The sequence below is a fragment of the Oncorhynchus nerka genome, linkage group LG1 (assembly GCF_034236695.1).
Source record: "Oncorhynchus nerka isolate Pitt River linkage group LG1, Oner_Uvic_2.0, whole genome shotgun sequence".
NCBI lineage: Eukaryota > Metazoa > Chordata > Actinopteri > Salmoniformes > Salmonidae > Oncorhynchus > Oncorhynchus nerka.
In genome coordinates this window covers 3,354,774-3,426,862 of record NC_088396.1, presented here as the reverse complement: position 1 = coordinate 3,426,862, position 72,089 = coordinate 3,354,774, and the positions used below count along the sequence as shown (strand labels likewise).

The window sequence follows — 72,089 nt, the reverse complement described above, 5'->3', positions numbered from 1 at the left end:
CCCTCTTGAAGCATGTGGGAACAGCAGACTGGTATAGGGATTGATTGAATATGTCCGTAAACACACCGGCCAGCTGGTCTGCGCATGCTCTGAGGGCGCGGCTGGGGATGCCGTCTGGGCCTGCAGCCTTGCGAGGGTTAACACGTTTAAATGTCTTACTCATGTGCCTGAAGGTAGAACTCTACCTATCAGGCAGGCTCAGAGAGCAAATCAAGTGCACCTACAGGCCTTCTGCTGGCCAATCAAGTCGTTATTCAGCACTGTCAACACCGCCGAAAAGCATTTTAAAAATCTGACTTGTTGCCTGGATTCACAACGAGGGTAGCTTTAATTCGATACCCTGCATGTGTATTTTAATGAACTTTTGAGTTTTAACTAATACTATTAGCATTTAGCGTAGCGCATTTGCATTTCCAGAGCTCTAGTTGGGACGCAAGCGTCCCGGGTAGAAGCAACAGGTTAATGTGCAAAGGATATGATTAGAAGTTATCTCTTATGACTCCAAAAATAACATTCATATCTTAACCTGTTGCCCCATAAACACTATTTGGGTCTTTATTTCGATTAAATCGGTCCATATAAAGCCTAGATATCGTTATATGTAGACTGTGTGATAAACGAAAAAAACATCGTTTCAAAACGTAACGTCATTTTTTTTTATTCAAAAAGTCGACGATAAACTTTCACAAAACACTTCGAAATACGTTTGTAATGCAACTTTAGGTATTAGTAAACGTTAATAAGCGATAAAATTCATCAGGAGGCGATGTAAAGATTATTAGCTGTCCGTCTGGAAAAATGTCCGGCTAGAAACTCAACGAAAATATCCGGTCCTAGACCGGATTAGATACGGTGTCCTGTATGTGTTTGACCAAGAAAAAACTCGAAGGGAAATGACAAGACTCTAGACACCCTGTGGAAGCTGTAGGTACTGCAACCTCAGTCAATTAATTGTGGTTCACGTTTATCAATGGGTTCAAGTAGCGCATGGATATATTTTCCCCATTTTCAGTGATCAGTTTTTCCTGTGCTTTTCGATGTAAATGCCATTCTGGTAAAGCCACAGCAGCTCTTAGGGCTAGGCCTGAATACTGCCCCTTCTGGAGGAATTCGGCACCCATATAAACCATGATAAATTTTTGTCAAAAGTTGCTAATATATGCATATAAAAATTATTATCGAATAGGAAACACTCTAAAGCTTATAAAACCGTTTAAATTTTGTCTCTATGTAAAGCAGAAGTCTCAGGGCATGCATTCTCCCAAAGTCTCTCTTGTAATGGGAAAAGTTGCCATCACTTTGACGTCATCGTATACACACTTCCCAAACAGCTATAACCATGGAAACAGTTTCTACGTCTTCAGCGTGAAGCCTGCTTTCGATGAGGCGTGTAACTGTGAGAATCGCGCGCTCACGAGACATTCAGCGTGCCCAAACGTCCCGGTGACGCAAAAAAAAAAAAAGTTTCACCAATGGGAGCTGGGAAATTTCTCTCTTTCTCTCAGGACGGACTGAACAACGTGTGCTTATCTGTTCGCCCTCACGATTGCTGTAGACCTTTATAACATGCTAAGGCTTAATTATAAACATAGTTTGACAAGTTTACTCGAAATATAATGTATACTTTCTACGTTTTGGTGCGCATCCACTTGAAATTTGCATACATTTCGACCGAAAAGTGTCTAGTTTGAGAACGGAAAGACACAGACTTGAAAACTGAACGCTAACTTGGTGAGTATTAACCCTTCCAGGTCTTCTGAAGCAAGAACAGCCATGGTAAGGGAATATTTACGTCTTCATTTTGGGTTTCTGTCGACTCCATGATAGAGGAGTCAGTATGCTAAATGAGAGCGCCGACTCTCTATTATAGCCTAGTGAACGTCAAATGTAACGTTAAAAATAATTGTAACATAGCAATTGCATTCAGAAGAAGTTTATCTTGCCATACATATGTAAAACATGCATATTTAGTCAAAGTTTATGATGTGTATTCCTTGTTAGCTGACGTTATCTGCCGGAGCTATTTATTTCTCCTGACATTGCAGTAGCATTTTTTGAACGATGTATAATTGTAAACAGAGATTTATGGATATATATTGCATATTATTGAAAAAAAATGAATGTACTGTGTAACATGTTATATTACTGTCATCTGATGAAGATTTCAAAAGGTTAGTGAAATGATTTTTCTTTTAATCCTGCGTTTGTTGATTGCATATTTTTTCCTACTTGGCTAAGCTAATGAGGTATGTATGCAGTGGTGGTTGGACATAAATATGTGCTATGTTTTCGCCGTAAAACATTTTAGAAATCTGACTTGCTGGGTAGATAAATAACTTCTTTATCTTTCATTTGAGCCATTTTTCAAGCGATTCTGTGGAGGTTAAATATTTTTAGGATTATTTCTTGCGTTCCCTGCGCCACATTACAGCTCAGGGGGAGTGGGGGGTGATCCCAAAGGGGATCATGTGGCCCTGAAAGGTTAACCAGTTTTTTAAACGTCTGAGTGTTTTCTATCCACACAGACTAAGCAAATGCATATACTATATTCCTGGCATGAGTAGCAGGGCGCTGAAATGTTGCGCGATTTTTAACAGAATGTTCAAAAAAGTAGAGGGTCGACTGAAGAGGTTAACAAAAAATACTTTAATGTATGATATCCTATGGCTGACATATTGGATGAAAACGTGACAGGTAAAGGGGGTTTCATTTCCAAGTTACAGTATTTGGTCCATACAGTTTGTAATAACATCACAAAATGAAAAACATGACACTGACCATTTCTCACATCGTTACGTTTCAAATATTGTTCCATTATTCACTTTTTGGATGTTAGAGTTTTGGGTGGGAAAATGTCTCTGGAGACGAAATACATTCCCTTAGCCAATACTGGAGGGTAAAGAGAGAAATTTTCCCCTCTAGAGATTTACAGCAGGGTGTGGGAAAGAGACCTGGTTGCTTTCAACCCCCCCCCCCTCCCCTCTCTCCACCTTCATATCATGACTGCTAACTACACACAGCCTAAATCATTGTCACGTCATTCATAGTAAACATAGCACAAAGAAGTAACACATTAGTCTTGGGGAGTAACGGATTAATCCATTACATGTAAGGGATTACAAAAAAACGCTAAATGTAATCAGTTACGTTACCATCAAAAATATGGTAATCAGATTACAGATACTTTTGAAAAACTAGATGATTACTTCAAGTATACTTAAAAATTTGGGAAAGGTAGTTTGCGGAAACACATCTTTGACACTTCTCTGTTTTCTCAATAAAATTCAAATCAGTATTGAAAAAAGGCACAAGTTCAAGTTTGTTCCACCTGAGCAAGTTTGACCACAAGTCAGAGACCACTTTGATGACACACCAAATGAGTTTGATGGATTGCGGGAGAAGAGCAGGAATGTGCTTTTGTTGGCTACAGTTCAAGCTATGTCTTCCAATGGTGCGACTGCTTTTGGCATCCAAAGATTATCCAACTTGAATAAACGCTTGGAGGTAAGTATGAGTGCAGTGGTGTAGTCTACGTCGATACGGATATCACTTATTATTGATATCTACATAGAGCATTGATGTGAATCACACTGCTGCTCTCTCATTTAGCTATTTGCACCTTACAGATTGTGGTTGTTGTGGATGGCTGTTCACAAATCTAAATGTGTATTTGAACCCAGTAATGGTTGAATTCAAGAAGTTTAACCCTTATGTGGTGTTCGGGTCTGTGGGACCCATTTTCAATGTTTACTAAAAGAAAAATTATACCATTCATAATTTTTTCTACCTGAGACATTGGCCTTGGCTCATTTTCTGTGAAGAGCATGTAAAAGAACACATTTAAATGAGTGCACACTGTGCACCCCCCTACACATTTATATTATATATGTGGTGTTCGGGTCCACTGTACTCCCTGCCTGTCTGCCTGTCTCCTGCTTTTCTCCTACTCTTTACCCTTTGTAGTGTGTGAAATACACAATGTACTGTGGGAACCTGCACAATGTTATCACAATACATTATTTCGATACATTGTAAACAATGCAGTATTTTCCCACACTCTACCCCAGCCAGGTGCAAATTGGGGAAGGGACACAGCAAATAAATGACTGTTACGAATCCCTTTTGGCCCGACAGTCTAGGGGGGATGGTAATGGGACCCGTAACATAACTCATGCAAATTATTATTGTGACAAAGTAAAAGTGTGCACGAAATAACCACGACAACAGAAATCTACCGTCAAACTCTAGGTTTATTTATAAACACACGGTAATGGGGGAAGCAGGAAAAGGGGCTGAGCTGGACCCAAGAAAATAAACAATAAGTATTCAAAAACACCCCTAAGCTAGACTAGCCTACTTTAACAACAGCTAACTAACTAACCAAAAATACAGTGGGTGGTCCGCCCAGTTCTAACTAGTGTATTTAACAAAGTTCACCTACGGGTAGTGTATGCCCATGGGCGACTTGTCTTGGTTTCCCCTTTTCCCACCAGCAACAAACAAACACCATAACCAAAACAATACTCACAGGTGATGACAAAGTGCTATGAGGTGCTTAAACAAAAGAGAGGTTAAGACACAAAGCGAGAGTGAAACACAGAGACCTACAGACATGGCATTTACAGAGAGATTGAGCTCGAGATTGAGCTCTAGAACAAACAAATGATGGGGTTTTTAAACCATGGGGAAGGAACTGTGATAGGATAGGAAGTAGGAGGAGGTGTGTCTTCTGATTGATGATTGATTGTTGACTGATTGGGGAGTGATGGTTTTCACCTGTGAGGGGAGAAGGAGAGAAAAGAAACACACACACAGGATACACACACACACAGGATAACTGTATCCGTAACACTCCCACCCTTAAAAGAGCAACCCTAGGGGTTGCGACTACAGTATTTCAATGAATACTCACAACAAAGCAACAACCTTGCAAAACATACAGAAATCATTTTCACACACGAGACAAAGCATCTGCCAACACATTATCAGAACCCTTTTTGTGGCGGATCTCCAAATTATAATTTTGTACAATCAGCGCCCAACGCATAAGGCGCTGGTTCTGGTTGTACATTCGGTGGAGAAAAACTAAGGGGTTATGGTCAGTATATACAATCACGGGTAGGGCACTGGAACCAATATATACTTCAAAGTATTGCAGAGCCAACAACAAAGCAAGAGCTTCTTGTTCTATTGTCACATAGTTTGTTTGACATTTATTAAATTTATGTGAAAAATAACAAACGGGATGATCCACTCCACTCTTGTCCTGCTGCAGTAGAACAGCACCAGCACCTCTGGCACTAGCATCTACCTCAAGTTTGAACGGTTGTTCAAAATCTGGAGCAGCAAGTACAGGTGTACTACATAAGAGTGCTTTCGCTGATTCAAAAGCTCTCTTACAATCAGGGGACCACACAAATGATCTAGCCGGACTAAGCAAATCGGTCAATGGAGCAACTACCGCAGAGAAATTTTTACAGAAGCTACGGTAGTAGCCAACCATCCCTAAAAAGCGGCGTAGCTCTCGTCTGGTGGTAGGTGCAGGGAATGCAGTTATAGCCAAGACCTTGGCACCAACAGGGCGCACCTGTCCATGGCCAACCTCTTTACCGAGATAGGTAACAGTAGCCTTCCCAAACTCGCACTTTGCCAAGTTCAGGGTTAGAGAAGCAGCTGCCAACCGTTCACATACTACCATTAGCGAGTCAACATGATCTGTCCACTCAGACGAATAAACCACTAGGTCATCAAGGTATGCACTACAATTAGGAACGCCAGCTAATACGGAGTTAACCAGTCGTTGGAAGGTGGCTGGTGCATTTCGCATCCCAAAAGCCATGACTGAGTACTGTAGGAAGTTGTCTGGGGTCACAAAGGCAGAAATCTCAGAAGCACGTGAAGTTAACGGAACCTGCCAGTAACCTTTTAAGAGGTCTAACTTGGTTACATACTTAGCAGCACCAATAGTGTCGATACAGTCGTCCAGTCGGGGTAACGGGAACGAATCTGGCATTGTGACAGAATTTACCTTTCGATAATCCGTACATAACCTGGACGTACCATCAGGTTTAGGAACCAAAATGCAAGGAGAACTCCAAGGGCTTGAACTTGGCTTAGCCAGGTCATTCTCAAACAAATATCTCACCTCATCCCTCATTATCTTCCTCTTGGAAGCGTTGATACGATATGGGTGTTGCTTGACAGGTGTAGCATTTCCAACATTAATGTCATGTTCCAACACATTTGTGCGAGTAGGAACGTCATTAAAGAGACATGGAAAACTGTGTAGTAGCCTCACAATATCATTGGCCTGTCCATCCGTTAAATGAACCAGACCGGATTGGATAGACAGCAGCATTTCTGAGTTGGGCAATCTAACACACTGCTGCTGAGTATTGCGCAACTCCAAGCCATCAACATCATCAATATGACAGTCCACTATCATAGCAGTAGTAGCAGAGGAGACAGCAGTACCTTCCTCTGTTTTTGAACTCTCTAACTGTGTGATGGGTCGGGTGTGGTAAGCTTTCAACATGTTAATGTGACACACACGAGATTGGCGTTGTCTATCAGGAGTTTGAAGCACATAGTCAGTTTCACTTATTTTCTTTTCAATTAAATAAGGACCCGAGAAACGAGCTGACAGTGAAGATCCTGGAACAGGTAAAAACACCAGTACTTGGTCACCTGGCTGTAGTGGACGAGAAACAGCCTCTTTATCATAGTGTCTTTTCATGCTCCTCTGTGAGGAAGACAGAGCTTCCTTTGCGAGAGCACAAGCTTGGTGTAGGCGCTCACGAAAGCGACTAACGTAGTCCAACACATTCTCATCTCTGGTACACAACTCTTGGGACAAGAACTGTTCTTTAAGGACTTTCATTGGTCCTCTCACTGTGTGACCAAACACCAGTTCAGCCGGGCTGAAACCTAGGGACTCCTGCACAGTTTCACGAGCAGCAAACAAAACTAGAGGAACTCCCTCATCCCAATCTTTCTCAGATTCCAAACAATATTTACGTAGCATAGACTTCAGTGTCTGATGCCATCTTTCAAGTGCACCCTGAGACTCTGGGTGATAGGCGCTTGACACACGGTGCATAATTGACAAGGATTTTAACACCTGCCTGAAGAGCTTGGATAGGAAATTGGTTCCTTGATCGCTTTGTACCACCCTAGGTAACCCCAATGTCGTGAAGAATTTTATTAAGGCTTTACTCACTACCGGGGCTGTAATCCTTCTCAGAGGAATGGCCTCGGGGTATCTTGTAGCCATACACATTATCGTTAACAAAAACTGGTTACCCGATTTTGTCTTCGGTAACGGTCCGACACAATCAACCACCACATGCTCGAATGGTTCACCTATGACAGGTATGGGACAAAGAGGAGCGGGAGGAATAACCTGATTTGGTTTTCCTGTTATCTGACAGGTGTGGCATGTCCGACAGAACTGAGCCACATCTTGTTTTAAACCCGGCCAAAAGAAATGTTGAAGGATCCGATCATAAGTTTTTGTGATTCCTAAATGACCAGACCACTGGTGATCATGAGCAAGGGATAACACATTTTGTCGAAAGGCTGTAGGAATCACTATTTGGTAAACAGCATTCCAATCTCCATCCGCGTCAACATGGGATTTCCATTTACGCATGAGGAGATTACCATCAATGAAGTAAGCCACGTTCTTCTTCTTCACATCTTCCAATGAGACAACACTAGAAAAACATTTAGCAAGCTTGTTGTCAACTTTTGGTTAGCAATCAGCTGCTCACGAGTGACTGGTAACTGTATTGCATCAGCAATAAGTTCAACGTTCTTTGATTCTTTCCTGGGCTGTTTGTCAGAGGTGATCAGCTTCTCAGAGGTATCACACAATCCATCTTCTTGATCAACCTCTTTGAACAGAACAGTGTTTGACAAATCTATCACGTCACCCTCTTGTCGTGCCTGAGCACGAGTGACAGCACAAGCGGGGAACACATGTGGATAACTCTGTGCCAGCTCATTAGAGAGAGAGTGGTCACTTTTATCCAATACTTCCAATACGGGTACTACCTTTCCTCCGGCAATATCGTTACCCATTATAAAGGTCACACCTTTCACTGGCAACATAGGGCGTACCCCCACTCTGAATATTCCACTGATTAACTCAGAGTGTACTTTCACAAAGTGCAATGGCACTGGGACAAAACCCATTTCAATACCCTGCACTAACACACTGGAACCACAATATGTATCGTCAGACAAGGGCAACACATCAGACAATATAAACGACTGCGCCGCACCAGTATCTCTAAGGATTTTAACCGGTCGCTGAGACGCTTCCTCATTCGTTAGGGACACAAACCCCTCGAAAATGAATGGTTCATAACTGCGGTCGGGGATTGAGACTTTCAAACTACAGTTACCCTGAGGCACCTGTTTTGTTGCAGACCTCACAACCGCATTTAATTAGAGCAACACCTGTTGGTGGCTTGGCACGAAGAGGCATCCCTTGTTTGCGTTTAAGCAGGAAGCAATCATTAATCATATGTCCTACTTTATGACAATAGAAACAGGGACGCTCATTCTTCTGGCGTGCTTGATATACTACTGCTGGCCGACTAGGGCTAAAGGTAGGAAACTCAGTGGCTCTACTCTCAGTTTGAGCCGAAAACACACTCTTGTGCTTCAACACAAACTCGTCTGCCAACACAGACGCTTCTGCCAGGGAGGATACTTTCTGTTCGTTTAGGTAAACTACAATGCGTTCGGGTAAGCAATTTTTAAACTCTTCCAACAAGATTAACTCCCGGAGAGAGTTGAAATCAGTTACCTTACTAGCAGCATGCCATTTATCAAACAGATTTCCCTTGTCTCTAGCAAATTCCACATAAGTCTTACTAGAAGACTTTCTATGAGACCTAAATCTCTGTCGGTATGCCTCAGGCACAAGCTCATAGGCACGAAGAACAGTAGCTTTGACCACTTCGTAATTCAAACTGTCCTCCAGAGGTAACGCTGACAAAACCTCTTGGGCTTTACCAGTTAATTTACACTGAAGTAATAGGCACCATACCTCTTCAGGCCATTTCAATGCTACGGCTATACGCTCAAATACACAAAAATAGGAGTCAACCTCTGACTCTCTGAACAAAGGTACTAAGGCAATCTGCCTACTAATGTCAAACGTGTTTGACACAGCAGGTGAGGACGGCTCACAAACAGGCACAGTAGGACCGGAGGCTAGCCTCGCTGTCTCTGCCTCCAGTTCCATCTGGCGCATTTTGAACTCCAACTGCCTTTGTTCTCTGTCTGCCTCAATTTTACACATCTCCAAATGCCGTTGTTCTCGTTCTTTTTCTGCCTCTATTTTACTCATCTCCAACTGGAGAGTCTCTTGCCTAATTTGGGCTCTCTCTTCCACCTCCAGTTGGAACTGTGCTAAACGGACATCCCTCCTGGCATCACCATTTGACAGTGGGGAGAGTGGATCAAAACGGGACAATGTGGCTGGTGTTTTAGCCTCGCCCTCATTATCAGACACCAATGGGCTTACAGGAGCAGCAACATCCCCTACAGGGGTAGTAGGCTCAGGCAGCGGTAACACAAGCACCTGCTCTTCCAACAATACATTTAATACTAGCCGTTTAACCTCCGCCTTAACTAAACTCTGCGGAATCGATACTGAATAATGGTCAGCCAAGGTCATTAAATCAACTCTACGACATTTGTCAAAAACCTCCCACGAAGGGTTATCCAAAAAGGATTTCAAATCAAAAGTAGTCATTTTACACTACTTCACAAGTGCCAAAGAAAATAGCAAACACTAATGCTACTTCAGCTATGACGCTCAACACTGAACTATACCACTACAACAATCTACATGAGCGGCATGGGTGTCAGTTATGACAGATCCCGGATGAGGCCCCACTTATGTTACGAATCCCTTTTGGCCCGACAGTCTAGGGGGGATGGTAATGAGACCCGTAACATAACTCATGCAAATTATTATTGTGACAAAGTAAAAGTGTGCACGAAATAACCACGACAACAGAAATCTACCGTCAAACTCTAGGTTTATTTATAAACACACGTTAATGGGGGAAGCAGGAAAAGGGGCTGAGCTGGACCCAAGAAAATAAACAATAAGTATTCAAAAACACCCCTAAGCTAGACTAGCCTACTTTAACAACAGCTAACTAACTAACCAAAAATACAGTGGGTGGTCCGCCCAGTTCTAACTAGTGTATTTAACAAAGTTCACCTACGGGTAGTGTATGCCCATGGGCGACTTGTCTTGGTTTCCCCTTTTCCCACCAGCAACAAACAAACACCATAACCAAAACAATACTCACAGGTGATGACAAAGTGCTATGAGGTGCTTAAACAAAAGAGAGGTTAAGACACAAAGCGAGAGTGAAACACAGAGACCTACAGATATGGCATTTACAGAGAGATTGAGCTCGAGATTGAGCTCTAGAACAAACAAATGATGGGGTTTTTAAACCATGGGGAAGGAACTGTGATAGGATAGGAAGTAGGAGGAGGTGTGTCTTCTGATTGATGATTGATTGTTGACTGATTGGGGAGTGATGGTTTTCACCTGTGAGGGGAGAAGGAGAGAAAAGAAACACACACACAGGATACACACACACACAGGATAACTGTATCCGTAACAATGACTTTGCATGTGTGGCTCAGAGGGCCTAAGAATAAAAAATAATCTCTGCTCAGAGGGCCTAAGAAATCATTTCTGCAGAGAGAGAAGATAGTGTGGAAGGAATTTTCAGAATATGAGGATCACGTCTCTGTCAAAGAAGAAGAGGGTTGAGTTTGACCCTCTGCCAGCCCCAGGACCAGCCCATCAGCAACCAGCTCATCAGCAGCCTGCAGGAGGAGAAATATGGATGTAAAAATATTTTTTTTAATTCAATGGTCTTCCTGCTCAAGAAATGAGCCACCCCCGCATGGCTGCCAATGTGATAAGGATGCAACCAGGGCCAACGTGGATGGTGGTTACTCGTGCAGGACATAAAGTCTTCTTTTGAACTGTTCATTAGAGACACCATCCAGAAAATCACTCTGGACTGCACTAATTTAGAGGGAGGATGTGTTTTTGGAGAGAGATGGAAGGAGATGGAAGGAGACCAAACTCATTTACATGCATACTTTGGGGTTCTTATCGTTGCTGGTGTTTTCAAATCCAATGGAGAAACACAGAAACCCTGCGGGATGGAAAAACTGCCAGAGAACTTTTCCGTGCAACAATGTCTCTGAAAAAATTCCAGATCATTTCTAGGATAATCCGCTTCGATAAACAAGACACCAGACCAGCTCGGCGGCAGAGAGACAAGCTAGCTGCAATCAGGTCAGTGTGGGACAAGTGTGTGGACCGCCTTCCCCTGTTTTACAACTCTGGGCCCAACATTACTGTTGATGAGCAGTTTATGCCCCTTCACATTTACATTTACATTTAAGTCATTTAGCAGACGCTCTTATCCAGAGCGACTTACAAATTGGTGCATTCACCTTATGACATCCAGTGGAGCAGCCACTTTACAATAGTGCATCTAAATCTTTTAAGGGGGGTGAGAAGGATTACTTTATCCTATCCTAGGTATTCCTTAAAGAGGCAGTACATATCAACTAAACCCGCAAAATATGGAATCAAGATCTGGGCTGCCTGTGATGCTGCTTCATCATATGCGTGGAATTTTCAAGTGTACACGGGGAAGTCAGATGGAGGAGCCCCTGAGAAGAACCAAGGGATGTGGATTGTCCTGGATGGGACACAGGGACTCCTGTCCCAGCTTTTAGTTCGCACAAGCTGGGACAGGAGCTCCTCAAGAGGAAGTTGATGATGGTTGGAACACTACAAAAAAAAACAAGCCAGAGCTCCCACCTCAGCTGTTGAATACACGGAACAAACATATCAAGTTTGTGTTCATAGGCCAACACGTCCCTAGTGTCCTACGTGCCAAGAAAGGCAAAAATGTGGTACTCATGAGTACGCTGCATAGGGATATGAGAATCTGTGGCCAGGAACATAAAACAAACAGAAATCAAAATGGATGCAACAATGCAACAAATGGAGGGGTGGACAATTTAGACAAGCTGGTGACAGGCTAACGCTGCAAAAAAAGAAGCCTACGCTGGCCACTTGTGATATTCTTCAACATATTGGACATCTTGGCGTACAACGAGTTTGTCATCTGGATGGCGTTGAACCCAGATTGGAACAGAGGGAAGCTACAGAGGAGACGGCTCTTTCTCGAGGAGCTGGGCAAGGCATTGTTACGACCTCCAATCCAGAGGAGGCAACATGTCCCAAGGACCGCAGCTTCTGCAGCCATCGTGAGGAGGATTCAGGAGGAGGATTCTGGTGCCCCATCCTCCCGACCCACAGAAGCAACAATTCCAATACTGGAAGTAAGTGTGAGTGATGTTGTTGCATGTGTGTGTGTTTGGCTCTCCTACCTTGGCCTGCTGTAACTACATATGTGAGTGAGTGAGATGTTAGTCAAATTCCTGAACTAGGTGTTTTAATCATTCTAGATTGCAGAAGCGCTTGTGATGTGTGTGGACCCAAGGACAGGAAGACACAGTACACATATGCATCAAGTGCAAGAAATACATTTGCAACACACACACACACAGTAAAACTCTTTCCCTCATACGGTGTGTAGACCGGATTTAATTTGTGTTCAATCGGGCGCATTTATCATTTCTATAAAGTAATATACTGTATGTCAAATTTGTCCTTCCAATTTGTTCAGTTGAAAGCAGTAAACATCAATTGTGACCTTGTTTCATTTATATTTGTTAACGATAAACATGATTTATTCCACCCATGCCTTGATTATAATTGAGTTTTGTTTACAAAAATCCCATTTTACCAAGAACAAAACACACTTTTATTGAGCTTTTATTGATAAATGTGATCTAGCAGAGGTAAATGGCAAATATTAACCATGTATGCTGTCTATATTGCTTGTAATTGATATTAGTAATTGATATGTCAACAAGTATTAAGTATTACATATTTTTAAGTAAATGGTTATGGCTGTATTGTTTTAAAAACCAAATAATGCTTCTCCTTAATTTTTTGAAGAAATTAATTTTTCAAAAGTGCTCAACTATTACTCTCTCTTTGAGTCGACTACTCACCATATTTTAGGCACTGCAGTGCTAGCTAGCTAGCTGTATCTTATGCTTATGCTTTCAGTACTAGATTAAATCTCTGATCCTTTGATTGGGTGGACAACATGTCAATTCATGCTGCAAGAGCTCTGATAGGTTGGAGGACATACTCCGGAAGATGTCATAATCATTGTGAAAGTCCATGGAAGGGGGTGAGAACCATAAGACTCCTAGGTTTTATATTGAAGTCAACGTACCCAGAGGAGGACAGAAGCTAGCTGTCCTCCGGCTACATCATGGTGCTAACCTACAGAGTCCTGCTGAGGCTACTGTAGACCTTCATTGTAAAACAGTGTTTTTTCAATTATTTGATCATGTGAAAATATTTAGGATAATTTCATATAAAAATAATATATATATTGTTTTAATGAAATTCCCTGAGGAGGATAGTCCTCCCCTGCCTCCTCTGATGCTACACCGTTCCACACACCACCACCAGCACTGCAGCTGCAATGAATGAGTATAGCAAAGTGTTCCGATAAGCTTGTGTTGTTATTATTAGTTGCTTGTGTCTTTTTTATTATCGAGGAAGATTGAACTTTCTCTGGTCATAGGAGTAACAACATGAATTGATGGATGAGGATGAAATGATGTAGTGCGACTCGAGTTTTACCATCAGCTGAAATACCGTGTCTATTTTTCTCAACAGAGGGAAGGGAGGTCAAAGGATGTCGGGTGGGAGGCAGTCTCCCTCCCTCCCCTCAGACTCCCTCCCAGTGCTCCCTCCCTCCACTCAGATTGACCATCAGATGTAGACCATCAGTCGAGTCTATTATAATCAATTAGCTGTGCCTCACAAGTAATACAACAAATTATACATTACCAGTGCAATCATGTAGAGTGCATTCAGAAAGTATTCAGACCCCTTGACTTTATCCACGTTTTGTTACGTTACAGCCTTATTCTAAAATGGATTACATTCATTGTTGTCCTCAATAATCTACACACTATACCCCATAATGACAAAGCGAAACCAGGTTTTAAGAAAAGTTTGCACATTTATTACAAATAAACAACAGAAATACCTTATTTACATAAGTATTCAGAACCTTTGCTATGAGACTCGAACTTGAGCTCAGGTGCATCCTGTTTCTGTTGATCATCCTTGAGATGTTTCTACAACTTGATTGGTGTCCACCTTTGGTAAATTCAATTGTTTGGACATGATTTGGAAAGGTGCATACCTGTCTATACAAGGTCCAACAGTTGACAGTGCATGGCAGAGCAAAAACCAAGCCAAGGGGTCGAAGGAATTGTCTGTAGAGCTCCGAGACAGCATTGTGTCGAGGGACAGATCTGAATGCTTTTGTAAATGTGTTTTTTATTTTTTTATTACATTTTTTTGGCACAAATGTCTAAAAACCAGTTCTTGCTTTGTCATTATGGGGTATTGTGTGTAGATTGATGAGAAATAAATTATTTCTTTAGAATAAGGCTGTAATGTAACAAAATGTGGAAAGTCAAGGGGTCTGAATACTTTCCGAATGCACAGTACGTAATTTAAAAAATATTCAATTTCAAATTGGTCTGAGAAGAACAATATTGACAGGGTAATTCAAGCACAGCTCCAGAACTGTTTTTAACTGGTTAATGTTTCTGCTTGCATTTTGACATTTTGACTCAGAAAGTGATCTTGACTCAGAAAAGGTTGGTGACCACTGTCCTACTGTATAAGGATTGGAACAAACCCTATTCTCCTCCATTATATTTCTTAATTTCCCTCAAATGACTCAGGCCCGTTTAGGTGGAAGTGCAGGTTAACAGAGGCGGCCTGTGATTGCAGGAGACGTGAGGAGGCCGCTCGCTAGAGAAGCAGAGAGGCTGATTGCACAGTAAGTAGAATTATTGTCTATGCATAAGGACCTGAGGAAAGTTGGCACAAGTTTTTCCTGGTCTGAATAGGTGGAAAATGTAAAACTACACTGTCCAACACGAACGAAGAGGGACTAATGACAACATATGACTTCTGGAAAGGTTAGAAAAATAAGCCCTGTTAATGAATGAATTAAAGTTCTTAAATGAATGATGATTTAATAAAGTTAGTAGTTATTGACGGTCATGTTAACGCTCATTTTAAGGGAAACTGTAGACAATAATGTAAGCTACATCGACAGTAAGGGAAATGAGCAGAAATATTTACTAAAGGATTGCATAAAGCGTTCACCATTTTGCACCTGCTTATATTAAAGTGAAATAAACATTGCAGACAGAATGAAAAGGTACAATAAAGTTTAAGAGAAAGATATTCATTTAATATTTTTTTGCATTTGTTAGTCTTCTTTTTTGGGGGGGGGGTGAAAAATACAGGGGCAAACAGATTTGACACCTGGTGCACATGGTTAGTAAATATAGCCCTGAAAGCCCTGAGAGTATGCATGAGATATTGTAGCTAGCTAGCATTTCTCCCTGGCTGGCAGCGTGCCACCAGACATATGCTAATACACACTCAGGGCTGCCTCTCACTGTGTGTTTACAAAACCAGTGGAACATTTACAGTACTGAACCTACATTACAGCTCTGAGACTTAACTCCTGTGATTATAATGTGATACGTGAGCAATAAAATAACAAGTTTTAAAAAATCAATTGAAAATTTCAATTCTTCACGTTTTTTCTAATTCCAATTCCGGGATCACTAGCCACTTTAAACAATGCTACCTTATATAATGTTACTTAATACATGTATCACTAGCCACTTTAACTATGCCACTTTGTTTACTTTGTCTACATACTCATCTCATATGTATATACTGTACTCGATACCATCTACTGTATGCTGCTCTGTACCATCACTCACTCATATATCCTTATGTACATATTCTTTATCCCCTTACACTGTGTATAAGACAGTAGTTTTAGAATTGTTAGTTAGATTACTTGTTGGTTATCACTGCATTGTCGGAACTAGAAGCACAAGCATTTCGCTACACTCGCATTAACATCTGCTAACCATGTGTATGTGACAAATAAAATTTGATTTGATTTGATTTGGAGTGTAATTGAGTTCTATTGGATCTTGCACTGTTTATCTTACACAAGCTTGCTGGCTTGAATGTACTGCGGCCGTGTATTCTCTGCATTACCAATCAACAACCATCAAGTCAAGCAGTAACCTTATGGCTTTACCTTTCGACAGATAGCTGATAATTAGTGCATGTAAGTAGGTACTGGCTTTTTCTCTCTCTTTCTCTCTCTTTTCTGGATAGCTTATAGCTTCTGCAACACCAGGCTTTTTATTATGCCACAGGGTGAAGAGTGGGTTGGAGTGAAGATCCATTCAATATCTTACACACATACAGTACCTTAACACAAACAACATTATGTTGCTTGCAAACATCCAATGATATATGGCCAAATAAATAATCAAAACCACAATACACATACTTACGAAGGATCTTAATTGAGGAAAATAACATACACACACACACACATATATTTCTGACCTACCACCTGAATTAGGTTCGATGTAGTAAGATTTTAAATAGTGTTTTTACATTTGATAAAAGAAGAAACTCAAAGATAGACAATGGTATATCTTACACTGCAGTTGAGGAACAAAGGGAAGGCAATTATGCATTGAAAGTTGAAAAACTTGTAACCCCCACTGAATGTTTTGGTACACCTACTGGAAAGCTCTACTTTGTCTACACCCATTCAGCATCCTTCACACCCTCTTAAGCCTTAGCTCCACCCATCTCTTTAAGGATTCACATGTGAGGCCATGTGCTAAACAGAGTGAGCAGAGTAGTAAACAACCAAAGATTTCAAGACATAAAGTGGTAAACGTAGCAGCCAACAATAAGGAAAAAATCCAGATAAAAATACACTTCATCTAGTCCTTGGCCTATATCCTAATCTGACTTTGGTGCAGGTTAAGTTGTTCTTCACATTAGCGTCTCTGGAAAGCACACAATATATCAAATAAAATACACGTTTATTTGTCACATGCACAGGACACAGAAGGTGTAAACGGAACATTGGAATGGTTACTTGCATATTTGCATAGTAGCATTATCAAAAACAGAAAGTGTATTTTATAATTGTTAGATGACGCTTACCCGACACATTTGTCTAAATTGATGGGTCATGTGAAGGAAATGCTATAACCACCCCTCACCCACATCTAGCTAAGTGAATTGGTCACTAATTGTCTAAACATGTACACATGTTCATGAAATACAATTGATGGCCGTAATCACCCCCAGACACACCTGATAATTTGATGGGTCATGTAATAATTCGTCCAAAGTTAGCTAGCTAAACAGTCAACCGGCATAACCCCAACTCATACTACTACCAATACAAACATTGTCGTAGCTGTAGTATGAATATGCAGGTAGCTAAAGCTAACACACTAGGTCAATGTTAACTAACTAACATTAGGCTATAACTAGCAATGCAAATGTATTTCTGATTCAAATAATGTTACTACACAGATCATACACGTAACGTTAGCTAGCAAGCTAGCGAGTCAGCAATCTAACGTTTGCTAGCTAACTGATAGTATGCTTTAACTTGCAATGAAAATGACTTTCTGATAGAATTATAAACATATAAATGTAGCTTAAACTTTTACCCGTATGCGTGGATGAACACTTCATGACAGACTGGAACCATTTAACTCTGTTTTGTTTGTAGCTACTGTCTTCACCTTCCACCACCGTGCGCCAAATACTGAAAATGTGAATCTGGAGGCAACCTAAGCCTGAGCTGGTGTGGCTGGACAGTAAAGGAGTCATTCTCAAATGTGAAAGCTGTTCAAGGGTGTGTAGACTTTCACTAGGCTCTGTATACCCATTGATTCTTGAAGAAAATCAATTATAAATGCTTGTTGAGCTTAGAGGAACTGTTCTTCCCCATCAGAACCAATTATAGGTCTGTTTAAGTGAAAACATTGCAAAAACTATCATTTTTAGTCCTTGGATCAATAGCTCATATATGTTTGTGGTCAGCGCTAAGAGGGTTCCTTGGGACGTCCATACCCTAAACCATAACCCTAATCTTAATAACCCTTACCCTAACCTTACACATAACCAAATCCCTTACCTAACCTTAACCATTTTAAATGTAAACTTCTATTGCATGGACCATGTTTATCATCTGAGAATTGGTTCCGTGAATACTGGGCAAGGGACACAACATATGAGAGACTGGTGTGAAAGACAGACAGTGGCCTGACCATATAATTAGGAATTAGAATACTAATACTATGACATAGCCTGACAATAGCCTGACAACAAACAAAATATTTTCAGAGGGAAATTAATCCGAGGCCTTTGTAGCCCGCGGGCCACCTGTTGCCCATCGCTGACCCAGAATCCTGAAATTCTGTGCATAGTTCCCTCTTCTCACAAGGAACAAATTTGCCTCAATGACCCACAAGTTCTGCCATGATGGATTTTACGGCATTTTGAAATGTTGAAAAACTCTTAAATGACATATTATTTGAACCACAGGATGAAACTTAATATATGGCATCTATGGACCAAGGTCTTTCAATGCAATATTTTCCAGAATAGCATGTCAAACAACTGAGTAATAAACATTCATGTTGGCGTGGTCTGGCACATACAGTGCATTCGGAAAGTATTCAGACCCTTTGACCTTTTCCACATTTTGTTATGTTACAGCCTTATTCTAAAATTGATTAAATAAAACAATTTCCTCAGCAATCTACACACAATACCCCATAATGACAAAGTGAAAACAGATTTTTATAAATGTTTATAAATACATTAAAAACAAAAAACAGAAATACCTTATTTAGATAAGTATTCAGACCTTTTGATATGAGACTCGAAATTGAGCTCATGTGCATCCTGTTTCCATTGATCATCCTTGAGATGTTTCTACAACTTGATTGGAGTCCACCTTTGGAAATTCAATTGATTGGACATGATTTGTAAAGGAAGACACCTGTCTGTACAAGGTCCCACAGTTGATAGTGCATATCAGAGCAAAAACCAAGCCATGAGGTCGAAGCTCAGAGACAGGATTGTGTCGAGACACAGATCTTGGGAAGGGTACCAAAAAATGTCTGCAGCATTGAAGGTCCCCAAGAACACAGTGGCCTCCATCATTCTTAAATGGAAGAAGTTTGGAACCACCAAGACTCTTCCTAGATCTGGCCGATCGGCCAAACCGAGCAATCGGGGGAGAAGGGCCTTGGACAGGGAGTTGACCAAGAACCCGATGGTCACTCTGATCGAGCTCTAGAGTTCCTCTGTCACGCCCTGACCTTAGAGAGCCATTTATTTCTCTATTTGGTTAGGTCAGGGTGTGATGTGGGGTGGGCATTCTTTGTTTTGTTTTCTATGTTTCTTTATTTCTATGTTTTGGCCGGGTATGGTTCTCAATCAGGGACAGCTGTCCATCCTTGTCTCTGATTGGGAATCATACTTAGGTAACCCTTTTTTCCTCCTTTCAGTCTGGGTAGTTAACTTTGTTTGTGGCACTTAGCCCTGTAAGCTTCATGGTTGTTTCTTTCGTTTGTTGTTTTGTTGGCGACAATTTAAAATAAAATCAAATGTACGCACACCACACTGCACTTTGGTCCACTTCTTTCGACGGCCGTGACATCCTCTGTGTAGATGGGGGAACCTTCCAGAATGACAACCATCTCTGCAGCTCTCCACCAATTAGGCATTTATGGTAGAGTGGCCAGACAGAAGCCACTTCTCAGTAAAAGGCACATGACAGCCCGCTTGGAGTTTTCTAAAATGTACCTAAAGGACTCTCAGACCATGAGAAACAAGATTCTCTGGTCTGATGAAACCAAGATTGAACTATTTGGCCTGAATGCCAAGTGTCACATCAGGAGGAAATCTGGCACAATCCCTAAAGTCAAGCAAGGTGGTGGTAGCATGTGGGGATGTTTTTCAGTGGCAGGGCCTGGGAGACTAATCAGGATTGTGGCAAAGATTAACGGAGCAAAGTACAGAGATATCCTTGATGAAAACCTGCTCCAGAGTGCTCAGGACCTCAGACTGGGGCGAAGGTTCACCTTCCAAGCACACAGCCAAGACAACGCATGAGTGGCTTCGGGACAAGTCTGAATGTCCTTGAGTGGCCCAACCAGAGCTTTGAACCTGATCGAACATCTCTGGAGAGACCTGAGAAAAGCTGTTCGGGAATGCTCCCCATTCAACCCGACAGAGCTTGTGAGGATCTGTAGAGAAGAATGGAAGAAACATTCCGCAAATACAGGTGTGCCAAGCTTGTAGTGTCATACCCAAGAAGACTCAAGGCTGTAATCACTGCCAGAGGTGCTTCAACAAAGTACTGAGTAAAGCGTCTGAATACTTATGTAAATCACTTTTTGTATTTTTTTTAATTAGCTAAAAATGTTTGCTTTTCAAAAGTTTTTTGTTTGTCATTAAGGGGTTTGTGTGTAGATTGAGGAGGGAAAAAGACGATTCAATACATTTTAGAATAAGGCTGTAACGTGTACATACATGTAAATGAAAAGAAAAGACGCGTTGTACATTTTCTGGAAATAATGGACAACTTGGTACTGCTCAAGTTTATTAGTTTCAGATAATGTATAGAGCAGAGGCGTTATTCCCGCTCATACCACGGTTGCCAAAGAAAACCATGCACACATTTACTGTTGGAAGTATATGTTTTCATTGAGATTTTAATTTTGTTAATTCAATTCATACTATTTTATCCTTCCACTAAACCTGGTTGTTAGTTATATCGGTTAGGTTGCTGGAGAAGCGGACCAGTTCATTCAATTTGTTTGATTACTTTGCAGGCTGGCAATATTAGTGTTAATCCTTGCATGCTAGCATGCCTACTATGGCTAACACAGTCACACCAACTCTGCAGATAGAATAACATCAAAGTAGCTACATTTGCCTTTGTTTAATGACGTTTATTTGTATACATCTATGCACACCCACACAAAGCAAAACTTGTTTATGTTTATTTAGTTCAAAGTTTGGTTGATAGTTGCAATTTTACTACCAACATTTAATATAATATTACTACCTACATTTAGTGGTGGTGGGGGAAGGGGGGGGCATAGCTGGGCTGATTCTGGCCCTAAAATGTCAGCTTTGCCTCAGTTCAGGCTGCCAGATCTGAGCCGAATTTTTTATTGTTATTTTTTTTTATTTCACCTTTATTTAACCAGGTAGGCTAGTTGAGAACAAGTTCTCATTTGCAACTGCGACCTGGCCAAGATAAAGCATAGCAGTGTGAACAGACAACACAGAGTTACACATGGAATAAACAATTAACAAGTCAATAATACAGTAGAAAAAAAAATGGGCAGTCTATATACAATGTGTGCAAAAGGCATGAGGAGGTAGGCGAATAATACAATTTTGCAGATTAACACTGGGGTGATAAATGATCAGATGGTCATGTACAGGTAGAGATATTGGTGTGCAAAAGAGCAGAAAAGTAAATAAATAAATAAAATAAAAAACAGTATAAAAACAGTATGGGAATGAGGTAGGTGAAAAGAAAATGGGTGGGCTATTTACCAATAGACTATGTACAGCTGCAGCGATCGGTTAGCTGCTCGGATAGCTGATGTTTGAAGTTGGTGAGGGAGATAAAAGTCTCCAACTTCAGCGATTTTTGCAGTTCGTTCCAGTCACAGGCAGCAGAGTACTGGAACGAAATTCGGCCAAATGAGGTGTTGGCTTTAGGGATGATCAGTGAGATACACCTGCTGGAGGGTGTGCTACGGATGGGTGTTGCCATCGTGACCAGTGAACTGAGATAAGGCGGAGCTTTACCTAGCATGGACTTGTAGATGACCTGGAGCCAGTGGGTCTGGCGACAAATATGTAGCGAGGGCCAGCCGACTAGAGCATACAAGTCGCAGTGGTGGGTGGTATAAGGTGCTTTGGTGACAAAACGGATGGCACTATGATAGACTGCATCCAGTTTGCTGAGTAGAGTGTTGGAAGCCATTTTGTAGATGACATCGCCGAAATCGAGGATCGGTAGGATAGTCAGTTTTACTAGGGTAAGCTTGGCGGCGTGAGTGAAGGAGGCTTTGTTGCGGAATAGAAAGCCGACTCTTGATTTGATTTTCGATTGGAGATGTTTGATGTGAGTCTGGAAGGAGAGTTTGCAGTCTAGCCAGACACCTAGGTACTTATAGATGTCCACATATTCAAGGTCGGAACCATCCAGGGTGGTGATGCTAGTCGGGCATGCGGGTGCAGGCAGCGATCGGTTGAAAAGCATGCATTTGGTTTTACTCGCGTTTAAGAGCAGTTGGAGGCCACGGAAGGAGTGCTGTATGGCATTGAAGCTCGTTTGGAGGTTAGATAGCACAGTGTCCAATGACGGGCCGAAAGTATATAGAATGGTGTCGTCTGCGTAGAGGTGGATCAGGGAATCACTAGCAGCAACAGCAACATCATTGATATATACAGAGAAAAGAGTCGGCCCGAGAATTGAACCCTGTGGCACCCCCATAGAGACTGCCAGAGGACCGGACAGCATGCCCTCCGATTTGACACACTGAACTCTGTCTGCAAAGTAATTGGTGAACCAGGCAAGGCAGTCATCCGAGAAACCGAGAAACCGTGCCTAGTCTGGACGGTCATTCATTTCGGACCGGACTCGGCTGCCTGACCTGGGCCAGTAGTTTTAGATCTGCCGGAATCAGGGCAGATGTGGGCCAGATGTTTGTGCTACCTGGGTCTGGTTCACACTGACTGTGGCGTGTGCAGAAAGTAGCCCATCACAACTTGGGTCAATGGGTCAATCGGCTAGCTTCCTGAAACAGGTCACACATTTGTTTTACTATCCTTGTGGGGACCAAACAATTGATTCCCATTCAAAATCCTCTTTTCCCTAACCCCAAACCCCAAACCTGACCATAACCCTAACCTTAACCCCCTAACCCAAACCTAACCCTAACTCCTAACCCTAACACCTAACGCTAATTCTAACCGTAAACCTAACAGTAACCCTAAACCTAAACATAACTCCTTACCCCCCCCCCCCCCCCCCCCAAAAAAAAAAATCAACACACACACACAGCCGAGAAAGGGGGAAAACGCAACAGAGACCCTAGGGCTGTAAAACTTTAAAGCTCATGCTTCAAAACCAACATGAAACAAATAATCTGACTAAAATCATAACCCTGGGAGACCTTGCTCACTGCCTGATAATTGTATGCTTTCATGACACCATCCATCCAGAAAATTACGCCTGTGTTCTCAGGCATGGTATGTAGTATCGCAAGGCCATCGCAAACAAGGGAGGCTTCTAAAAGACTGGCCTCCGGAGGGAACTCTACAACCCAACATTTATCTGGCCGCAGGGATCTGGTCCCACATAAACAATTTCAAAGAGAGCAAGAGAGTGAGAGAGAGATGGTAGCAAACAGCCGAGTTACATACTGGTCAGGCCAAACACACACCCGTGCGTGCACACAAAGACATGCACGCACGCATACACACACACACTCACACACACATGAACGCATGCACACACACACACTCTTCCTTTGCTTCCTCTTTGGTCCTCCACTAAGACTTTCTTTGAGGCAATTGCTTGTTTCAAACGGGATCTATAAAAGATGAAACAACCTTTGCACTCCTCTCCCTCAGATGTTGAGAGACACACCTGCAGCCAGTGGTATTGGCTGTGCGTATTGATATGTAGCAAGTCGCTAACAGTGATGTGTTGGCGGGTAAATGTAGGTGCTTCTCCCACGCCACATCCCTTCAGACAGGAAAAAAGCGATTTGGCCTCAAACTACAATGTTGTGTGGGATATATGTCTCTAATTAGGCTTCAAAACAACAGCACAGAGACACACACACACACACACACAAAGTATTGTCTCTATGATGACTGTGGATTCAAAATAAAATATCTATTCAAGCAATCAGACCAAAAACTTTCAGTTGAAGTCCATCCAATTAAAATGATCATCGGTACCTTTGCTCAGTGGAATAATGATAGTCAACGATGCAGCATTAACAAAATAGTAAAGGTTTTATCTACAGTACCATCATTTCATGAGCATTGGGTACAATGGCAAATGGTATTCTGCCTGATGAGTTCTCCACTTAACAAGCACACAACTCAATTTGCCACCAGCCTATTCCCCAGCTCCTGTGGGAAGTAATCTGGTCTGGGCTGTGCTATTCAAATCACAATTGAATTCATCTTTCACAGCCTCATCTAATATAGGCGTTTCTCTAGTCAAATAAGTCGCTCATAATGTGTTCATCAATATAATATAATACAGTCAAGCCGCGAGGGACAGACAGTGAAGTAACTTAACATGGACGATCTGTTTTCATGAGCTTGTAGCACATTATGTACCTGTGACATTTATTAGCAGTACTGCAGAACTGGGGGAGGACAGAAACTGTACTCACACAAACACACACTCTTGAGGGACAAACCCACACTAAGAGGTTGTGTGTATTATGTGTATTACTGTGTGCTGTGTGTGAAGGCTCAGTTCTCCTTGGTATCCCTGTAGGTTTAATAATTCCTCCAACACATCCACAACGACTTGAGATATGGCTCCATGGCACCTACTTCAAACAGGCTGTTTTTGCTGCTTTGATTGCTTGTTTCTCCATGCAAGCAGCAATATCCATTTGACATAAATGGAAGAATGGAAATCATCGTGAACACATTACCGGGCTATGGTGGGCGCGCGTGAATCCATCAGAGGAAAATAACTGCGATGCTCTCTCTCTTTGTTGTAAATAAGGATAATCAGGTATCAAGCCTTGTTCAATTGACAACCAGAGAGGCCTTGTCTGGGTTCATGCTAAATTGGATTATTCAACTTCTTATTTGTTGTTGGCTATTTTACATTTTAGTCACTGAAAGATATGGTGTCCCTAGAAATGCAATATGTGACTGACCACCTCAATTCGGTCTTATGTAGCAAAAAATTGAAATGGTGTTTTTTATATTGGATAAAAGTCGAGACTCAGAGCTAGATAATGGTATATCATAAAATGCAGTTGAGGAAAAACTGGAAAATAATGAGGCTTTAAGTGTCCCTTAAATGTTTTGGTACACCTACTGGAGAGCTCTACTTTGTCCACGCCCATTCAGCATTGTTTACACCATTTTAAGCCTTAGCCCCACCCATCTTTTTAAGGATTCTCATGTGAGGCCATGTGCTAAACAGAGTGAGTAAACATCCAAAGATTTCAAGACTAAAAGTGGTTGAAGTAGTAGCATACAATAAGAAAAAACTTCAGGTAAAAAAAACACTTTATCTAGTCCTTGGCCTATATCCTAATCTGACTTTGGCACAGGTAATGTTGTTCTTCACATTACCATCTCTGGTAAACACACACTATGTCAAATAAAATCCAAATTTGTCACATGCACAGAATACAGAAGGTCTAAACGATAGTGGAATGGTTAGTTGCATATTTGCAATTAGCAATATCAAAAACAGAAACTGTCCAGCAAAAAATATTAGATGACGCTTACTCAGACACACTTGTCTAAATTGATGTGTCATGTGAAAGAAATGCTATAACCTCCTGCCACATCTTGCTAAGTGGATGGGTCTCTGCAGAAGCTGTAAATGGTACAGTGAAATGGTTACTTGCAGATTTGTATAGTAGCAATAACAACAACAGAAAGTGTCAGTATAAAAAAAATGAACAAAACGTGTCAATACCAGTAGAGAAAAAACAAAATAAAATACAGTATGGACAAGGACAATGTCGAGAACAATATCAGTGATGCTGGGAGTTATATGCATTCAATCAGGGGTAAAGTGGCTGAGCAGCATGATCAAAAAAGAAATGGTAGCAGCAATGTATGACGTGTGTGTGTGTATGTGTTAGGAGAGAGTCATGAAAATGTGCATAGAGGCACTGCAGATAGTCCGAATGACTGGGCACTCGCCCCCATTGATGAACTACTCATATGAACTAGTCCATACTCGTCACGCATGAACAAGGAATCTATATTCGGAGAGCCTGTTTCTGTCCTGCCCTTGACTTTGGTGCAGGGCATGTGATGTCCATGATATTCTCAAAAAGATAAGTTTGTCTAGTTGTGTCCAGTCCAGGTGTTGCTTGTACAGGCAGACCATTTATGGGAGTAAGAACGTCAGCGTTGTGTAGCAGCTGAAACCTGGTCCTGACTGAGTCCGAACTTTCCTTGGCAACAACAACACCAGTCTCTAGATTAGGGGTTCCCAAACTTTTTATAGTCCAGTACCCCTTCAAACATTCAACCTCCAGCTGTACCCTCTCTAGCACCAGGGTCAGCACACTTTCAAATGTTGTTTTTTTGTCATCATTGTAAGCCTGCCACGCACACACTATACAATACATTTACATAAGAATGAGTGTGAGTTTTTGTCACAACCCGGCTCGTGGGAAGTGACAAAGAGCTCTTATAGGACCAGGGCACAAATAATAATATAATAATAATCAATCATTTTTCTCTTCATCTTATATACTGTATAAACCCTTATTTGTTCATCGAAAATTGTGAATTACTCACCACAGGTTAATGAGAAGGGTGTGCTTGAATGTATGCCATAACTCTGCAGCGTTGGTTTGTATTGGAGAGAGTCTCTGTCTTAAATCATTTTCCACACACAGTCTGTGCCTGTATTTAATTTTCATGCTAGTGAGGGCCGAGAATCCACTCTCACATAGGTACGGTTGCAAAGGGTATCAGTGTCTTAACAGCGCGATTTGCCAAGGCAGGATTACACTCCAGAAATCTGGCAGTGGCTTCTGATTAAATTCAATTTTCACAGAACCGCTTGATGCAATTTTGATGAGGCTCTCTTGTTCAGATATCGGTAAGTGGACTGGAGGCAGGGCATGAAAGGGATAAAGAATCCAGTTGTTTGTGTCATCCGTTTTGTGAAAGTACCTGCGTAATTGCGCACCCAACTCACTATATCACATTTTACATTGTCCGTAAGCTTATTCGCTTAATGATGGAAATACCTGTGTGTTGTCCTTGTTAATGCAGACAGAGAAGAGCTCCAACTTCTTAATCATAGGCTCAATTTTGTCCCGCACATTGACCGTTAGTGGAAATACCGCTATAGAGTAGCGGTTCATGTGATTGGATGTTAATTGTTTGACTAGGCTACTTGTATTTGACATTGTGTTGTTATTTCGCTGAACACTAGAAGGTTTAATTTTATTTTTGGCAGTGAAACGAGGCTACTCAGGTGAGAAAAAACCTCACCCAAATGTATAGCCCAGTTGGAAAATATAACTGGACTGTTTGAAAATGTTTTTAAAAAATGTTTTAAAAAACGCATACATTTATTTTTATTTATGTGAATCACATTTTTATTTGGCGTACACCCGACGGCATTGCACATACCCCAGTTTGGGAATATCTGGTCTAGAGCATCAAAAGCTGTAAAACAGGAAAATAGACCAAAGGAATGTAGACCTTCCAACCTTGCATAACATCAATTGACCTCCCAAGTTTTGATAATAAGATTAACCTCATACAATGCAATTAAAAGGATTTCACCTGAAGTGCTGGTACTGCTTGATCTGTGGCAGCGGCCTGAAGTATGCAGTCGGGTGTTGTTACCAGCCATAGCTTTCCACCAGCACTTTACCGTCCTCTAGTCAAACCAGCTGTGGGATGTTGATCCCTGTCCCCAGCAATCTCTCCACAGATTCCTGGAGGGATATAGCCTGACTACACGTACCTCTGAAAAATACACAAGTAATGAGTAGTGCCAATCATGTTGAAGGTAAATTAAATCATCAAAATATGTATTGTTTATGCTTCACATACCAAGTGTTGTCATTGATTCCTTGTGGAGATGTCACAACACTGCTTTTGTCACATGAGATGGCAGCAAGTTTCCACCAAAGGGTTTGTGTCCTGGTTGGCGTCCTGGTAATACTATTCATTATCCTCTGCGTAGTTGTTGATGAAGTTCACAACTCGCTGCATGTCCTCATACTTCAGGTGTAACCTGTGCTTGCTTGGGCCAGCTCTCTTTGTGATGGGAGGCATTAGGCATTCTCATTTTATGACTGGTGGAGGAGAGTCAGGAGTGTTCTACTGATGCTGAAAGACAGATTCAGGTGTAACCTGAATGGAGGAATTAGACCCTTCTCCTTGTATGACTGGTGGAGGAGAGTCAGGCATGTTCTACTGATGCTGAAAGACAGATTCAGGTGTAACCTGAATGGAGGCATTAGACCCTTCTCCTTGTATGACTGGTGGAGGAGAGTCAGGCATGTTCTACTGATGCTGAAAGACAGATTCAGGTGTAACCTGAATGGAGGCATTAGACCCTTCTCCTTGTATGACTGGTGGAGGAGAGTCAGGCGTGTTCTAATGATGCTGAAAGACAGATTCAGGTGTAACCTGAATGGAGGCATTAGACACTTCTCCTTGTATGACTGGTGAAGGAGAGTCAGGCGTGTTCTACTGATGCTGAAAGACAGATTCAGGTGTAACCTGAATGGAGGCATTAGACCCTTCTCCTTGTATGACTGGTGGAGGAGAGTCAGGCGTGTTCTACTGATGCTGAAAGACAGATTCAGGTGTAACCTGAATGGAGGCATTAGACCCTTCTCCTTGTATGACTGGTGGAGGAGAGTCAGGCGTGTTCTACTGATGCTGAAAGACAGATTCCAGATACAAATGTTTTAGCATTATTATACAATAGATGGTCGTAATCACCGCCAGACACACCTGGCTAACTTGACGGGTCATGTACTCATCTGGAGAAGTGGAGTCTTTTGTTTAGACATGTAGCTAATTAACCATAATCCCAACCCATGGAGTGCTACTAGCAATACAAACCGATTGCCATAGCTAGCTAAAGCTACCCAGCTAAGCTCAATGTTAGTTAGCTAGCTAACATTAGGCTATAACTAGCAATGCAAATGTATTTCTGAGATACAAATAATATTACTACATAGATCATACATGTAATGTTAGCTAATGAGCCAGCCAGAAAATATTAGCTAGCTAGCTAACAGTATGCTTTAACTTGGAGTCTTTTGTTTAAACAATAAACCAAAATCCCAATCCATAGAGTACTAGCAATACAAATCGATTGTCATAGCTTTCTGACAAACTTAGAAGTGTATAAAAACTGAAAATGTAGCTAGACACCTATCCGTATACATGGATGAGTGCAAACCCTTTCATTAAATAAGACGTCCTTTGTTGTTTCCGTTTGGTTTGTGCAGGTTGCTTGGCCCGTTGTGTCAAGTCACTCCAAAAGTCCGTCTCCCTCTCTGTCATGGATGCCCTGACTGGCTTTAGTTTGAAGATGTAATCCGGAGAAACGCTTTTGCAGCTCTTCATGATATCTTTCAAAAAAGCTGCAATAGAAAGGATTATCTACACATACCGAGCAGCTCATGTTATTAACAGAAGGTGTTACATGGCAGAACATTCCGAACTCATCTCTCGGCATGTCCAGACCATTCATTATCTCAGCCAATCATGGCTAGCTGGAAGGTTCCTGTCTTTTTCCGTGATTTAACCAACTAGGCTCGTAATTTAATAATTTACTTGTATTTCTGCTAAAAAATGAATTTTCATACAAATAAATGAAGAAAAAAAGCAATAAAATGCCTCTACTGTGAAGTAGTGACATGCGACATATGCCTAGTATCCTGAAATGAGTCACACATATAGAAATGGAAGCACTTAGACTTGTTGTTACAAATGTACGCATTAAACTTCTCATCACTCGATGAACCATTGCATTTGTGCGATCCACCTGTCACCTGGTTGTCATGGTTAAAGAATATGAGATCCCTCATACCTCTCCTGTGCTTGGCAGTGCAACTAGCTCACCATCTCACGTCAGAATTAAACGTTCACCCATCTTTCTCAAAGTCAAATTTTGAAGTTTTTGCAAACCGTCCACCATCCCCATTCAAAATACAGAATAAAATTGAAACCTACTTGAAGGTAACAGCACTCACTCTTGCCCCTAGTGGTTGGTTTCCACATCATCTCCCGACATCCTCAAACATGGATTGAAATAATCAAAGCTTGTAGATGAGTTGGTTATTTCAATCAGCTGTATAGTCATAGGGCAAAAAACAAAACGTGCACCCAATGGGGGCCCCAGGAAAGAGTTCGGGAAACCCTACTATAGACAGGTCAAGGTAAGAACCTCCGAACCTATAGCTTGCGTAATACCAACTAGGTACAACCACAGGTAGAATATAACTGACTTGTGGAAAGATATTTGCATTGATTATGAATTGAAGCTCTGTTGACATACTCTACCTTTAGCTGCTGTCATTTTTATTTTTTAAATCTCCAGTCAGATTGCAGTTTTCGTGTCATCCTAGCAAACCTAAGTTAACGTTTACAGTGGCGTGATATAACACTACACTATTGTGAAACAAAAACAAACATCCATTACACCTCACTATGTATATTTGTGGATAAACACATCCCACTGGGAACACCACACTATTTGGTTGAGATCATTCAGATTACGACCTATATTCACCCACGCCAATGTTGAATTTCCAATGCGTTATGACTATGCTACCAACCATTTAAAATTACAGCAAAGCTAAAATGTGAATACAATGTCTCGTCTCTGACGAGGGGGAATAGTAAGGATCGGAAGACCAATGCGAAGTGTTCATGCTCTTTATTACAACAAGCGAACACTGAAACAAAACAATAAATTACACGTGAAATAACCAACCGAAACAGTTCCGTGTGGAACACACAGACACAGAAAATAAACCCACGAAAAGTGGGAAAAGGCTACCTAAGTATGATTCTCAATCAGAGACAACGACACCTGCCTCTGATTGAGAACCATACCAGGCCAAACGCAAAACACAACATAGAAAAAAGGAACATAGACAACCCACCCAACTCACGTCCTGACCATAATAAAACAAAGACATAACAAAGGAACTAAGGTCAGAACGTGACAATGTCAGATATTTTATTTATTTATACAAAAGATGAATGTGTTACCAAATGACCTGGATTGCAGTGAAGATCTCCACTGACCTGTGACAACCTATGCATGCTATCTTGAACATGCACGCTTTACCTGATTACATAAGAAGAAATGTACAGTAAATTTACAGTAGCTTCAAAATGTGGCCATGGATGTGTTACTCATTTTAGGGTTGAATGTTACATTGGTTTGTAAGATAGCCTAAATATTATAGACTATTTACTGTATAACAAAGTATTATTGAAATGTGTTTGGTTGACAACGCAACCAAATATCCGCATTTAAAGGAGAAGTATCTACTGGCTTTGATAGTTCCATCTGAGCCACAGACTTAATCCCCTTCTTTAACTTCAATATTTGGTTGAGTTAGAGACCTGAAGCCAACGTATCATTTGTTATTAACTTGTCAAAAAGATAATAGGCCATTTTTTTCTATTTTAAAAGTTATATTGATATTTTCGAACAGCTCCTAGTAGTGAGGAAATATATAAAAGTGAGATTAAAGCGGGCGGGCAGAGCAAGCAGGGTGAGGAAGGTGGAAAGGACGGGACATACAGAGCAGTGACTGTATGCTAGCAGGATAGTCCATATCTATAATAATACAGTTGAAGTCAGAAGTGTACATACACTTAGGTTGAAGTCATTAAAACTTGTTTTTCAACCACTCCACAAATGTCTTGTTAACAAACTATAGTTTTGGCAAGTCGGTTAAGACATCTACTTTGTGCATGACACAAGTCATTTTACCAACAATTGTTTACAGACAGATTCATTCATATATTCACATATAATTCACTGTATCACAATTCCATTGGGTCAGAAATGTACATACACTGAGTTGACTGTGCCTTTAAACAGCCTGTAAAATTCCAGAAAATGATGTCTTAGAAGCTTCTGTTAGGCTAATTGACAAAATATGAGACAATTGGAGGTGTATCTGTGGAAGTATTTCAAGGCCTACCTTAAAACTCAGTGCCTTTTTGTTTAAAATCATGGGAAAATCAAAAGAAATCAGCAATGACCTCAGAAAAAAAATGTAGACCTCCACAAGTCTGGTTCATCCTTGGGAGCTATTTCTAAACGCCTGAAGGTACCATGTTCCTCTGTACAAACAATAGCAAGTATAATCACCATGGGACCACGCAGCCGTCGTACCGCTCAGGAAGGAGACGTGTTCTGTCTCCTAGAGATGAACTTACGTTGGTGCGGAAAGTGCAAATTAATCCCAGAACAACAGCAAAGGACCCTGTGAAGATGCTGGAGAAAACAGGTACAAAAGTATCTATATCCACAGTCAAATGAGCCCTATATCGACATAACCTGAAAGGCTGCTCAGCAAGGAAGAAGCCACTGCTCCAAAATTGCCATAAAAAAGCCAGACTACAGTTTGCAACTGCACATGGGGACAAATATCGTACTTTTTGGAGAAATTTCCTCTGGTCTGATGAAACAAAAATAGAACTGTTTGGCCATAATGACCATCGTTATGTTTGGAGGAAAAAGGGGGAGGCTTGCAAGCCAAAGAACACCTTTCCAACCGTGAAGGACGGGGGTGGCAGCATCATGTTGTGGGGTTGCTTTGCTGCAGGAGGGACTGGTGCACTTCACAAAATAGATGGCATCATGAGGAGGAAAATTATGTGGATATATTGAAGTAACATCTCAAGACATCAGTCAGGAAGTTAAAGCTTGTTTGCAAATGGATCTTCCAAATGGACAATGACCCAAAACATACTTCCAAAGTGGCAAAATGGCTTAAGGACAACGAAGTCAAGGTATTGGAGTGGCCATCACAAAGCCCTGACCTCAATCCTATAGAAAATTTGTGGGCAGAACTGAAAAAGCGTGTGCGAGCAAGGACGCCTGCAAACCTGACTCGGTTACACCACCTCTGTCAGGAGTAATGGTTCAAAATTCACCCAACTTATTGTGGGAAGCTTGTGGAATGCTACCTGAAATGTTTGACCCAAGTTAAACAATTTAAAGGCAGTGCTACCAAATACTAATTGAGTGTATGTAATCTTCTGACCCGCTGGGAATGTGATGAAATAAATCATTCTCTCTACTATTATTCTGACATTTCACGTTCTTAAAATAAATTGGTGATCCTAACTGACCTAAAAACAGGGATTTTTTACTAGGATTAAATGTCAGGAATTTTGAAATACTGAGTTTAAATGTATTTGGCTAAGGTGTATGTAAACTTGCGACTTCAACTGCATGTCCATTTGCGAATAGACATTAAAGATGTGAATCAGCCATTATTTGAGAGTTATTCCCCTGCTGTATACTGTTACTCTACTCAAGCAGAAACCCCGGTCGGAATAGCTGCATCTGCAGGTATTGATCAGTGGTCAAAGGGGCATAAAGCATTTGGGACATATGGAGATGGGGTGCAATCAGGGAAGGTAACATTCCCTCAGGCGAGTAAAATACCTATCTGCCTTCATCATATGAAAATAGTTATATTCCCAACCTTAGGGGAAGATTAGTGAGTAACCTACTGTACCGGATTAGCTAGCTGTTCTAGCCTGGGTGCTAGCCGTAAGGAAAACTCGTACCCAATCACGTTGCTTCAAGTTAGAGGTCAGAGGTTAAAGATTAGCGCGCAATAAGGGTTATTTAACAAGGTTGTATTTGACCTCTGTGGGCTTCCGTAGTGTGTGTTTGCACACTATCCTGATTGGTTTTGTGTCATTTATATTCAGATTTGAATTGGAATTTGACTCTTTACCATGTTGGGTAGAGTAGAGTGGATAGGCAAATCAGGTCCCAACAGTATGTACTGCAGCGTTATGTACAAATTCTGTTTCATGGCCTTGAGAAGTGACGTAAAAACATATGGAGAAATATGCACAGTATGAATAATGTACGTGGATACATTTATTCATTGATTCTTAATTTCCAGCCCTCACGTTAGTATTTATCTTTTAAGTATTCATGCTCATTGTAGTAGGGATATCAATTCTCTAAGTCCCCCAGCTGTAAGAGATCTAAAAGACATGATTTCATTCTAACTTGTTAAATTTTTTTATTGGTTGTTTGGTAGATTACTGCATAATTGTCTCTATCACTGTATGATAGGCATGAAGTCCTGATTTGAAACCAGGCAGTCAGGGTTAATTGTGTGGGGTATGTATGCATATTATTTACCTTGTTTGCATAATGTTTAATTATTTATTTCATACCAGTGCATTAAAAACACAATTATAGGTCAACATCATTCTCTTTTTCACTTTGAAGAATCACAAAGCTTGGATTAACCAGTGCTTCCAAATTCAAGAATGTCTGCTAAATTGTTTTTATTTTCAGAATGGTCCAGAAAAAACAGAGGCGATATTTGGGTCTGCATCCCAAATGGCACCCCATGCCCTACAAAGTTCATTGCTTTTGACCAGAGCCCTATGGGCTCAGGTGAAAAGTAGTGCACTATGTTGTGAATAGGGTGCCATTTGGGATGCATCCTCTGTGTTGTTTGGTCTGTGATATGATTAGAGACCAAACCCAGACTCGCCTGTTGAAATGAGATCATTTTTCCTGAGGCTGCCCAGGGCTAAGTGTGATTAATTTGGTACACATTGTGTGGGGTTATTGTATCAGTTGTATTACTACCCCTCATTGTGTTCCAAAACATTATTTCTCTCTCCGGCAGAGACCGAACTGCAAATGATTATTTGGTATTTTCCGTAGCACTTAGTAAATAAACGTGGTTGGATGAGATCTTCATTAAGCACACAGGTAAAATACCTGCACAGACACCTGTACAGATGTTGTTATGCTCTAATGTTTTGATCACTTTGGGACTTTGTCAGGTTCATGGAAGATGTATCCTACTTACTACAAATTTGAATTGGCACACGTGACACATGTCCAGCACTGGCGTACCACCCACTCCTGCAGCCTTCGCAAGGTGGATGAATGGCAGTAGAGGCATAATCCTGATTTTCCTGCGTAAATCAAATCAGGATTATGCCTCTACTGCCATTCATTCAAATTAGACTGCTTTAGATTACTCCCAGATCAATATGGCTGGCATTTTCACCCCATTCTGGAACTTTGAGAGTTTAGATAGGATATTAACACGTCATAAACCATGGCAAAAAAATTATAATTACAGGAAATTAGCTGTAAAACGGCTAAAACAATTCTCAGCCTCATGGCAAAATGTGTAGAATACCATGAGATTAGCTATGAAACTGCACCTTTTCCTTTCTGCCCCATCGCGATACGTGTAGAATTGCAGGAAATTTGCTTTAAAACTAAAAATGATCTCAACCTCATGTTAAAATATGTAGAATAGCATGAGATTAGCTATAAAACCTTTTGGGGGGGCTTGCTCAGACCTCACGGGAGGCCCTGCGAAACTGCGGTACGCCACTGATGTCCAGAAACCATAACTGTCAGGAACCTTTTCAGGGTTAAAAATCTAAAATAGTTCACAGATTTTATGTGACCTGACCAGGAATTAACAGGCGCTAGGTACTGTATATAACTAATGCCCAGAGTTTTTCCCGGTCACATCAGATGCACAGGAATTCAAAAGGGATTTGGGTAACAAGTCCAGTTCCATACAATGTCATGTGCTGTTTCAAGATTGTCTTCTGAAAGGTGATAGAGCCATTTTTGTGGGCCGTGGCCCTTTTGAGAAAGGTTATGCTTGTCCACGTTTGGTCTTTCAAAGTATGATTGTCGAGCTGTTGACATTCCTCAGTTTATAACTTTAAGCAATTTCATTCTGTCCCTGTAAAAGCAAATGGTCTATTTTGAGGTCACAGTCACAGTTTCAGAAATGAATGCCAATATAAATTAGGCAATTCTGGTCCATTGAACATCTTCTTGAAATGTTGTTTATTTCAAGCAGGATTCCAGAGTTCCCCTCAGGACAATATTTGAATGTACAGTATTCAGTTGAGTTTGACCTCATGTCTCAGAAAGTAGGGTTTTAAACCTGAGCTTCTAAAGCTTAACCCATTAGGCCAGTGCTAATCTCCGATCAAATCCCTCAGTGTATTTGCAGTGGATACAGTTACTCATAACTCATTCATTGTGACTAATGTATGCTTGCTAACTTATTTTGAGGGGCTATGGATAAATTTACAATACATATGCTCTTACATGTTGCAGGTAGACTCTATTCATTTCAATATACCAAATAATTTCTTTATTACTAAACTTTTAGTTTAAGAAATTGTTTTGCATTCATAGTACTCTAACACATCTACTCCCATTTATCAAAAGTTTTCATTTCCTCTGTATAAAGAAGGGAAACCCCTTTCTCTGTAACACATCATCATTTTGCAATACATTAATAAGACTCCCCCAAAAAAGGACATTGTGCCATTTGCATCTATATGCCTTTGATCCTTAGTCCGGATATGGCAGATAATTATTTCCCCCCGAGTGTTCCTTGTTTGCGGGGGAGAGCAGAGCAGAGCAAAGTGGAGCTGAGCAACAGTGTAACAGCAATTGCTCTTACATGGCTCCTAGCGCAAACTACTGCAGTGGGCTGTTTGCTTTTTCATTAACATTCACTCTCTGTCTGATTGCCCAGGACCTGTAAAACTCCTTCTGAATCCCTCCCTCCCAACCACCCCTGGAGGGTTTGTGGAGACCAGAGGCATGGGATAGGTTAATTGTTTGATGTACACACACGCAGAGAAACGGTTTAATATTATCTGTTCACAGATTGTCACGACTTCCACCGAAGTTGGCTCCTCTCCTTGTTCGGGCGGCGTTCGGCTGTCAACGTTACCGGCTTTCTATCCATCGGCGCTCCATATTTCACATATCCATTTGTTTTGTCTTGTTCCCTGCACACCTGGTTTTCATTCCCCAATCAATCTACATGTATTTTTTCCTCTGTTCGCCATCATGTTTTTGTGTAAGATTGTTTATGTTACGTGTGTATTGTTGACGCGCTAGACTGGCTTGTTTTTTCCGTGTTATTTTTCACAAAGATGTTTATTGTTAAACATAATTATTGTGACTGTTTTGCGCGTTTTGCACATTTGCCTAAATAAAGTGTGTGCCTGTTCAGAAATCTCTGCTCTCCTGCACCTGACTTCGCTACCAGTACGCAAACATCTGACAGAATCTTACACCTACCATGGAGTCAGCAGGAGCAGGTACCCAGGTCAGAGGAGTCGAGGAGCGCGTCCAGGAACACGCGGCAATGCTACATCATCTCGGTGCCATGATGGATCGTGTTGTCCAGACCATGGACCGCTGGGAGAGACAGGAAGTCTCTCCAGTGCCTCAACCAGTGCAACCGGGGTTATCTCTACCCGTCCCGTCCGGATCCAGCTCCAGTAGGATGCGTCTCTCCCTTCCCAGGGAGTATGATGGGAAGGCCGCACAGTGCCAGGGGTTCCTTTTACAACTGGACCAATACCTGTCCACCGTTCACCCAGCTCCCTCAGGAAGGGAAAGAGTATCCGCCCTCATCTCATGCCTCTCGGGGAGAGTTCTCGAGTGGGCAAACGCCGTGTGGGGAGAAGGAGATGCGGCGTTGGACCACTTCGAGGAGTTCACCCGTCATTCTACCTTCGGGCGGATGGTCAAAGACGGGTGAACTCCTCGAAGTGGTCCAACGCCGGAACGACTCTTCCATTTGAGGCAGGGGATGAGGAGCGCATAGGAGTTTGCGCTAGAGTTCCGGACCTTGTCCCCCGGAGCTGGATGGAACGACAGGGCCCCCATCGACCACTATCGATGCAGCCTGCGTGAGGACGTCCGACGGGGGTTGGCCTGCACCATCAACACCTTTGCTCCTCTCCTTGTTCGGAGGTCGACGTCGTTTGGAGGTCGACGTCACAGGCTTTCTAGCCATCGCCGCTCCATTTTTCATGTATCCATCTGACACAGATATGAGATGCATTGTGGGATGGATGTATAGCTTCAAAATAGATTACATTAACCCAGCCCCATCCCTGGCGGAGCGGCCGCTTTGTTGTTTTTCGAATCCCAAACTGTATGACACGAATCCATGGTTTTGTTCAGTTTCACTGGCACTGTTTCCAAATGCTAATGTTTTAGCATTTGTGGGTTAAATCCAATACAAGTCATTGTACTGATATTAGAATTTTTCCAAATCATCCAAACGTATCTAAAATGGATTGTGAAGCTCAACAAAGTCACTTATAGATGATATGAACATTATTGCGCCAAAAATGCTGATTTCGGTATTATGACTTGAATAGGATTTGTGCCACAAATGCTAAAACGTTAGCATTTGAAAACAATTCAAGGGAAACTAACCCAAAGCATGGATCGCTATCATACCTTGTCTATAGACTGCTTTAGGGTAAGGAAACCAATATCATTTCGTAATTTCGGTGAATTACAACAATGAACCTTTAAATGCTCCCAAATTAACATAATACAACTGTACCAGTCAATCTCATGGCTAGACTAATTCAAAATGCATGCTGACTATAAAAAAGGTGCTTTCATCAGATCCTTGTTTGCTTCTCTGGCTGGTATCAAAATCTGTGCACATTTTCTGTCAAACAGATGTGTTGCTTAAACACTTCAAACTCAGCGGTTCTAAGAAATCCAAAGAGCAAGGTGCTGAAAAGAAGAAATCAGTCCTGTGACCTTTGCTCCACCTTGATTTAGATTAGCATAAACCCGTCTGGGTGACTGAGCGTGATGCTAATATAGACGTACACGAGTATACCGCATTTTTTCACAGGACTACACACAGACTGGGACAAGTGTGTTGTTTTCTTTCAAATACTTTGAGCGATTGATTGAGCCTGCCTGGAGTGTCACATTGGTGGTGCTTGCACTTTTAGGACTATGCTATTGCTTACATTGCACCAGGCAATGAAAAAATACTGTTTTCTCATTTGATTTTGTTTAAATTAGTCAATGATACAACACCTCAATTCTTTAAGTTGTTCAACTTGTTCAACTTTCAAGCTTTGTGAGGAATGACAAAGCACTGAGATATAGACTCTTATACCATGGCATTGGTATAAGAGTCTATATACTCTTATACCATCTATATAATCTTATACCAATACTCCTTTCTGATTGGCTTGAAGGACATTCTAGAGCATGCATTATTTCACAGTGCAGTGTATTTGCACGGTAAAATTCAATGTCTATAGCTCATTTTGACATGTTTTGTTTGAGTTGCTTTTGAAAGCAAAAATCTAATTTAAAACAGTATTGGTATTGTTGCGCCCCTGACCACGGCAATCTGTAGCTATCAAGTAATCTTGCAAGCTACGTCAGTGGATGTTGAACACATATCTACTGGCAAATAAACACGTGTTCAATTTTAACCATGGTATAAAATGTATTGGCATAATGCATCTCTTTGGAAGGTCAGTACCCCTCCGCTAGCGCGTCATGGAAAACACCTTCCACATCGTTCATTATTTTCTATAGAATGCATAGCCCCTCGTTGATTATCCCTTACGTATTTGTGCTATTTTTAACTGCAGTTAATTGTGATGTAATTTACAGAGAATCCAGTAACTAGGATGTCTAAATACATTTTGATTTAGTCTAATTATTCTTCACTGTCCATTTAAATCAGTTGTTCTTAGTACAGAGTGATTAAAGTATAACAGATTCATGAAAGTGCCATTTTGGGAAATCGACTTTTGAGTTTTAACATGGCTTCTTTGATATTCACCCCTTGATAAATGCAGAAACAGAAGAATAGAGCACTGTTACACTGTTGTGTATCACTATTTGCTTTATATTATTTAAGGAAGAACAAGAACCACTCAATATAAATGGGAGTCATGGAGATGTTTTGGTTGAGATGTGATCAGCAACAGAGTGGACACTATTCCATTGGTATGGAATCCAGAAATGACAGTGTTCCTAATATGGATTCCGTACATGGCCAATGCTAGGATATCTCAGTTAAACGCCTCCTGACTGCTGACTTCCAACAGAGGGAGATAGATGTAGGAAGCAGAGACGTGATCTGTGAACTTTGTCAGACATTGATCCCAGCTGGTAAAATAATCTCACAGGACTGAGCTACTATGACATCCTGAGAGAGAGATCGAATATGGACTCTCTCTAGACTGGTAGAACTATAGACCTGGACTGCCTATGCGAAAACTAGAATGTTCCTTCTAGATCGGAAATGCTTACATTAGAACTAGAACACTTTCACTTGAAGTAGAATTATGTACAGTGATTTTACAGTGTATGTTGGATGTAGTAGGATGAAGTGGGATGTCAAAGGTTTAGTCAGCTTTGTATACTTGCTATCTACCATTTTCTATTGTTTCCAGAAGCACCTTCATTTCTTCTGGTTGTAAGTACAATGAGCACTTTACATGGAACACTCGTTTTATGTCTCATACACTGTAACTCTTCAAATAATTTTACATCTCCTTTTCTAAGAATCTCTTTTCATGTTTGCCAAAACATATATATTTAGGTCCATTTAGAATATTGTTACGTTTTGTTGTTTATAGATTGCATTATTTGCGTGACAAATAAGAATATCATTACATGATTTGAGCAATGAATAACATAAAAGAAGACAAATATTTACTTAATGTCACACGTGTAGAGAGGAGCAGGCAGGAGGCAGTTGCAGGTTTAGAACTACTGACTTATTAAAGCACTATAATTATAAAAGCTGGACAAAACCCAAAGTGCAAAATAATAAAGTACTCAGGAAATAGTAGGAGAGATTCCTCTCAGGAAAACAAGCAATATTTAGAATGACCGACAAAGACGAATGACAGAGGGAGTATAAACACAGTGATAGATTGGGTATTAGAAGCAGGTGTGTGTAATGATGATGATAAGACAAGTCCGGAGTTGATGAGTGAAGGGCCTTTGCCAGCAGCAGGTTCAGCAGCAGCTAGAAGGCCGGCAATGCCGAACACATGAGCTGGACATGAGGGGGAGCCAAAGCGAGAGCTGGTGTGACAGTATCCCCCCCACCCCCTTCCCCGGTCCAGGACGTCCCGTGTCGGAACCCAGCACTGCTCTTCGGGACCATACCTTCCCAGTCGGCCAGGTACTGGAGAGACTCACCACGATGCTATGAGTCCAACAGCCTGCGGACGGAGTACGCCGGGGCATCCTCAATGTCCAAGGGAGGGGGAGGTGCGTCGTGAGGTCCAGAACTAGCCAAGGGACCAGCTGCCACCAGCCTGAGGAGAAATTCATGAAATGAGGGTGAGATACGGTAATCGACAGGGAGCTGTAATCTGTACGTCTCCTCAGGACTTTGAAACGACCCACAAACTGCGTGCACAGCTTCCGGCAGGGCAGGTGGAGGGGCAGGTCCTTCGTAGAAAGCCAGACCCTGTCACCGGGGTGAAAGACTGGGGCCAAACTGCAGTGACGATCGGCTTGCACCTTCTGCCGGAGGACGATGCGCTGGAGACGGGTGTGCGCTGTGTTCCATACCTCCTCGGCGTGCCGGAACCAATAGCCTAGAATACACTGAAAGAGTGTGAGGTTAGTGGAGGAGTGACTGGGGGAGTTTTGTGCGTATTTTGCCCAAGGCAGAAACACATCCCACTCCCCCGACCGGTCCTGACAGTAACTAAGAAGGTACCTACCCAGTTCTTGATTTACCCTTTCCACCTGCCCATATCATTGCGGACGGTACCCGGAGGTGAGGCTGACTGTGACCCCCAGTCGTTCCATGAAGGCCTTCCAGACACTGGAGGTGAACTGGGGACCACGGTCAGACACAATGTCCTCCGGGATCCTGTACTGCCGGAAGATGTGAGAGAAAAGAGCCTCCGCGGTCTGCATGGCCATAGGGAGACCAGGCAGAAGAATCAAATGACAGGCTTTGAAAAACTGGTCCATAATGACCAGGATGGTTGTGTGCCCCATAGAGGGGGGAAGGTCTGTGACAAAGTCCACAGAGAGATGGGACCAGGGTTGTTGTAGAACCAGCAGTGGGTGGAGTTTGCTATAGGGGAGATTTCTCTGTGTCTTGCTCTGTGCACAGATGGAGCAGGAAGAGATGTAAACCCGGACGTCCTGGGCCAAGGTTAGCCACCAGTTCTTGGCTGAGAGACAGTCGATGGTACGGGCTATACCCGGGTTCCCCGACACAGGTGGTGTGTGTGCCCAGGCAAGGAGACAGTCCCGCATATCAGATGGCACGTATGTACGCCCCTCGGGACAGTGGGCAGGTGAGGGCTGTGGGCACGCTCGATGGATGTCATCGTCCCCATTCCACATGACAGGAGCCACAATTTGGGACAGGGGAATAATAGGTGTCACCATCTCCCTCCGATCCTCATGTGTCATGCACCCGGGACAATGCATCGGCCTTGACTTTCTTAGATCCCGGCTGGTAGGAGAGGGTGAAGTCAAACCCTGCCGAAGAATAGGGCCCACCTAGCCTGACGCAGATTCAGACTCTTCACTGCTCGAATATACTCTAGGTTCCGGTGGTCCATCCAAACAAGGAATGGGTGTTGAGCACCCTCCAGCCAGTGCCACCATGTTTTCAGCGCCTTCTTGACAGCCAGCAACTCATGATTCCCCCCGTCGTAATTCCACTCCGCGGGAGGCAGCTTCCATGAGGAGATGGCACATGGAAGGAGTTTGGGCGTTTATCCAGTGCGTTGGGAGAGAACAGCCCCTACTCCAACCTCAGAGGTGTCCACCTGAACAGTCGCGTTCGTAAAACGTTCCTTGAGCATGCGAAAGGCTTCGTTGGCTTCCTCAGTCCAGCGCAGCTGTCTAGGACCTCCCTTCAGGAGGGAGGTGAGAGGGGCCACCACTGTGCTGAAACCCCTAATGAAGCGCCTGAAATCGTTGGACAAACCTAGGAAGCGCTGCAACGCCTTTTTGTTGGATGGAACAGGCCACGACCGTACAGAACTGACCCTCTGCTCTTCCATCTCCACTTCCGCGGTGGATATCCGATAGCAAAGGAAGAAGACCGCCTGCCGGAAGAGAAGGCACTTCCTTGGCATATAGGTGATGCCCTATCAGCCTCTCCAAAACAACCTCTCCAAAACCTGACATGAGACATGTCGCTTATGTGTAGTGGAGTACACCAAGATGTTGTCTATGTACACCACTACACAGCGACCCAACATGTCTCTAAACACCTCATTAATGAAGGATTAAAACACTGAGGGTGCATTTGTGATGCCGTAGGGCATTACGCTGTATTCGTAGTGCCCGGTGCTGAAGGCCGTCTTCCATTCATCCCCCTCTCTGATGAGCACCAGGTTGTAGGCACTGCGTAAATCCAATTTGGTTAAGTACTGAGCACCGTGCATCTGTTTGGTCACAGTGGTATGAGAGGCAGGGGATAACTGATTTTAACAGTTGCCTTATTCAGTGTCAAGTAATCGATATAGGGGCGGAGACCTCCATCCTTCTTCATCAAGAAACAGGAGCTGGAGGAGGCTGGAGAGGTGTATGGATGGAGGAATCCTTGGGCCAGCGCCTCGTGGATGTAGACCTCCATGGCTTCGGTCTCTGCATGCGAGAGAGGGTAGAATCGGGCAATAGGTCGATAGTGCAGTCCCATGGGCAAAAAAAGCCACCTGTAGGTCCCGGTATTCCTCCGGGATAGGGATGTGGGTGAACTGGTATGGCCTTTCCACAGAGGTGGCACAGATAGACACCTCGCCTAACATTCCTGCGACCAACCCAACAACCTCGTCTCTGTCCACGATATCCTGGGGCTATGCAATTGTAACCAGGGGAAACCTACAACTACGGGGTGTGCAGGAGAGTCTAAGGGTGGTCGAAAACGACACCGAAGAGTTGGGTGAAGCGCTTATAGGACTGCACTTTTAGACCGTCCCTCTCCCAGACGGCGTGCGCCCACTCCAGAGCCCGGCCTGTCAGCAACGAGATCACCAAAACCACCTTGTCCCTCTCAGAGGCCGTCCCGGCATGAAGGGCAAGGTGGAGGTCAAACTGTAGGAGAAACCCCCTACAGTTATCTGGGGTGCCGTCAAACCGCTCCGGGAGGGGCACGCAGACTTTGCTGATTGGACCGTGTGATGTAGATGGTGGTGGGGTGGCTAGAACGATCGCGGGAGCTGGGAAGGTGGTAGTGTAGCCTGCAGCTGGCGTACGGTCCGGAGCACCTCGTCCATGGTTGTCCCGCTCCTATAGCGGAGAGGTCGGGATGTCCTGTTCTCTTGGGTCGGTCATTCTGTCACACGTGTAGAGAGGAGTAGACCGGAGGCAGTCACAGGTTTAGAACAACTGAGTTTATTAAAGCACTATAATTATAAAAGCTGGACAAAACCCAAAGTGCAAAATAATGAAGTACGCAGGAAATAGAAGGAGAGATTCCTCTCAGGAAAACAAGCAATATTTACAATGGCCGACAAAGACGAATGACAGAGGGAGTATAAATACAGTGATAGATTGGGTATTGGAACCAGGTGTGCGTAATGAGCGGCTAGATGTTCTTTACCATTCGGCCATCAGATTTGGCACCAATGCTCCTATAGGACTGCACTGCACTCTATACTCCTCTGTAAACTGGTCATCTCTGTATACCCGTCGCAAGACCCACTGGTTGATGCTTATTTATAAAACCCTCTTAGGCCTCACTCCCCCCTATCTCAGATCTACTGCATCCTCCACACCCATTCTGCCAGTCACATTCTGTTAAAGGTCCCCAAAGCACACACATCCCTGGGTCGCTCGTTTTTTCAGTTCGCTACAGCTAGCGACTGGAACGTGCTGCAACAAACACTCAAACTGGACAGTTTTATCTCCATCTCTTTATTCAAAGACTCAATCATGGACACTCTTACTGACAGTTGTGCCTGCTTTGTGTGATGTATTGTTGTCTCTACCTTCTTGCCCTTTGTGCTGTTGATGTGCCCAATAATGTTTGCACCATGTTTTGTGCTACTACCATGTTGTGTCGCTACCATGTTGTTGTTATGTTGTGTTGCTACCATGCTGTGTTGTCATGTGGTGCTGCCTTGCTACGTTGTTGTCTTAGGTCTCTCTTTATGTAGTGTTGTGTTGTCTCTCTTGTTGTGCTGTGTGCTTTGTCCTATATTAATATTGTATTTATTTTTTATTTTTTATCCCAGGCCCCCATCCCTGCAGAAGGCCTTTTGCCTTTTGGTAGGCCGTCGTTGTAAATAATAATTTGTTCTTAACTGACTTGCCTTGTTAAATAAAGGTTAAATAAAAAAACAAAAATGATGACTAGACAAGTCCGGGGTTGATGAGTGAAGGGCGTTTGCCAGCAGCAGGTTTGGCAGCAGCTAGAAGGCCGGCGACGCTGAACGCCTGAGCTGGACAGGAGGGGGAGCCAAAGCGAAGACTGGTGTGACACTTAAAGGTCCAATGCAGCCGTTTGATCTCAATATCAAATAATTTTTGGGTAACAATTAAGTACTGTACTGATTGATTTCAATTAAAATGGTCAAAAATAAACAAAAATGGCTTCATAGCAAATATTAATTTCTCAAGCAAGCAGCAAGAAAACTAAAAACGAGCTGTTGTTGGCAGAGAGGTTTGGAACTCTTTCTTGTTGGTCGATGTTTAATGACACAGTGCTGCCTGCCTGCCCCAGGATTTGCTCCAGAGACCATCTTTGCTAGTTCTCCCCCTTTGGCCAACTCCCTCCGATGACCACTCAAGCCATGCACTTTAAGACCCTCTCATGACGTTCCATCTCATGAATTATGTTGTTGTTTTCTAAATGCCTTGTCTTTTTTGTGTTGCTGTAAAGCTCTTTGAGATTCTTTATGTAATAAAAGCACTATAAATTTAATAAATTATTATTATTTGCTAATTTACCACCTGGTGATGTCACCAGGCAGGACAAAATCCCATCCCACCAAAACAGGCTGAAATTTCAGGTAGTCCTTTCAAACAGCTCTTACACTAAAAGGGCATTATCATAATGTTCACCATTTCACAGTATTATTCCAACCTTATAGTGTGTAAATATATATAAAACACAGGTAAATCTCATTTTTGACTGCACTGGGCCTTTAAAAAACCTAAAAGAAAAACTGACATTCTTGACACTTTCCTCCTCACTGTGAAGATAAAAATGTTGACCTAGTCATAAGATGTTAGTTTTAATATAGTTTTGCACTGTTGTTGACTCCAGATACATTTATAAGTATTAGCCAACAAAGCAAACCAAAGCTGAACCTAAACAAACTGGGCTGAGAGACGGCTTTTGATCCACAGTAGGCCACAGTGACATCAACACTTTACACCAATTGTTTTCAGCTGAGGTTTCACTGGTGGTTGGTTCTCTGAGTTCTTAGAGCCAAATGAACAGCAATGAAATATGATTCACGCAGAACAAATAGTCAAAGATTGAGTGTCTCCACAAATCAAATCAAATCAAATGTATTTATATAGCCCTTCGTACATCAGCTGATATCTCAAAGTGCTGTACAGAAACCCAGCCTAAAACCCCAAACAGCAAGTAATGCAGGTGTAGAAGCACGGTGGCTAGGAAAAGCTCTCTAGAAAGGCCAAAACCTAGGAAGAAACCTAGAGAGGAACCAGGCTATGAGGGGTGGCCAGTCCTCTTCTGGCTGTGCCGGGTGGGATTATAACAGAATATGGCCAAGATGTTCAAATGTTCATAAATGACCAACATGGTCAAATACTAATAATCACAGGCAGAAGAGTTGAAACTGGAGCAGCAGTACGGACAGGTGGACTGGGGACAGCAAGGAGTCATCATGTCAGGTAGTCCTGAGGCATGGTCCTAGAGCTCAGGTCCTCCGAGAGAGAGAAATAAAGAGAGAAAGAGAGAATTAGAGAGAGCATACTTAAATTCACACAGGACACCGGATAAGACAGGAGAAGTACTCCAGATATAACAAACTGACTCTAGCCCCCCGACACATAAACTACTGCAGCATAAATACTGGAGGCTGAGACAGGAGAGGTCAGGAGACACTGTGGCCCAATCCGATGATACCCCCGGACAGGGCCAAACAGGAAGGATATAACCCCACCCACTTTGCCAAAGCACAGCCCCCACACCACTAGAGGGATATCTTCAACCACCAACTTACCATCCTGAGACAAGGCCGAGTATAGCCCACAAAGATCTCCACCACGGCAAAACCCAAGGGGGGCGCCAACCCAGACAGGAAGATCACATCAGTGACTCAACCCACTCAAGTGACGCACCCCTCCTAGGGACGGCATGAAAGAGCACCAGTAAGCCAGTGACTCAGCCCCTGTAATGGGGTTAGAGGCAGAGAATCCCAGTGGAAAGAGGGGAACCGGCCAGGCAGAGACAGCAAGGGCGGTTCGTCCCAGAGCCTTTCCATTCACCTTCACACTCCTGGGCCAGACTACACTCAATCATATGACCCACTGAAGAGAAAGTAAAGACTTAAAGGTTGAGACCGAGTCTGCGTCTCTCACATGGGTAGGCAGACCATTCCATAAAAATGGAGCACTATTGGAGAAAGCCCTGCCTCCAGCTGTTTGCTTAGAAATTCTAGGGACAATTAGGAGGCCTGCGTCTGGTGACCGTAGCGTACGTGTAGGTATGTACGGCAGGACCAAATCAGAGAGATAGGTAGGAGCAAACTCTAGGGAGTTTTTCCTAGCCACCGTGCTTCTACACCTGCATTGCTTGCTGTTTGGGGTTTTAGGCTGGGTTTCTGTACAGCACTTTGAGATATCAGCTGATGTACGAAGGGCTATATAAATAAATTTGATTTGATTTGATTTGATAAGATCTAAACCAGGCCAGAACTTGTCCGTGTAGACCAATTTGCGTTTCCAATCTCTCCAAAAGAATGTGGTGATGGATGGTATCAAAAGCAGCACTAAGGTCTAGGAGCACGAGGACAGATGCAAAGCCTCGGTCTGATGCCATTAAAAGGTAATTTACCACCTTCACAAGTGCAGTCTCAGTGCTATGATGGGGTCTAAAACCAGACTGAAGCATTTTGTTTACATTGTTTGTCTTCAGGAAGGCAGTGAGTTGTGCAACAGCCTTTTCTAAAAAGTTCGAGAGGAATGGAAGATTCGATATAGGCCGATAGTTTTTTATATTTTCTGGGTCAAGGTTTGGCTTTTTCAAGAGAGGCTTTATTACTGCCACTTTTAGTGAGTTTGGTACACATCCGGTGGATAGAGAGCTGTTTATTATGTTCAACATAGGAGGGCCAAGCACAGGAAGCAGCTCTTTCAGTAGTTTAGTTGGAATAGAGTCCAGTATGCAGCTTTAACCTCTTAAGTCGACCCTCTACTTTTTTGAACATTCTGTTAAAAATCACGCAACATTTCAGCGCCCTGCTACTCATGCCAGGAATATAGTATATGCATTTGCTTAGTCTGTGTGGATAGAAAACACTCAGACATTTATAAAACTGGTTAAATCACTGCTGTGGCTTTACCAGAACGGCATTTACATCGAAAAGCACAGGAAAAACTGATCACTGAAAATGGGAAAATATATCCATGCGCTACTTGAACCCATTGATAAAGGTGAACCACAATTAATTGACTGAGGTTGCAGTACCTACAGCTTCCACACGGTGTCTAGAGTCTTGTCATTTCCCTTCGAGTTTTTTCTTGGTCAAACACATGCAGGGCACCGTATCTCCTATGGTCTAGGACCGGATATTTTCGTTGAGTTTCTAGCCGGACATTTTTCCAGACGGACAGCTAATGATCTTTACATCGCCTCCTGATGAATTTTATTGCTTATTAACGTTTACTAATACCTAAAGTTGCATTACAAACGTATTTCGAAGTGTTTTGTGAAAGTTTATCGTCGACTTTTTGAATTTTAAAAAATGACGTTACGTTTTGAAACAATGTTTTTTTCGTTTATCACACAGTCTACATATAACGATATCTAGGCTTTATATGGACCGATTTAATCGAAATAAAGACCCAAATAGTGTTTATGGGACATCTAGGAGTGCCAACAAAGAAGATGGTGAAAGGTAATGAATGTTTTCTATTTTATTGTGCGGTTTGTGTAACGCCGAAATGCAAATTATTTTGTTTACGTCCGCTGTGGGTCTTTTTGGGTGTTACATGCAGATACATACATCAGATAATAGCTTCTCATGCTTTCGCCGAAAAGCATTTTAAAAATCTGACTTGTTGCCTGGATTCACAACGAGTGTAGCTTTAATTCGATACCCTGCATGTGTATTTTAATGAACTTTTGAGTTTTAACTAATACTATTAGCATTTAGCGTAGCGCATTTGCATTTCCAGAGCTCTAGTTGGGACGCAAGCGTCCCGAGTAGAAGCAACAGGTTAAGGTTTAGAGGCCATGATTATTTTCATCATTGTGTCAAGAGATATAGTACTAAAACACTTGAGTGTCTCTCTTGATCCTAGGTCCTGGCAGAGTTGTGCAGACTCAGGACAACTGAGCTTTGAAGGAATACGCATATTTAAAGAAGAGTCCGTAATTTGCTTTCTAATAATCATGATCTTTTCCTCAAAGAAGTTCATGAATTTATTACTGCTGAAGTGAAAGCCATCCTCTCTTGGGGAATGCTGCTTTTTAGTTAGCTTTGCGACAATATCAAAAAGGAATTTCGGATTGTTCTTATTTTCCTCAATTAAGTTGGAAAAATAGGATGATCGAGCAGCAGTAAGGGCTCTTCGATACTGCACGGTACTGTCTTTCCATGCTCTTCGGAAGACTTCCAGGTTGGTGTGGCGCCATTTCCGTTCAAATTTTCTGGAAGCTTGCTTCAGAGCTCGGGTATTTTCTGTATACCAGGGAGCTAGTTTCTTATGAGAAATGTTATTTCTGAAACTGAGAAACTTATTTGATTTACTTTGATTCTCTTTTGGCGTGACTCAAGATGTATAGACTATTTAGCACTGTGAAAATGAAGGTTTTTATTTTTTACTTGATTGAAAGTGAATATACACCTTGAAAACCAAATGTTTTTTTTAAATTACAAATATAAAAACGTATCTATGTATCCAATAGCATACAGTGATATAGTGGGGGGAAAATATGTGCGTAAATGCTGATCGCAGTTTGCGATGAGTAAAGTAAATCTCCATATACTTTCACTGCATTTTCAGCAACATTTGGGTCAAAATGGTGCGAGTTTACCCTCCACTACACCATTGGTAGCATAGCAGGAAATATGTTTGGCTGTCTTTCATGTCGAGCTTATCTAGACTAAGTTGTCTCAATTTATGCCACTGGAACTACAGTGGCAACCCACAGACAGCATGAGCACACATTCCGTCTCACCATAGTTGTGTGGTCAGTGCTATCCGGCATTGTTGCGACGTCCCTACCCTAAACCCTAAACCCTAAAACCTAATCTTAACAGCTACCCTTACTCTAACCCTAAACTTAACCATAACCATAACCATAACCCTTACCTAATCCTAACCTTATCCCTTACCATAACCATTTTACATTTCAAACATCAATGGGGTAGGTGTTTCCTGAAGGATCCCGGATAGCATAGACCATAGTTGTGTGTGACATTCACAAGAGGATTATGAGAATGAAATGTGAGCAAAACAATTTTCATGTGACCCCTGAGCACTTGACCTCTCACAAGGTAGCTAGCGTATAGTGTAGCTCTGTAGCTAAAAGCTCCAGGCCTCGGATGTTCAGGGTTCCCTCTCTTGTAGGAGCTGAACTCTGGCACAGTGAGAAAGCTTGTGAACATTTTCTGGAAGGGGAATATTAGCTATAAACTGTTTCAGGCAGGGTTCGAATTATGTGGGTGCAGGGCACTTCAATCACAAATCAGGGCCTCCAAATGAGTGTTAAAACATTATTGTGGGCGGCCCCTGAATGTTCTGAATATTATTGTTGGTTCATCCCAATGGTTTCAGAGCACCCAATCAAAACTCTTAAGGATCCGACCCTTTTTTTCAATTTTCGCCTAAAATGACATACCCAAATCTAACTATTTGTAACTCAGGACCAAAAGCAAGGATATGCATATTCTTGATACCATTTGAAAGGAAACACGTTGATGTTTGTGCAAATGTGAAATGAATGTAAGAGAAAATAACACATTAGATCTGGTAAAAGATAATACAAAGAAAAAAAACATGCGTTTTTTGTATTTTCTTTGTACCATCATCTTAGAAATGCAAGAGAAAGGCCATAATGTATTATTCCAGCCAAAGCGCAATTTACATTTTGGCCATTAGTTGGCAGCAGTGTATGTGCAAAGTTTTAGACCGATCCACGGAACCAACCACCAAAATTCAAGACTGCCCAAATATGCCTAATTGGTTTCTTAATAACTTTTCAAGTTCATAACTGTGCACTCTCCTCAAACAGTAGGATGGTATTATTTCATTGTAATAGCTACTGTAAATTATACAGTGCAGTTAGATTAACAACAATTTAAGCTTTCTGCCAATATCAGATATGTCTATGTCCTGGGAAATGTTCTTGTTACTTACAACCTCATGCTAATCGCATTAGCCTACGTTAGCTCAACCGTCCCGTGTGGAACCCATCGATCTTGTAGAGGTTTTAAACTACTTCTACTATAGAAGCAAGCACAATTATGCTTTTGTTCTTTTAGATATGATTCCCATAATATACTTGAAGTAGGTCACAATAATTTAAGAAATGGGTCATTGATATTCATTACATAAAGATGAATACGTTTCTATTTGAATAAAATCTCAAAAACCTTCATGCTAACGGTACATTGCAAGGGAAGGGAAGACATCAGTGGTCCATCCATTTGTAATACCCTCTAAAATTGCTTAAATGTAGCACATTGCACAACCTAGATGTTAAATCCCACCCCCCCCCCCCACACACACAGCACATACACACACCCTACCCATTTATTATTATTTTATTTGTGACTTGTGGCCAACATAAACAGCTTTATGTGCCTGCACATGTTGACAAAGCAGCCATGGCTCATTGCTGGTTGATGGATGGCTGTGTGTGCCTAGCTAATTATTAGTACACATAAAAGGATGCTGTTATTTCCAAACCTGACCCAGCAGGCCCCAACCAGAGAGGTCAGTGGGTAAATCTGGGCCGATCAGTCTGCGACTATATCACTCAATCTTGATATATGAGCACAGAGGTACAAATTAAATGTGCAGCGACCTTCTATGGGGTACTGGGCACAACAGGACGCCATTTGGGCTAATTCCTGCATGGGGTTCAGACAATAAAGCACTATACTGCATGATGTAATTACTTTGTGTACACACATCTGGATTTGGGTTTCCCAGAGGAAGTTAATGCACTTGAAAAAAGAGGCCGACCATTATGAACGTGCAAAATGTAGTATATGCCGGTGAAACAAGTGGAAGTTGGGGAAATGGTGGGGAGCTAAGGGCTATAATCTTTCTAGATGCAGATGTATGCACACATATGGACATGACTATTGACCTTCTCATGAGATCTGTTCAAAGTTCATCATTGCCATTGAGACGAGCAGGAAGATTGCTTTTTGGAAATAAAACAGCTTGCTCAAAGCAGAAGGTTTACATGACCCTCAGATATTCCTATATTCCTATTCTCCTTCTTACAGCCCTCCCTCTTACTCCAATTACAGCCATCTTGCTTTTATCTGACAAAGTTACAGTTTCACGTTCCATCTCAGTACTCTCTCTATCAGTTGAACAGAGGGCTTTATACATGTTCGTTTCCATATTCGGGGCGATGGTGCCAGCATGCATCTGGATTTCATAGCAGCTCAATTGTCTCCGCTAGTGTGGGCTAAGATTGGTATCTGATGAGCTTTGAAGGCTGACATGGAAACTACGTAAATGTCAGGGACAGAATGGTATTGATATTTATCGGAAGGTTCGACCTGAGATAACCGCTGAGCGTCGGCTCCGACCCGTCACGATGTGCGTACAGCATTAATCTACATCAGCTCATAAAGTACCTGTCTAATGCTTGAAGTCAGAGGATCTGGTACATAATTCACTATTAATGTGTACTACGGTTTTCACTTCCGGGAATGTTTTGATGACGATAATAATGTCTCTGTTTGATATGTTGTTTAGTCTCTTGTATGATTAGGCCTATAAGTCACTCAATATATGAGAATCTAATAAAGGACTAAAAAGTAGAATGATAAATGTTACCATTCTATGGCCCAACATCCCTCGCAGAATAATAAATAAATATTATTTTGATTAGTCTTGAAAGGAGTTGTTAAAGTATCTTAAAACTTCAGTACAAATATTTATAACTTTATTGGTAGTTTACTTGTACATTCATATTTTGTGAATCAAAAGGGAAAAAATACAAACTGTATAGTGAATCATGTTTTAGGCATGCTTGCATATGAAATGATAATACTTGTGGTAGGCATAACAAATTCAATGGAGCTTAATCAAATTCAACCATCCCTGAAATGTTTGTAAACGCTGACACGCTACATTTTAGGCAAACAATGCACAACAGCCACGCAACTCCCGTTGCAAATGTAACATTTAAAAAAACATATAAAAATAAATGCAAAGCCATGTCAAAATGTACACTTGTATTTCAACTGTTTTTTTAATTGTATAAACTTTCAGACAAAAATAATAAATAAAAGCACCCATGTGTTTAATTTAAAATGGAGACATTGCTAAATAACTGTAAATGGTGGTTTGAGAACAGAGAAAGTGTTGGTAAAACATTGTTTGAGGTAGACCTTACTAGGATCTGCTTCTCAATGACACAAAACATTATCCTCTGAATTTGCAAATGTTTCAAATATAATACTTGCTAGTAGGCATTATTTATTCGGGTTGTTAAACCATGAAATTGCAACATGAACATGCAAATAAATGCAAGTTTGACATGTACAGGCCTAACACTGCCATGGTTTTATTTTTCCTATAACATCAATTGTAACATTTGTTAGAATCTTTGGTGGAATTTGACATAATGCTTTGTCTCATGTTAATGCAATAGATTATGATCAATTATTTCAGATCCTAGTTTCAGTTATTAATTTCAGCATCAAACCCAGGTGCTCATGTCTACCTCAACAAGTTATTATAGTTTCCTGATGTGTACAAAACTATGTTTGAAAACCATTGCATTTCTGGGGTTATGGCACATGATTGAGGATGAGTTCGCAACATAACATAATATACAATGCTTTAGAAAAAACGGGTCTGTTTGGCAAAGAAATTCAACACACGGATTTATCAGTGCCTGAAACAAATCACTGCAAATCATTTGTTTATCTCTAACAATTAACTGCTTTTTCTCTCTTTTTTCTTCATATTTACAGTATTGCACTTAAACTGCGCACAATTGCATTTCAGTTTAACTGATGCTTCCTTCATATTTTCAAAATTACAAAAAATTGCAGTTATACCCTTTATCCTTCTAAACGTTTTGTGAACGTCTCTTTTTGATGACATGATAAAAACCCAAATCGGTTCCTTTCCCCACCCTCATTTAGTAAAGTAGTATCTGCTTGTAGTGCTGTTTGTAAACTCCCACATACAAGACCTGAAGTGCAAAGAATATCTTCACTTCTATTCCCAAGAAACATCACGATAAACAGAAAGAAAGAAAGCTAGAGAGAGAGAGAACAATGTGAGGAGAACAGCAAAAAAAACTTATTTTGGACTCATTCCCAGCAAAACACATTTACACTTTCCATCCTCCAAAAGCAGAAAGTAAGGGATTAGATTAGCCTATTCCTGTCAGTCCACAGTTTCAAGGAAATCAAACCCCAATGATCTTTGACTTTGTGGATGAGAGTATATATAGTGGGAATTTTGAATGGCAGTGATACAACAGAGTTGGGGTGTTAGGTCGGATACAACATGGCCAGCCTCCGTGATACGTCTGCAGTCCTCCAATAGAACTCATGCACTGGGCAACGGCAGGAAACAACACAGTGGTTACACAGAGAACATGGCCATTTCTTTTCTCTTTTTTTCTTCATTTTTGTTTTTTTTTTGTGTAATGTTTAGTCCGATGCCTCGTGGTGTCAGTGTCTTTTCCCAAACACACAATAGTCTGTAAAGTCAACGTGACGGCATCGGCATCAGTGAGGCTCTAGTATTTGACCCTGCTTGCCTGCTTTGCCAGTTTGCTTTGTTCTAAAGTCTCCCGGTCTGGCCTGGCCCGGCCCGGCCCTCGGCTCAGACAGACATCCACATGTGTTTGTACGGTCCTGGACTTGTGATGTGTGCCTGGAGTGGACTGAGCCACTGGCCCCGCAGAAGTCCTGCCTGTTGGGCGAAAAGTAAAAGGTGATTTCATTGGTATTTAATTACCGTTCTCTCTACAAATGGGTGTTTTGGCAGCTGGTTTTGTGACAATTTTCTTGCTCCCCTCCTTCTTTCTCCTCCTCTTCTTCCTCCACTCATTCTCTCCCCATCTCCCTCTCCCTCTGTGTCTCTCTTTTTCTCTCTCTCTGTCTCTCTTTCATTCTCCCTCTCAGTGTTTTTTTTTTTTTAATGTTGTTTTGTTTAAGCTGTAAGTGTCAGACCCGATCACAGGGCTCAGTCTTGTATGAGAAGCAGGTGATTATGAGGGCGTGGGGCGAGCGGAGGGGAAGCCCGATGGGGTCAGAGACCCAGCGCCTCGGCATGTTTTCTTGCCTTGAGTCGGAGGTCAGCGATGCTAGAGTTCTTGCTGTTGCTCTTGGCAGCCGCCGCCACGGCCGCCGCTGCAGAGGCTGAGTCCGCGAGAGAGGCGATTGGTAGTCCAAAGGGCGGAGGCGGGAACATCAGGTAGGGTGCATGCGCCGCCAGGTGAGGGTGCAGGTGATGGTGGGAGTGAGCCACGCCCTCCAACTGGAGCTGGGCCTGGACCTGCCGGACAACCAAAAACAATCCCTGGGTTAGTGAGACCCTCCCAGCCCCTCAGGCTCTGTGTGTGTGTGTGTGTGTGTGTGTGTGTGTGTGTGTGTGTGTGTGTGTGTGTGTGTGTGTGTGTGTGTGTGTGTGTGTGTGTGTGTGTGTGTGTGTGTGTGTGTGTGTGTGTGTGTGTGTGTGTGTGTGTGCGCGTGCGGGCGTGTGTGAGAGAAGAGCCAAGGGTTTAGGTTTCACAGTTTGACACTATTTAATTCCCCTTCAAGTTCTACCCCCTCAAAGCTGTTGCTTACTGTGTGTTTTCTCAGAAAAATGTTAGGAACTGCACTCTGAGCCTTTCCCCCTTTTTCATGTCAGCTATTCTTAAAGTTAATGAATCATACATAACTTCACAGACACCACGTCCAGTTTAACAGCCTAGAAATCAAAGTCTTTCTAAGACCCTGAACAGATTTGTTTCATTCACAGTGAGATCTCCTTCATACCCTTGGAAATATGCAACGTCTTGTTATCCTGATTACGGATTCAATTGCATAAATAAATATAAATCCACGCAAAAAATATTAACGTATTTAGAGTTATAAATATTTATCCAGACATATTCCTGAGCAAAGGGAAAGTGAAAGTCATAAAGACCATAGAGTATCAGTTTGCACATTCTTGGCAATTATTTTATGAGGAGTAGGTGAAAATGAGAAATCCCTGTACTTCAGAAGGAGAGCTACGTTGCCTCTTGCCATTTCTCAAGCGTTTCAAATGCCACAGGAAGCAAGGAGAGAAGTGAAGAGCCTCGTGCTTTCTCATCCAACCCAAATAAAACTTCATTTAAGCAACGCATGGTAAACGTTTTAAGAGAGAGCTAAATGTTTCAACCAATTTAAAATGTGACGCTATTTCGACATAGCCAATAACATGGAAAATGACCGAAATTAAAGTTGTTTAACTGCGAGAGAGAATTAAAATAAACCGCAAAATGTGCTTTCTTGGACGGTATTTCATTACGTATTGCTGACCAGTATTTGTACTTGCACTGAATTGCATTGACACGAGCCACAGACACAAGCCAATGCATAAATGACCAGTAGGCCTTCCTCCATATTTTCTTTCCCACCAACTGTCACTCTTACCAAACACTCAAAAAAATAGGCCTGATTCCAGATAGATGGATACTGACTTTCATAATAACAGCTAACACTCAAACAAAGAGCCTTGTACCAAATGTATGAATGCAGACTGTCAGTGAAACACAGAAGGGAACCCCTCTTTGAGAGGGAATCTCTCAGCGTGTTGTTGTTAAGTTTGCTGGGAGGATCAGTGAAATGGAACAGGGCATGAGCTGCTACAGGCGCTACCCAGTCCCCAGCACAACAGCTGGTCAATATATGTGTGTGTGTGTGTGTTTCTGTGTGTGTGCAAGTGTGAATGCATGTGCATTTGTGTGAACATGTGTACATGCGTATATATGCAGGGGTACATGTGTACGTGCGTATACATGCAGGGGTACATGTGTACATGCGTATACATGCAGGGGTACATGTGTACGTGCGTATACATGCAGGGGTACATGTGTACGTGCGTATACATGCAGGGGTACATGTGTACGTACGTATACATGCAGGGGTACATGTGTACGTGCGTATACATGCAGGGGTGCATGTGTACGTGCGTATACATGCAGGGGTACATGTGTACGTGCGTATACATGCAGGGGTACATGTGTACGTGCGTATACATGCAGGGGTACATGTGTACGTGCGTATACATGCAGGGGTACATGTGTACGTGCGTATACATGCAGGGGTACATGTGTACGTGCGTATACATGCAGGGGTACATGTGTACGTGCGTATACATGCAGGGGTACATGTGTACGTGTGTATGCATGCAGGGGTACATGTGTACGTGCGTATGCATGCAGGGGTACATGTGTGCTTGCATAAGTGTGTTACAGCCTGCCCTGTGCTTGTCTGTCTCAGGCCTGTAGAGGTAGGGCTCTTCTCTCAGTATGCAGGCCTCATGCCTCCCTCCCTGCCAATGCAGCACACCACCAATATCCATCAGAGCCTTCTCCAGTCGGTGCTTTCATCATCTCTTTTATGTGCTTGCGTTGCGCAAGTGTTGGCTTAATTAGGCCCAAGCTTTTCACAGGGGTGAACAGACAACTCAACGGCCAGGCCGCAAAAACAGACCTCACCAGATCAAATGTCTCTCTAACAAACACAAACACACATCCCGCTCTTAACGCACCCCAAAGGTGAAAGGTGTTCTGGGGTTGAGTTGACTCTCACACACCACTCTCCAGCTCCATAGAGTTCTCATTCACAACAGCCTTTGTAAACTACAACCTCGGACGATAGGGGTCTATTTTTAGTATAATAAGGGCATTATGCACCTCTCTCCAATATCTCTCACAGATTCGGAGATGATTGTGAAGTGTGGTTGGGGACTAAAATAAAAGTAGGGTGCATTTTTATGACTGCATCAAATCTTTCAACCATGCTAACACGTTTAGAAACTACGGCTGTTTGTCAGTTAACCTCCTTAAGAGTCTGTTGACGCACCCATGCGTCAATCTAAGTAACATAATCAAATAATAACTCATCAAAATCCGTCACTTTAAGATAGAGATATCTGTTTTTTTGCATGGGCTGCGTCCACCACATGCGCCTATGTCGCCCTTCCGCATCTGCGGTGATAGGTGGCTAAGCTACAGCGGTGTTTGTCAGACCATGACACATCCTAAAAATGTCTGGGGCAGAAAGGGGAAACGCTCACGAACCCGATGGTGTTCTCCGTTTTGCCCTACGACCCCCACAAGTGTCATGGGACTCATCAGAAGGTCACCAGTACCAGATTAAAAAACTGAATGGAAGTATGGAGGTAGTTTTGTGCCAACAAAACAGGGGGTTAAATGTGTCTAAAAAATAAATAAAAACTTTCCTGAGATTTCTTATATCTCCACTTCCAAACCTTATTCTTTACAAATTTGTTTCACTGTCTTTTGTTGCCATTTCTGAATGTCTTATTCAATGTGTTTCTATGGGCTATAGTAGTAAAGGCCAAATTCTCTATTTTATCAAAACAAAAATATAGATTTGTTTTTATATACCTAAAGGGGTCCTAAAATTTAAAACGACCTTCTTAAAACCATTCCACATGTTAGTTTAATAGAATCCCCCCCAATGGCTCAGACTTTCAGAGGTTAATTGATGTTGAATATGAACTTTTACTTGTGCACAATCACTCACTTGGCATGCCTGCATTTCATCAGTAAATATTTCACATAGGATTCGTGTCATGAAAATGAGAAAACAACGTACCTGTTGAAAAGGCATCCGTAGCGCTCCCATGTTGACATATGGAGCTACTCTGCAGGCATCCAGATGACTGGCAATTCCCAGAGTGACACCTGGAAAGTATGAAGAGGTGTCTGTCAGACAGTGAGACAGTTATAAGTTTGAGTGTAAGGCTGGTATGGTTGGTCAAAGGTTACAAGATGACATTTTACAAGTGATTAATCAAACATAATACAGTACATGCACATGAAGGTTGATTAATTTTACAGGCTACAGCATAGGCCTACATAATTATTGTAAGAAATGTATCATGTAACATACTAGCAAACAATTTAGTAAACATCTGCAAGTGTAAAATGACAAGTGTAATAATCATTGCAACATAAATCATAAAAAATACAAGTAGATGGATAATAAATATAATTTACCTTTATGCATCTGGTTTTCTTGTTTTCGACATTTCGCTCTTCTGTTTTGAAACCAAACCTGGAAACCACAATTTGAAACAGTGAATGAGTGTATTGTAGAATATGCATGTTGGGGAAGCTACTCTGAAAATATATTTTTTACCAAGCTACCAATTACTTCACACCGGAAGAAGTTAAGCTACACTAAGAAAATGATAGTTTCATTGACTAAAGTTACTTTGGAAAAGTAGTTCACCACATCCAAACTTCTTTGGGAGAGTCCTCATATGTACATCTGAAATGTTATAGAGTACAAATTGCAAGAACGTAACAGGTATGAGGCGGGGCATATGTTACCATAAAGTGTACCTTAGCCTATTAAACACAAACACAATGTTTTAAGTGAAAATGAGGCAGGTCTAATGCCGAAAAAGAAAGGAAATGATTGCCTACTTCACCCATATTTTATTGCATTTTTTCAAAAACAAAAAGTAGTGTAGTTCTAGTAGCTTAGTTAGTTATACCGCGACATTAGAGCGTTGGACTCGTAACCGAAAGGATGCAAGATCGAATCCCCGAGCTGACAAGGTGAAAATCTCTAGCCGTCATTAAAAATATAATAAGAATTTGTTCTTAACTGACCTGCCCAGTTAAATAAAGGTCAAATAAACATGACAAAAACGTTAGCTACTGAAAACGCTACATTTATTTGAATTTAGTTCAACTACCACCAAGCTACTGTAAAATGCAGTTAATGTACTCCCCAACACTCCCCAACACCGAGAATGTCGATGGTGACATTAATGCTCATAAAAGTAGCCTATAAACCTATACTGTTTTAATCATGAATTACAACTGAAATAATTGCCTACACAATTATAGATAATATAAGATCGAATATATTATCTATAATAGTCTAAAATAATATACAGCCACAAAATGTATAGCTTAACAGTATTTATTGATAGGCCTACTCCAATTTACGTAGGCCTATGTGCTTAAAAAACGGGGCCAAAAAGGTCACTTGACTCCGTCTAATCTACTAGGCCCTTTTGCTCTTCAGGTTACAGAAGCAGCATACCCTATTATTAATTATCATCAACCTAATTTCCCTCCACGAATCCATTATCTCCTCTCCCCTCCGACCCCAGTAATGATTATCATTTACAGTAGCCGAATTAGTGACGAGAGAACCACAAAGGGCACCTTAATTACTCAAGGTGCTGCAGCCATTTTAACGAGTGTGGATTGGACTGGAATAATACGTTTTGTCGATAAAGTATGCATTATTGACATAGCATGTCCACAGATTATTTACCCCAAACTCTCCCTCCATCACATAGCATATTGGAAACAAATGTTCGTTTAATGTAGTTTTTGGAAGATAATTATTTATGATTAGGCTATTATTGGTCTATTAATACCCTGTTTCCTATTATTATTGTTATTATTATTAAGCCTATATGGCTATATCATTATTCGTATGGCCTACTGCTAATTGTATGATTTAATTGTTTTAGGTTATATCACGAGGTGTATTTAATTATTTTACTTTTTAATCACTGATGTCGCTGTCTCTTAAAGGTATGTACTGACACAAAATAAAAAAATATCTACATACATATACATATAATATATATATATATATATATATATATATATATATATATATATATATATATATATATATATATATATATATTAAGGCTATATATATTGCGTGCCAGAATGCTAAGTAAAGTGAACTACACTGGTTGCGACAGTTATTTCTTCATTAAGGACCACTCAATGATGCGCTATACAAACGCCCTAATCTCGTTTCCTTTAGATTTTTATTAGAGACAGTGAATAATGACATTTAATTTAGCTCTGTACCAGAAACCCAGATATATTAGTCGTAATAGAATTACTGCACGCTGCTCACCAAGCTCTCATAACTTTCAATTAGATTCCTCAGCTGCGCGCGACGTGGGGCTTCTGTTCCGACGCCTAAGTGCAGGTTAATACCCTTCTATCTACCACATGCCTTACAATTTACTTATGATAGATTTGGGGGTTTCAAATCGAAAAACGGTCGGCTGCGACATGGATTTTAATGGTGTGTGATTTTAACCCTCACGGCCCATTTCAGTCTATACGCGTTATTGTTGTAAATATTGAGTAAATATTTATCCCATTGCGTTTTAACAGGTAAATACTTTCCTCCTGTCTTACCACAATTTAATTTTATCCATGTTTAAAATGACTTTTTTTTGTGTCGCGCTTGCAAGCTGTCACACGGTGCAGACTTCTAATATTAGGCTACTTAGTACTCAGATTAGATCTCGGAACACGAGGTGTGCCACCGACTGAGTTCCAGCAGAATTGAATTATTTCTAATCCATTTTTATGGGAACAATATATCAAACCAATGGCAGATATTACAAAGACAACGCGGGGGGAAATGAGGTGACTGGCATACGACGGTGTCCCCTGAAGCACTCGTACAATCTCTTCATTAATTTTTATGATGTGGTAAGATCTTTCCGAAGCGCATAAGCTATTTTTCTTCTACAATAATCGGCCAGGAGAGAGGAGACGGGTTCAAATGCATCCAATGTCACTTGAGCAACTATGATGTGACAAAGGTTTATAGACGTCATTTTATTTGTTGAAAAGCAACAGTATTTTGGTCATGTAAAAAAATAGACCAATGTTATAATGATATACATTTATTTGATAATGGATAATGGATAGTGTTGAATTGCAAAAACAATAATTAAAAAATCAACAGTAACCAGTAGGCTTGCAGTAGTATTATTATTAGCAGCAGCAGTAGAGGTACTACTACTACTACTACTACTACTACTAGTAGTAGTAGTAGTAGTGTTCTTGTTGCACTATTATTGCACTTGATACCTAAAGTTAATTTAAAAATATTGCCAAACAAATCTCACCGAGGTCGTGAGGTCAATCTGTGTAATATCGATCCAATAAATAAACTCGTGTGGCTTTCACCATGTCGACACAGTCATATCTGCACAGTTTGTTGCATCTAATATTTCATTATATGTTTGTCTCATTGCATCATAAAAACAGCTCACTCAACGCGTTCTCTGGAGTGTGTAACATCTCCGTATAACTGAGCCTTGACAACAGGCAGGGCGGACCGAAATAATGGTAAGTCTACATAGCTCATGAAAATTAAACATAACCAGTGATGTTCTATCAAACGGGTGAATAAATTATATTCAAACGTAAGCCTCAACGCTATCTCATTTTGACGCTACTGTTTTAAATCATCCCTGAATAGTTTGTATTTGTTTTTACACGTGCACATAATAGAAGAGATAAGTGCCAAAGCGTGCACCTAAACGTGTTTTTTTAAGGCGATTCTAACCCAAACCATTTTATCTCAAAATATTTCTTTTGGCAATATGAAACCGTCATTTGTTTTAGAAAATGTAGGCTATCTACAAAATATAGTCGTTTTTAAAGGCAGCTTATCAATACGGTTTGTAGGTTATTGCCTTGCAAGTGTTGACTCTATAGCCTTCTGAAACGTGTTTCATTTGTGAGCATATATCATTACTGATCTAGGCCTTACATCCATTTTATCCATGTTATTCCGCACCACGAATTACAGTAATCTTCTTGCGTCACCCACTATGACCCCAGCCTCTGTCACTGGATGTCTCAATCTGGCAACCTCTCACACGTTCTTTTTAGAACAATCCTTGATGCTTTGAGCTTAAAAACTCAACCTATTTAGACCCACATGTTGTTTATAAAACGAAATAAAATAAAAACGTATGCATCTAAGGGACAGCCCTATCTAGTTTTGTCCAAACCCTTTAGGGTTATGCTTTTCACTTTTAGTTGATGGAGACCGGGAGTTACCTGCACTCTCGCCTCTGACAGTCCCAGCCTCTGGCTCAGCTCTTCCCGCATGAATGCGTCGGGGTAGTGCGTTTCGTCGAACAGGCGCTCCAGCTCATTGAGCTGTTCCAGAGTAAAGTTTGTCCTGCTCCGTCGCTGCTTCAGTTTGCTTTGTGCGTCCTCGTCCTCAGACTTTACGTCCTCCTTCTTCTCTTTACACTCATATATCCCTGCGTGAACACACGTTTTAAAATGCAGTACACCTCTAGATTAAACACAAAAAACTCTCAAACACCTGCAACTACAGCTTGGCTTTACAAACACACAAACACACACACACACACACACACACACACACACACACACACACACACACACACACACACACACACACACACACACACACACACACACACATATAGAGTGTAGCTTATATTCAGTTAGTGAAATACATAGTATGTGTTATGCTAGCCAGCCAGAGACGGTAAACAGAACATGATAAACAAGTTCGATCTCTATTGGTCAAAATACAGGCCTGCAAACTTACAAAACCAAAAATGCAGGTCAATGCACTGTGTGTTTACTATAATGACAGTTATTCACACACATACATATTGAAATATTCGAGCATAAAATCCTGTCACAATTAGGCCTTATCATTTCCTTCGTGCTATTTGCCTACAGTCTGCACATGGATCCTTCATTGGAAGGAATGACCTTCTGAAAACGCCCCAATTTCCACTGGACAATCTGAAACGGTGCACGGTGATACCAAACAATTGTAGTTTGTTAATGTGACTTTTATTTTGAAACACTATACGTGTTTTATATTGTCAATTGTTTTATCAAATAGAGTAAATTGTAAAACCTTTAGATATAAAAGAGTAAGCCTATATACAGGTTATTTATAGGATTATTTCAATGGTTGGTATAATAAACCTATCATACAGCAAAATAACTCCACCGTAGTTGATCGTTACAAACTTAATAAATAGCTTAAATATTTCACAAGGTTAACGTGTTGCGTAAAAGACAGTTATTTTCAGATAGGCACATATAATATGTTTAAGATACTCAAAATGTTATTACCGGGGCTAAAGTCTTGAAACCTCATTATTACTATCATCTAACAATTGTTTTCCGTCATCATTAGACGGAGCTATTGTGTGCTATACAACAACGTAAACGTCCTAACACTGATATTACAGTGCAGGAGCGAGCGTACATCCAACTTCGAGGTGCACGGGTTCATTTTGCGTAGGAAGTTTTGTTTCTTCCTGTTATGTCATGAAAATGCGAGCAAGAAACACTTCATATAGGCTAACACTGTCAAAATAATGTATGGTCCAATTAATGAAAGTTTAAAAAAACAAAGAATAAGCTACGGTATTGCTGACGGACAGAATGCAAGTACCACTCCTATTAATTGTACAGTGGAAACATTAGAATTAAGCCTATCATTATGCATATCATCGCCATCAATACGATATTATGCAACGATATCATGTGTTAATAAATACAGTGATCAACAGGAGTGAGAGAAGATTGATTATGTAGCCTAGGAGTCATTCGTTTGGAACACTGCTTTTCACTGCAAAACACATGACAGTGGGCCTTACTATAGAGAACAGTATTTTCAAGTATCTGCACATTATAACGACGTGAGCTTACGATAAAAAAAAATATTAAAAAAATAAACAGTAACTGCAATAATTTAAATGTTTTTGTTATAGTTTTTGACGTTGTAAATGTTTTGGCCACCACATATTTTTGTACTTTTACAATCGGTGCACCGAAAGTAATCGTGAAAAACCAAGGGCTTGGTTCGTGTAAAAATGCAATGCATCTAGGACATTCACGCTACACAACTCGAACGGGTGGATAGAAACGTACCTTCCGTGGCCCGTGAAACGTTAAACTCCTTCAGTTTTTCTTTCTCTAGCTCTACGTGCTCCTTGAATAGATGTACCGGACAGTGGTTGCTGCCTTCCGTTATGTCCTGTAGACTTGTCTCCGAGTTCCCCAGCTCCCTCGCCCGCGCCAAGCCACTCTCCAAAACTTCCCTGTACGTGATACTCTCCTTACTGCTCTCCTTGGTTTTCTGCTCGAAAGATTTCGAGACGAACGCCGTAAGTTCTTCCATGGCCGTTCAGTGGTCCTGAGCACGGAACCCCACTTTAAAATGACCGATTTAACGTTAGTTGTCAGCTCAAGACGCAGCGCTCGGTCGTAAAAATAAGCGATATTGGGGGTGGAGAAGAGGTGAGATCACTCCTGCTGTTATGACTGTGTTTTTGAGAGCACACTATTTATACACCGCCACCTCAGCCCAGCCCCCACCTCTGCGTCTTGGGCAATTACGGGCTGCTCGACTTATCTGAATTCAACTTTCAGCAGCTTCTCCAGAAATCAATGCTTCGACGGAGGCAGTTAATTGAATTAGGGGTCATTAAAATGCCTACGGTACCTTATGGTGAAATGAGTGGGAAATCTGTAGGCTATTAATTCATTCGGCGATAATTTCATTAACGTGATTTCGAGATATGAATATGGAGTGGCTGGGTTTGCTCCTCCTGGTGTTGCTATTCGTTTGAGTTGACAACTAAGAATTTAAAGCACATAGGTGGTCTCACAACATAATCCGATATAAACAACTCGCCCTACAATGAGAAAATATTACATTTTAGTGTTTATTTATTTATTTTTTTAAGTGGAAAACATTTGCAATAGGCTAGTGATGATTTAGCCTGTCAGATAATGTCTATAACGGTGGTGTATGATTCGAGTACAATTAGGCTACGCATGTCATTTCTCGAGAGGGAGAATTAGCTTAACTAAGTATGAAGCCTAATTATTTTTGTTTTGCAGGTGTGAATCGTGTGACAATACTTGGAAAGAGGCCACAGTCCACACATTTTCTGAGATTGTAAATTACTTTGAAATATTGCAAATAAATCGGATGGCAATTATTATAAATATAATTTCCTTAATAATAATCTAACGATAAGTGACCAATACCGGTTTATGACGTTTTTATCTCATAACTAGGGAGTAAATATTCACGATTAAATGCATCTATTATATGCTTTTTTGTTTGCATAAAAATATGATAGAAAGTAGACTAACATTACACCATAAATGTACGCTATAATATAGGGGCATATACTGCTAATCCAATAGAACAAATCTCAGTGAATGTGACAAGTAGGCCTACAGATTTAGTTCATAATTCATATCATTCAAACACCTCTGGGAGTGCTCTGAATGTTAAACTGGACTTATCCTAAAATAAAATACATTGATAATCAATACAATTAGGCTGCAAGTGGTGGAAAATGTTCCCTGATTTATATCTAGGATTTTCATGGAAATACATGTAGGCTATAATAGCTGAACATTATCTAAAACGCATGCATCGGTCCAGCTCAGAAACACAAAAGGCCGAGAGAAGAGAGCTGTCTCTGGGGTATTCTACCCGGAGCGCCCCGGCAGTGTGAAAGCACTCGGTAAAGCTGTGCTCTCTAATGACGTGTTTTGATATCTTTCCATTTATCACAAAACCCGTCTCGCAGCGGCTGACGCGCGCGGGCTGAGCGACTTTCCCTCGTGCGATGAACTGTGCCCTTTGTTGTTAATGGACGTACATTTAATGGACGTAAATCCTCCTCATGACACAAATCTGTGTTCAGAATCGAGGGCCTCGTTAATGTCTCCATATAGAATAATTTGACTTGTACAGGGCTGTGCATGTGTGGTCAATAACTAAATAAATCCTACGTGGTCTCCGTAACCATAACACTAACTTATTTTGGGATGAATACCCATCATAACCCATTATTCAAATCATGGCGATATTGGTTGATATCTTCAATCATAGGCTACATCATAGGCCTATTTCAGTTTGTGTCCATGGTTCAACAGAGAGCAACAACTACTAGGTGATACAGGTGAGAGGGCACCATGGCTGTTTTAGAGGTTACCAAACCACACTAAAGGTGCTCTATATAATTCATTTGATTAAAATGGCCTATAACTATATATTAATTGTAGACCTGTTTAATGGAAACAATTTATTTAGATAGTGAAATATTAATATTTAGGATGAAAATATCATATCGGAAAGTAATGTAATGTTGTAAATGTAATGTAAAACAACAACAACAACAACTATTTTGACATAGCCTATTTGGAAATGTCAGTCTTTTCATCTGACATGCATTTCAAACTATGTTGTTCTCTTCATCAGCACAATCTTAATTGTGAAACTTCAAAGTGTTTCTTTTTTTTCTAAACGTTTGAAAATTAGTGAGTGCAGTCCAATGGACGTGGAGTATCCACATGTGGTGCCCAATCAACAACAAGCTCGAGGGTATCGGAATACACCAGTGCAAATCGAAGAGTGATGTTCTATATGCAGCACAGCTCATGTTGCCATAGTTTAGCGGCGAAACATCCTTAAAGGGGCACGAATCATATTCCCCCTTCTCTATATGTCTCAAACATTTTCAACACCCCTCCCACCCCGTCTGTCTCAGTAGTTCTTAATATGGTATTTTATTTCAGTAGCTTGGCAATGAGTATCCGAGTATTAAAAGTCGGAAGAGTCATTCACCTAATAATGTAGCCAGCTGAATGGTTATGTGGCCTATTGTAACTGAGTAAAATTACTTTCCCGATAACAAGTGTTGCTTTGCCATATTTGTAGGCACACATTTATCTCCGTTTAGCCTACTGATTCTATTTACTATGCCTGCATTATATTGTCAACGAATACAAACATATATTATTATTATTGTTGTTGTTGATGTTATCATGAGCAAATTCCTATTACTAATCCGTTTTGTTGGGCACATTATTCTGTTCAAAACAGAAGAGAAGGGATACAACATAAATCAACCTGGCTGAAATAGAAAATATACCATTGTTGAAATTTTACGATATTCAAAATAGAATAAGTTGATAAATAAAACACAAAGAATCATCCATCTGTTTTCGTCATTTCATAATTTTCACATAAATTGATGCCAAAAATCTAAATCTTGAATTCGGACATTTATCTATGTCCTGAGGAAGTCGGGAAATCAAAACCGGCCACTAGGGGCAACCGTGAGCACTATTACCATCAAATGGATGGGGAGGTGGATGGGTGTAATCCAATGACTCTGGATCAATTTTAAAGTTGATTAATCAATCCCAGTTGTGGACACTGATTTTTCTTAATCCTATGACTCTAGATCAGTAGGTTGTGTGTTCGATCCCAGTTGTGGATACTGTATTTTAATTATGGTTCTAATCCTATTCAGAACCCAGTCGTGTTCGATTAATCTGATGACTCTGGATCAGTAGATTGTGTGTTCGATCCCAGTTGTGGACACTGGTTTTTTATTTATGTTTTTAATCCTATTATTCGATTAAATGACTCTGGATCAGTAGTCCCAGTTCTGGACACTGTTTTTTTATTTATGGTTCTAATCCTATTCAAAACCCAATCGTGTTCGATTAATCTGATGACTCTGGATCAGTAGGTTGTGTGTTCGATCCCAGTAGTGGACACTGTTTTTTAAATTTATGGTTTTAATCCTATTCAAAAACCCAGTCGTGTTCGATTAATCTGATGACTCTGGATCAGAAAGTTACATGTTTGACACAGTTTTCTTATAGCTGTAACAACTGCATTTCTGTATTTTAACGTGTATATATCTTGAAAACTTGGGTGCTGACGTTCAACATATTTTGGGACTATATCAACAATGGACTAATGAAACAAATACCAAAATATCGTTTTTGGGAGGAATTTTCTTTTAGCCCTCAACTTCAAAATTTTGAGAAATGGAACATACAGAGCAGCAGGAGCAACAAAAACACTTCAAAATTTGACGTTTGGAGCTACATTGAAATTTGATGTTTGGAGAATGTGGATGAAGACTGTGAGAGCTTGTTGAGATTTATGCTTTGAGGTAGCCTAGTTATTATGTTTGCCACAAAATTCGTAAGATCGCCTATACGGCAGACTTTTGGCTGAAAACAGCCTTATCTACTCTTTTATTTTGAATTCCCACCACATGTATGAATTTTAATTCTCTGCAGGGAGTGTAAAAATAATGAGGTAAACACAGAAGTTGTCTTCTCTTTATACTTGATTGATGCAGTGGTTTTGTATTTTTTACTGATTATTAAGGTTTGGGTAGCCTTCGCCATCTGTGACAGTTTGTGGTCCTGTGAAAATACTGAAATCCCCTCACATTCTAACATTTTCAAAAAACAACAAATGCATGGGCTGGAAGTAGTTTGTAAACAAAGATACAGCATAAACCTGTCTAAGACAGGTTTGATTGAGTCAGTCTCTTCGGCACTGCGTCTTTAAATAGCGGCAGACAGAACACTGTTACTTTAAGAAATAATTGGTTGGAACCATTGCAGATCTATACCTAACAAGTTGGAAGAGCTGGAAATGAGAGCCGTGGGTCCAGCTGCAATACAAAATACCATAAAGGTAATGATATCTGATTGCTCATCTAGTGCTAATCTTATGTCCTCTTTCCCTGCCTCTGATAGGCTTTGGCACATTATTAGCCAATCAGCAGGTTTGAATGACTCGAATACGATTCAGAGCTAGCTGCATGCATGGGACAGAGAAAGACTGAGAACTGTGGGAAGCAGGAATGTCTATGATGTCTATGATGTAAGTGTGTGCCTGTGTGAATGGACTATAATACATTGTGTCTGGGGGAGTGCTTATGCTGCATTCATAACCAAGTGGGAAGGTGGAAATTGCCAGTTGTGAAGTCATAAATAGGAGTTGAATGCATTCACATTCTCTGAACTCATTGAGAAACTCCAATTGGCTAGTAGGGCCCCACAGTGGAGGTGTCATAATAGCCATAAAACCTAGCGGTCAAACAGGGAAATGGTTCCAACTGTTTTTCCACCAGTCATTTTTCCCATAGGGGATTTTAAAAACACTGTTTTGTGTAGGCTAACTCTGGTGTGATGTTTTGATAACCATGTAAATCTCTTTCGGACAAGGTGACTTTTATTCATATTTTCGGTTCTATTTACTCTCAGAATCTAAAATGCTAATTAGCATTAAATTAGATATCTTGCAATACTACAAATCCCTCCAAGCTCCTGCACGTCATCTCTAGCTGACACCTTTGCAAACAGGTATTGTGTAAATTTACAACTTGCCCAAGAAAGATCACAGAATTGTCATTTTAAAGAAATGTATTCATTATTACCTTAGTTAACGTTAGATAGTTCATCCAGTAATTCTTGCCTTTGCCTTGAATCGGCAGTCTCCTCCAGATCATCATGGCATTTGTAATTCTTTATGATAGCCACATTAGCAGCTAACTAGCATTTCATTTGTTGGGGGTAAATACAGGTGAATATATTGATAAAAGTCACCTTGTCTGAGACATATTTATACAGTTATCCAAATGCTACGCCAGGGTAAGCTTTCACAAAACACAGCCATTATTTTAAGTGTTTCTAAAATCCCCAATGGGACAAATGAATGGTGGTAAAATGATTAGAACCGTTTCCCTATTTGACCGCAAGGTTTTATGGGTATTATGATTCATACTGTGGTACTCTATGGCAAACAAGCTGTCAACCACAAACTAAGAGTACAGCTAACATGCTCAAAACAAATGATAAAAAAACAACAACATATAAATAGATTGCTTTTGTAAATCATGTTTGTTAGTGCATTTAACTGCCAGAAATGAAGGTAATTTCCTTAGTAGGTGATATCAGAGGTCAGCATGTGGGAGAAGTCGGAGCACAGGGGTTCAAGAGGGGTTCAAATGAATTTATCCCTGTCGTAATGTGGTAAATACCACCTTCCCACTTGGTTATGAATGCAGCATAAGACCTCTGCTTGGAAGCCTGACTAGGTGGTTGTCAGTCCCTCTTGCTCTAGCAGGGGCTGGGCAGTGGGAGGGTAAAGTGGAAAGAAAGGTAGACTCAGGGCCCGGCTGCCGGAGGTCTAACGGCCTAAACTCTGACAAATGCCGCAACAGCATTTGAACATGCTTGCTTTGCCAGACTAATCGTTAATGTGTGAAAGGATGAATTATCATTCAGATAGACTATGTTGTTTTGAGATGAACTTGACTTGCACTCGTAATGATTTACTACATAGTATATAAGAAGTTGACAAGAAATGAAATTAAGAAATGAAATGTATCTTCATAATGAAGTAACTACTTGGCAGAAAAGCTAACAAACATTTGCAAACCAGCTTATGTTTAAGGTGAACAGATTTAGCTAAATACACTTTTGAATCAACTATACCAATATAAAGAAAAGTATATGTGTCTGTTCTTGTTTCTCTGATTTATAATCCAGCCAAAATCATGTTGCATGGCAGATTGTGTTTCCTAAATGTTATACGTATAGCTCCAATAAGCGCTTCACTTACAATTCCTCAAAAAATGGACAAAGTTCAATGATTTACCCCTAAATGTTTTGAGATGTGCCAGCTTCAAAGGAATGCCCACTAAACAGACACACCGTCTCGTTTAGTATGGCATCGGTTGGTTTCAGCCTCTCCAGACTGCTAGGAGGAGTGCCAACACTAACTGTACTGTACTACAGCTATGCTGCGCTCTGCTCTCGTTTGCTCAGGTCTGCTCTGCTCTCGTTTGCTCAAGTCTGCTCTGCTCTCGTTTGCTCAGGTCTGCTCTGCTCTCGTTTGCTCAGGTCTGCTCTGC

The 72,089-nt window shown here is 41.3% G+C and overlaps 1 protein-coding gene across 3 annotated transcripts; it reads right to left on the bottom strand.

The window, feature by feature from the left end:
- Positions 1 to 53,218: 53,218 nt before the first annotated feature.
- LOC115128186 (short stature homeobox protein) lies at positions 53,219 to 65,642 on the bottom strand. 3 transcript variants are annotated; one of them, XM_029657844.2, is made up of 6 exons: positions 65,266 to 65,642; positions 63,394 to 63,602; positions 59,536 to 59,593; positions 59,132 to 59,241; positions 55,599 to 55,811; positions 53,219 to 55,226 (listed from the first exon to the last, which is right to left on the bottom strand). In XM_029657844.2, exons 1-6 carry the CDS (start codon positions 65,513 to 65,515, stop codon positions 55,137 to 55,139), a joined length of 930 nt encoding a protein of 309 aa, XP_029513704.1. In that variant the 5' UTR covers positions 65,516 to 65,642; the 3' UTR covers positions 53,219 to 55,136. The 3 variants fall into 3 exon arrangements, with proteins under 3 accessions (XP_029513704.1, XP_029513787.1, XP_029513866.1); XM_029657927.2 differs by having other exon boundaries at positions 59,132 to 59,220; XM_029658006.2 differs by having other exon boundaries at positions 55,139 to 55,811.
- Positions 65,643 to 72,089: the final 6,447 nt, after the last annotated feature.

Coding starts and splice junctions, on each gene's coding strand:
- LOC115128186 (XM_029657844.2), bottom strand. CDS start 65,515: ATGGAAGAACTTACGGCGTTCGTCTCGAAATCTTTCGAGCAGAAAACC. Junction 59,242..59,535: donor AGAAAACCAGATGCATAAAG/GTAAATTATATT, acceptor ACTGTCTGACAG/ACACCTCTTCATACTTTCCA. Junction 55,812..59,131: donor TACGGATGCCTTTTCAACAG/GTACGTTGTTTT, acceptor GTTGTCCGGCAG/GTCCAGGCCCAGCTCCAGTT.